The following is a 56,120-nucleotide window of genomic DNA, read 5'->3' as shown; positions in this document are numbered from 1 at the left end:
CATGTAATCCATGAATACCGCAGGAGCATTCGTAAGTCCAAAACGGCATCACCATGAATTCATAATGCCCATATCTCGTCTGAAATTGCCTCTGTCTTAGGTATATCCTCTGCCTCTCACTCTCAATTGGTGTACCCTGACCTTAGTCAATCTTTGAGGAAACCTGCGGATCCCACAAGCTGATCCAGCAATCATCGATTCTCGGAAGTGGGTATATTGTTCTTGATGGTTACTTTGTTTAATTGTCTATAATCAATGCACAATCGGAGGCTTCCGTCTCTTCTTCTTTACAAAAAGGATGGAGATCCCCAAGGTGAAACACTCGGTCTGATGAAACCCTTCTCAAGTAGCTCTTCAATTTGCTTTTTCAGTTCCGCTAACTCTGAAGGGGACATCCGATAAGGAGCCTTAGAAATTGGCCCTGTACCGGGTACCAATTCAATTGAGAACTCTACCTCACGCTTTGGGGGTAAACCGGAGACTTCGTCTGGAAATACATCCGCCAATTCTTTGACAACTGGGATATTCTTCACGCCTTCATCAATCTCAGCTTGGATAGAGAAGAAAACCATATAGGCCTGGCACCCTTCTTCATACATCTATCAACTTGCGCCGCCGACAAGAAAACATGATCTTGAGTCTCGACTGGGGTCACCGATAAAGAAGATAAAGACACACTCCTCTCTCTACAATCTAGGATAGCACCATTTGCAGCCATCCAATTCATTCCCACAATTACATCCATACCTCTCAGTGGTAGGATAATTAAGTCCATAGTTGTTTTTTCCTATTTTTAAACTCGACTACTCGGTTAAGGCATGCTTAGCAGTCCTTACAGATTCTCCCCAGGAGAGTAGTAGACACATCATATCAAAAGGTAAAATACACACAGGCAAATCAAGGTCCTTTTACACAAGTTCAGAAATAAAAGAGTGTGTAGCACCCGAATCAAATAGTGCCAACAATATCATGATGAAGGATTTTGTTTTCCTCTAATGGCCATCTGGGAGTTTCATGGTGTCCTGAGTAAGAGCAACACCACGGCCAGAGACAGTAGGGTGTTGGGAAGGGTTCTTCATATTTGAGCCCTGGTTGTCCCCACAAAAACTTTGCAATGTGACGGCGGGTTTCCCACAAATGTAACAAGACCCAACACTGTCCGAAATGACGACACCCGCATTTAGTGCACTGTTGAGAGCTCGCTGTACTCGGGGCAGGGTGTAGATACTGTTGGGCTCCTCTGTGACCCGTGATAACTACTATGATAGCTCCTTTGTCCTTGGCCCCTTTGAAATGGACCTTTCTGCCTTCCTTGGTTCCATGAGCTACTCGAACCCTGATGGTTTTTTTTCATAATGCCTCCGGTGGGTCGAGGGTAGGTTGGGGGTCTACTATGAATAACCCCTCTTCTCTCTCTCGACCTCCTTCTTACTGCGAGCTACTACTTGTAGTTTTATGCACATTTCATCATAATCTCGGATATCTAGATGAGCTAATTGTTCCCTCAATTCTGGTCTAGCCTTCTCCAATAAGCGCTTAGCCTTCCATTCGGAATCATCCCTATACTGCAGGTACGTGGAGTCTCTAGATAACTCCTGAAACTAGCAATGAATGTGTCCTCCATCGAGGTTCCCTTGCTTAAAGGCATGGAATTCCGCTTCCTTCTCAGACCTTAACTCTGATGGAAAGTAATGCCGAATAATTTTTCCTTGAATTCCTCCCAGGTGAGTGTAGAATCATCCCTGGGCCCTGCTGTCTCTCACCAATCTCTTGCTCCTTTCACTAGGAGCACTAATGCTGTACTTTTTTTTTTTGATTGCTGGTGCATGTGACTACTCGAAAGATGGATTCGAGTCTCTTCACCCATTCCTCTACCACGGATGGTTTAAGGTTACCATCAAAACATAGGAGGGTTAAACTTCCTAACAGTTTCCCACACATCAGTAATGGTCGGTGGGGCTCTCTGTTCCTCCTGCCTAATTTCCTTCCTTCTAGACTCATGATCTCTCGGAGTGGCAGGATGTGAGGAACTGCCTTCCCCCACATGACTCTCAACATGAGCCCTATCTCCATTTTCAGTTACCTTTTCCCTCTTTAGCTCCGTCAACTCTTGTTCGTATCCTTGAACCTTGTCTGTTAATGTTTTTACAAGCATTCTCAATTCGCCAAGTCAGCTCAGGCTCCTCATTTGGCAGTGGCGGTGGTAGGTGCTCATGTTGAAATCCTGAGTTACCACGAGTAACAGGCATTTTCTCTCCCCTCCTAAAGGATACAAGATATAAATAATAAAATTAGCCTAGCTATATCATGGCCATACAATGAGAAGCACCATAACAATGTTATATTGCCAACCGTCTATATGCTCTGATACCAATATGTAACACCCTCAAATTTTACAGACCGATTTTTCACAAGTTATTAATTCAACAAATCTTTTTTTTTTATTATTATTTTTTTCATTGAACCCTTATCATGGTAGAAAAATTTCTACCACGATACATCCAAGACAATATACCACAGGTCTTAAAATATTTCAAAAAAAACAATTAGAACCATGAGGGACAGACATGATCCTCATAGCATGTTATTCAAATCAGATCATAAATCAAGAGCGACAGACATAATCCTCTTGGTCATATAAATACTTTTAATAAAAAGGATTAGAGTTTACATGCTTCACAAAAAGATATGTCCTAAATTGGCACAAGATACATTGTATAATCTAAAATAAGAGGCAACGTAAAAGATGGTGTCTCATACACCACAGTTACACCTCTGGTGCTTTCTCGGCCGGACTCGCTCCTGTAAAAATATTAACCACGGGGAATGAGACATAAAAGTCCCCAGTAACCAAAATTAATATGTAATGATGCATGCGGATGTAACTAATCATGCGATTGCTAAGTGGGTACACAAAACATTTAACCGAACAATACTTTCAAACAAACCAACAAGTATTTAATTTGCATGACTGCACCTTATATCCTCCTTTCGCCATGCTCGGACGCCAAATCACCCGGCCAAAGGTGAGTTGGACCAAGCGACACGCCACTCATTGGGACCAATGAGGGCTTACCACGTGGTAATAATTAACCGAACAGAAATTCCCATTAACACCATACATTAAAATACTTGACAAGTCATGCATCATTCAAATATCCAAACAGGAATATATCCGAACAATAATATCTCATCATGATAACAAAACAAAAATAAATTTTTAACCCACTTGGCAATAATTTCAAACAAGTATATACAGTATTTATTTTCAATAATTCATAATTTTTCCAAACAACAAAACAACACATACACATTCACAAACACACTCATCACAACACATTAATAATGGTTACCTTGTGTCTTGAATAACAAGTTCCCCTTCACAACTCCTTTTTCACCACTATCTTTGGTCAATATAATCTACATAATTATTTCACAATACTATATTTAATTTTTACATTAAAATAAATAACTCTAATTAAATAGTTAGAAAGTCTTAGATCTATAATCCATATTAACACTAATTTAAAGATTTAGCCCGCATTTAACTTCCCAATTCTTTCTAAAATTCTCGTACCCTAATAAACTATTTTTTTTATCCTCAAATCACTTCTAGTATCACAATTTCATCCTTCTATATTCTAAAAATTCGTCCAAAAATAAATTAAATTTTTAAATTATCCTAAGCCTCAAATCACCTCACTTTCTATAACCTCAAAAATACCTATTCATACTTAAATAAATATTTAATAATCATAGGTTTATCCCTACATCTCGATTCCACATAAATTCAACCATATAGATCTAGATTTTAACTCAAAAATTCTTAAATATGATTTCAACCTCAAGAAAAATTCTAAATTCTTATTATCCCTAAGAGTTTTAACCTTATTTTTAATCCATCATATCATCAGATTTACTTCCTATAGAAAAAATCCTAATCAAAATATTTACTCTATCCTACAAAATAATCATATCACTAGAAAGCTAATTTATTTAAAAAATAACTATAAAATTAATTTTGTAATTAAATAAATTTTTAAATGCTAATCTAAACAGAAAGTTAGAAACATACCTGAAGAAAAAAGAAAATAATCCCCCCTTGCGAGAAAACGCCGAGCAACGTGAGAGGAAGAGAGAAAAATATAATAAAATGGGATTGTGAGTCCCAAAATTATATTAAAAAAAACTATAGGTTTGAATTTATTATTCAAACCTTTGGGCCCAAAGTTGCAATTTTCTCTAAATTGCATCTTAGCCTCTCATGCTTCCTAATGCACCACCCCCTCCTTTTTATACATGAAGGCACCTCTTCTCTTCCCTCATCTAACCAATGTGGGACTTAGAAACAACAACCTTCCACCCCCCTCTTTTTTTTGTTCCTTCTACCTTTTCTTTTTTTTTAACAAACAAATAAAAAATTATTTATGTATTATATCTTAACTAAAAATTGCTTATGTGGTTTTAAATTTAAATTTTTAAATTCATAATTAAATACCTAATCATAATATTATTTCTAAATAACCTCAAATAATATAAATTCCTATTATTATCATTTTTTCCTCAAAACCTAAATTCCACAATTTCTTTATTATATAAAATCAGGATGTTACAATAAAGGCGTTCAAGATAACTTGATTATGATCCTTAAGAACTCCCTTACAACCCTCAACATCAGTTTGTTCTAAATAAGCTCTATTAATGTACAATCCTAGGTTGTCACGACTAGACACAATAGAAGAATTCGCGCCCAAGTTCCTTATTAAACTGAAAAACTAATATTACGAAGATCTTTTTGGCATTGACTCATTTACTTCAAAATTACCAATGCATGACCAAATATTGAATTATTAGATTCCATAACATTTTGAAACACATGTGCATTCCTTCTCTTCTATAGAGGCCAACAGATACTAGCAAACTAGCAATTCTATTTAACCTCAGACCCCCAACTTCAGTTTTAAGATTAAGCTGACACTAGTGCCATAGTTGGAAATTAAAAATTGATTAACAAATTTAGGTTTAACATACGTTCTCCACAAGCTTTGAACCTCCAAGCAATCATGTAAAACATCTAAAATATCTTCATCAACAGATTTATACCACGAACAGAGGGCATCATTACTCATATGCTTTTTAACTCTCATATGGTTAGTCAAAAGTCGGTCATGCAAAACCATCCACATAAAGGATTTACTCCGTTATGGAATTCAAAGCTTTGATCATGCAAAACCATCCACATAAGGATTTACTCCATTATGGAATTCAAAGCTTCCAAATTTTAGCCCGGAGAGGAGAGGAGGAAAGCTCTCCATCCTTTAATAAAGAATAAGCAAATTTAATGGAAAAGTGACCATGCTTCTTATGCCTCCACCTCACAAATTCTTTCCCATCCTGCATTATACATCTTTCAATTCCAGTCTAGAGAAGATCCCAAGTTATTTTAATTCTACTCTATAAACATGAGCTTGGTCGTTTATACTCAATTATAGGAAGTAAATCAGCTCCACATTTATATTTACTCCACTTAACTCGAGTCTAGAGAGCTTCTCTATTATGGATAAACCCTTGACCTGCTTTTATTAAGAAGCTTGATTTTGAGTATGCATCTTATGGATACTGTAACATCTCGAGTTCTAATTCCCTGATTAATTAAACCTAATTAGAGTAATTAAGTAAATTGAAGTGGTGTGTGGCAAGAAAGGACTAAAAAAATCATGTTTGATGCTATTTCAGTCTTAGTTGTGGGTCTGACATAGAGGTAGACCACCTGGGCATCAAAAAGAGAAGAAAAGAAAGAGTTGAAGTTGCTATGCCATATGCTGCGGCGTGTAGATTGTTCGCCACGGCGCACAGCCATCTTTGAGCGAGGGAAGACCTCTCTGTGCCATGCGCCGTGACGCATTGTACATCCGCCGTGGTGTATGGTCATTTTTTTGTACATCCGCCGTGACGCATTGTACAAACGTGAAATGAGATAGAAAAGGAAAGAAAAGAGAGAAAGGAGAGGCATGCCAAAGCTCTGCTAGGGTTTACTTGGGGACCATTTTGAGAGTATTTTGAAGGCTACAAACACTCAATGTAAGTATCATACTCATTAATCTCCCCTTTTGTTCCACATTTATGAGTTTATGATTAAGATTTAATAGTGAAAGTGAGATTTCAGTCCATATAGGTTATAAGCCTGAATTTGTTGACTCAAATGGAATTAATAGGGATAGATTAGAGTATTTAAACCTAGGTATGATGAGTTTTGGTGTCTTTGGTTGTTTGGACAACATTAATGTCCGAAAATCTCATTTATTGTAGGTGGTTGGAAGTTTGTGATGCCATTAATGGGGATTTAATAGCTCATTAATGTTATTAAGGGCTAAAGGTAACTATTAAACCCAATGGTTAGGCTCCACCCCTTGTAAAGCGGAGGTTGGAAAATTTAGAAGTAGAAATTAAAGGTTTAAATGTTTGAGTTTGTTATGTTGATGGAATTCAAGTTGGTTGATTATAATTTTGGCTCTTGGTCACCTATTGGAGTGGAATTTAAGCTTGAAAGCTAATTGATTGAGGGATAAACCTTTGACCTCTCAAAGGTTTGAGGTAACCAAGGAAAAACTTTACTTTGGATAGTTGTATGTTAATTATTATTGAGTGTAAATGGTGAATGTTAGATGCATGTGATTGATTTTTATGTAAACTATATATATATATATATATATTTCATTGAGTGTATGAAAATGCTATTTTTGACTTGAAAGCACAATATGCAAAGTCAAGAGAGTTTTAACTATGAATATTGTTATTGTTGTTGAAAGATGTAAGTGATGAGGTATAGAGGTAGTTGATTGTTAATGAAAAATGAATTTTTGAGAAAAGGGTGAGAATACGCACTGGGTAGCACAAGGTCGTGAACCCAACGTGGTTGTGATAATAGTGAGTAAATGAAAGCGAAAAAGTAAACTCAATTAAGTAATGATTATGGCATGATCAATGGCGGGAGTTCGCCTAGGGATTTAGGAGTAGAGAAAATTTATATAATAATTAGGCTACCCTCCGGTGCACGGGGGCTATAGCCTTGTCCTACTGTTTGTCGAGGGACTGTTCCATAATTTGTCAAGGGACTAAAACTTAGCTATCTACACCGGTTCAATGAGGAGAATAGCCTAGGGTATGAGACACCTCAGGGATTTGAGAATGGCAGAAGTCGTGGTCTGAGAGTAAGTCTTGTGATCTTTGACTGGGTCATATCTCACAATTAGTGAGCTTGGGTAGTTCAGTCACACGGACGGAGCTCTAATCAGTGTTATAGCCCACGGTTTTAGTCTGAGAAAATAAGGATGATATAAGGTTGGTTGATCATTGTCTAAGTAAATATATGACATGTCACACATGCTAAGTGGCGGCAAGTCGCAAGAGTATGGGTCTTGTCACACATCTGAGAATATGGAGACAATGCGCCTAGTTATGTGAGTAAAAAAGTTATAGAGTGATAAATGATAAAATGTGATATATGAGGACATGTTTTATAAATTTGATCTCCTTGTGCATGTATTTGTTTTATAATTGATATATAACTGCATAGGATAGGGTTAACCTTAGTTACTGAGTGGCTAGATTCACCCATCTTATTTAATACTTTTCAGGCTCTAGCTTTGGTGTTGAGAGGGAGAAGACTAAAAAGGCAGGGAATTAGTATATTCCTACTGTATGCCTCTAGTTTAGCTTTAATTGTGTAATAGTATATGGCTTGCTAATTTTAAGATGCATATTATCTCACTTGCATTTTTTGGTTGTTGAAAATGTTAGAATTATATTTTAGACCCTTAGTCTTTATGTATTTTGTCATATATATATGTTTATAGGGCTAAAATATTAGTACAAATGTAGAAATAAAGTTTTGAGCATGTTTTGAATTATTTGAGTTAAATGCAATGCTAATTTGCCTCCCCTTTTGTTTTTGATAAATTGGAGTTGAGAAGTGAATTTTAGTTATAATGTTATTTTGATATTTATGATGTGTTGTACTGGTAGTCCTAGGTTCATTGGACATGGTCCACGTGTTAAGAAAAGCTTTTAGCATTTGTTGAGAGTTTTGGACACCCATTTTGTGTAAAAGTGTTGAAAAGTGGTTAAAATATGTTTAGGTGTTCAACTTTCTAGTGTGATTTGTTTTGGAAGTAAAACCCATGTCATTAGTTAGTACCAGGAAAAGAGTTTTCTGTACACACCCAGATCACGTCATTCGGACGTCGGACAGAGAATCGAGGTGAGTCAGAAGTTCCCCTGATTCTACTGTCAAATGACAGCAGAACCAGTGAAATTTTGTGCAACACACCATGGCACAGAGTACGTCCGTTGCAGTGCATTACTCTGTATTTCAGTGCATAATTTGTTTTCAACCATTTTTGACCCCTTTCACTTTTCTGAGGTATCTCATGCTTTTGAAACTTATTTTTACTCTGATATGAAAAGGTTTTGATTAATTTTTTTAACTCGTTTCCATTTAAAAAACTTCAGATCCTTTCCTTTTGAATTAAACTTTGGTAATTACTCTACAGAGTTGATCCTTTGATTACCATGGGTTTTATTTGTTAAATGTGTTTAGTGGAGTGAGAGTATTACAAATACCAAGGCCCCCTCTCTTCTTATCCCTATAAACCTTATCCTAAGAAATAGCATGAATCTTCTTCGTTTTAGTCGTTGAATCACATAAGAAATCCCAAGACTTCTTTTCCACTTCCTCACGAATAAACACAAGGAATAAAGCAGTTTGCATAGGATATAGGAATAGCTAACAAGATGGAGGAAACTAAGGTGCTTCTACCTATAAAGGAAATATTATTTGCCTTCCATCCACTTAGCCGTGACTTCACCCTATTAACCACATAATTGTAAGTGTTCCTAGTCACACACCTATGATGCATAGGAACACCAAGGTATTTTCTCAAATTCGAAGTGAAAAAGACACCCAACAGCTCGCTCAATTGTTGCATTCTTGAAGTGAAAAATGATGCATAGGAACAATTGTTGCTAACTTTTTACTCTGATGCCACACAGAATTTCTCTTAGCATTTATTAATGACCTCAACTTGGTCAAACATTGCTTCTGCAAGGATAACATGATCATCAGCAAAGAACAAATGTGAAAGAGGTTTTTTATTGAGCCTGATAGGTCTCTAGTTTTCTTTTCCAATCTCATCTTGAATTAAATGTGCCAAATTTTCAATGCAAATGATAAAAAGAAATAAAATCACCTTTTCCAATCTCGTCTTGAATAGTATTGAAAAAATATATTTAACAAAACCTTATTTTTGTTCATTTGTCTTCTATTTTGGAACACCAAATTAGCTCCAAAATTGTTTTATAATTTGGGATAGAGGTAGTAGCTAAAAAAATAATAACTATATTTTAGATCAAATAAGACTTTTAAAAAAAATACCTTATATTATGAATAGGAGAGGGTATATTTTTGAATTTTCAGTTAAAAGGGAAAGGGAAAAAAAAAGAGTCCAGCTTCATGTGAAATGACACCATTTTAGGGGTGAAGCAGGCAACGGATAGAGGAGCTTGGAGTTAGCGTCCAACAGGACAAAGGATCCTTAGAAACTGATTACGCTTAAATAAATCACAGAGAGAAAAGGCAACTTAATGTCATCATAGAATCATAGATAATGAATCATTTAAGCAGAAGTTAAGAGAAGTTTCCAATCCTTAGTTCAGACCAGAAGAAGAAGAGTCACTGTTTTCTAGTTTATATAAATTAAAGAGATGAAGATCGTCCAGTCATAATGAATGAATAATGACATGCAACAGAAAAGGGTAACTGCGTTATTTCTTTGCTTTCTGGCTTTAACATGATTAAGATAATGACCTTCCCATGAGACAATGGTCAGTGGAGAGTTGCCGACAAGCCGCACCGGAACCCTCAAAATGTGCTTCTCCCATGCTTCTCCTATACTACGTTTTTTTGGGCCAAACTTTACCTGTTACTTGTACAATCTGTGTGTATGGTAGAAACCAATATTTTACATTCATAGCATGGATTGTTTTTATTATTTATAAATATTATTTTATTAAAAGTAAACATATTCGAAATACAGTCAAACTTTCTCTTGAAAAGAATTTAAACTTGAATACGTCACATTGTAACGACACCCAATTCCATTAGTGTTCATGGAATTGAATTTGATTATATTTTACTTATTTGGCTGCAAGTGTTTTTATTTTCTATTTTTTGGCTAACGGTTGCAGTAGTGTTTTGTTGGAGAGGATCCTCTGATCCGACATCTCCCACATCTTCTCGGCCTTGGCTTTGTTTAGGATCTCGGTGGTTTGTGTTTATATTTGTTCTTCAGTTTCATACAAACTATAAAGGTGTTATTCTTTCCGTAAAAGAGAAAAATAAAATAGAAGCATCAGAATTCAGAAATCGCACATTATTTTATTAATTAATTAAATAATATTCGATAATTCCAAAATTATAGGACTTTAGATGAAGTTTTTATATCATAAAACTAAATAAAATATCCTGCGGCAGCACCAGCCGATGCCCATGACAAAAGTACAAAACTGTAAGTCTGACATCTTTTATTATTAAATATTAATTCAAAAACATGCACTAGACACTCATTATCGTAATTTTCAAAGGTCTCTTATTATTCACGTAAAACACCCCTTAATCCTATTAATAATTAAGAAAAAATACAGAAGTGGTAATCTTTTCGTTATTATTTTTAATCAACGCCAGGAGACACCATGAATCGAGATCACGGTCTTCCTCGGTAAACTTTCTTGCAAACAGAGCTAGGTTTCTGGGCAGGCGTGCACAGCTGTGAACTTGCCGGGCAGCTCTGCAGACAATTATCACCGAAGCTGCCGGAAAGTGATGCCCCACCGTTACCGGAGAAGAAGCCAGCCGGCGGCTTCCCCATCAGGAAGTTCCCGTCCAGGAACAGCCTTCTCATGGACTTGCTCTGGCTGTACTCCAATGGGATCGTGCCACGTAGCGAGTTGTACCGGAGTGACAAAAACGACAGCACAGGATACGCGGCGAAATTGGCGGGCGCGAAACCTTGGATCTTGTTAAATCCCAAATTAACCGCCACGAGGTCGCTGTTACCTCCGACGGGTCTCGAGATCTCGACGCCGGTAAAGCTATTGTTCGCCATATCAACTTGCTGAAGCGAAGGTAATTGAAAGAACCAAGCCTCAATTTTGCCGGCGAGCATGTTCTCGCTGAGCTCAACCACCTCCAATTGGTGTAGCTTCTCGAACGTAAATTTACTGAGAGACCCGGATAACAAATTCCCCTTCAGCGCGAGTTCGATCAGGGTCGGTGGAAGCAACTTCGGGAGAGGCCCGGTTAGCTTGTTGAAACTCACGTCGATTCTTCTCAAGCCAGCAAGCGAAATCATGGAACTCGGGAGAGACCCGGACAGGGAGTTGTGTGAGAGGTCGAGACTCTGGAGCGATTGAAGGTTAATTATGGAAGGAGGGATAGAGCCAGAGAAGGAATTGGATCGGAGAGTTAAGGATTGGAGGTTGGAGAGGGAGGAGAGAGAGGGTGGGATTTGGCCGGAGAAGGAGTTGTCGGAGAGGTCCAAGGTGATGAGCCGGGTGAGCTGGGAGACAAGTGAGGTGAGCGAACCGGAGTAGCCGGCCGGGTCGAGGGTAATTTGAGTGACGCGAGTGGAGTCAGGGGAGCAAGACAGGCCACAGACGAAGGAGCTACGGCGAGGGAGAGAGCAAGGATCATCGGTGAAGTTCCAGGAAGCTAAGCAGGAAGAAGGAGGGATAGAAGACGGAGTAATAGAGGCTTTGAAGGCTTTGAGGGCTTGGAGGTCTGAAGATAGAGTGCGTGCTTGAAACAGAGAAAGGTGTGCAAGGAGAATCAGAAAAAGGAAGAGGTGTTGCAGAAATGAAGAACATGTTCCCATTCCCAGATCTCACGAGGATTTCAGGAAAACAGAATGGTGTGAGAGGAAGAAACGGAAAGAAAAGGAGGAGGGAAGTGGGAGTTCTAAAGCAGAGAAGAAAGAGTGTAATGAATGAAAGAAGGAAAGAAAGAAAGGATTTTTTGGAGACAGTGGGTTGACCAAATGGTTGCAGAAGATAGGTTGGTTTTGGCTGGGCTAGCGATGCAGCACTAGAAGCTGCAGAAAATTAACGTACGAGCACAAAACTGTAGATTTCTTGTGGCAGCAGGATGGACGAGCTTGATTGGGTTTATTGTTCCTGAACTTGGATGGAGAGGCTTAGTATTTAAATCACTGAAAAAATTAGTCACTTTGATAAAAAATATAAAATATTTTTAATTAAAATTTATATTTTAATAAAATAATTATTTATTTTTAAATTAATCTTATCTTTTTATATTTAACTCCATTAAATATTCTATAATAAATATAAAATTATTTAATATTTTTAAAAAAAGATAATGATTATATCTTAAAAGATTAAAAATATTTTATATTTTTTAATATTCAACTCTTCAAAAAATATGTTATATTTTTGAATTGAGGGAGTACAATTTTGTTTCTAGAATTACCCTTCTTTTTTGAATTTTTGATTTTTTTTCCATCATATCTTTATTCATTAGTTTTCAGTCAATAATGTTGTGAATCTTTTGCTTGTAACCCAATTTACTCCAATAAAGTCATTTGAGGAACTTAAAACTGAGCCAACAAAAGAGGATTGGTGCTCCCAATTTCGTTTACGGGAAATTATTTTGCAAGTTCTGATTGTTTTACATAATTTTCTATTACGTTTTTATTGTTTATTTTGTTTTAATCAGTTTAATCAATTAAATATGTCAATCCCTGATTATTAAATTTTTTTTAATTTTCTCTTTTAAAAAATGAAGTTAATGACTTCTTTATATTTATTAAATTATTATATAATTTTACAATTAATTTCAGAATTTTTATAATTCAAAATTCATATAATTAGGTTATGTGTTTTAAATAATTTTTATAGATAAAATTTTCATTAGACCATAATAAAAATGTAAGCATTGTATTATATCAATTTTTTTAAAAAGTCAATATTCATTAATAATTTTAATTTTTAGAGAGTAATACATTTAATTAACCAAATTATAAAGACTTGATGAAAACAAAATAAATTATAGGGACCTAATTTATAATTGAAAAAAAAAATTAGATAGACATATGGATCAATTCTCCCAATTTAAACTCTATTGTGGATATGGATATTTTGTTAATAAGAGTACACGCAATTACTGTAGCTTGTAGTGTTTTAGGAATGCATTTTGAATTGTGAATATACTTATTTTGATTTTAACAACTCTTTGAATATAATCTATCTTTTTTCTTAAAAATGTTATTATAAATTTGGTTTGTTAAAGCTGTAGTTAGTTAATGATTAAGTTGGTAACAATATCCTGTAATTTTCAAAAAGTTGGTACTCTAACTAACTTGATTCCCAATCCCAATTCCTGCTAATTTAATTCATGTAAATAATAACACTTGCTAATCCAACCACTAGAATCTAAAGTAGGTAAATGAATGACTACCTCACGCTCTGTATTTTATACATGTAAATGTTGTATATGCATCCTCTTTGGGAAGCAAGAATTATATAATTCAAATTCACGAGTTTTCAAATTGAATCCGAATCGTTTTTAATAAGAGAACACAATTTAAAAAAGGGGATAAAAATATATATATGGAATCTTATTTGCGTGAATCAATGTCTCCTATCTCTAATTTTCTTCATCATTTCCTTCAATCACTGAAGATTTAGTTTATTTAAAATTAGTCCATTAAAACACCCACTTAAGGAAGACAAAAATGGAAAAAATCATGATTGAATGCCTTGGTTAATTAAGAAGAAATTATTAGGATTAATATCAGAACCGACAGAGATAAAATCTTACCATATCACAAGCACAAGCACATGCTCTTGTCCTTTTACCCAAATATGTCTCTGATTATTTGTGAAATTAGGCACACAATGTGTCATTAAGGATCCCATCAAAAAAAGAAGGGGGAAAAAAAGGAATATATATATATATATATATAAATTGAAGCTGTGCTGTTGTCCTTGACAACAACTTCAGTCTAATCCTTCATAATATCTTGTTCATATATCAGCCATCCATCCTCTCCCAACTATATTCTGTGGTGTAGGGTCTCTGTTTTTTCATTTTTTTTTTAAAGCCAATAGATGGATTGTACAAGTTATTAAAAATGCCTCAAAAAAAAAAAGTATGGTTAAGAGCCACCAAGAGCTGTCAGATGCAAGTTTGATGGATTTTGCATTTAATCCCTTTTTCGCCTCTTCGGCTGAAAGGGATTGGCTTTTTGTTCACAAAAAGATTAGAAAGCATGACGAGTTCCAAGTAGTCACACCCTTTCATAATTACATGATTTTAAAGAAAAATTATAATTCACGCTAGAAGTGAAATCCATATATTTAAGGCTTGTCGTATAAAGGGAAAAAACATAACAGAACATTTGTGATAATTAGTGTGGGGTCATGGCCCACAGCAGAATTGTACATTGTTGAAGAGCCAATGAAGACCTTGATAGAGGCCTTGCCCAGAGATTCCTGAAGCACTCTGAATGTACCTGCACCGTCCAACCATTCAATTTTGCTGGTACTAACTAAATTGAGATAAAAGAGTGAAAATAATGTTTTGATCAAATAGTTGGCAATTGGAAGGGAGATAATAGGTGGCTAAGTAAGCCTAAGCCATACCAAGTACGATGTCGAAGACAGTGCAGGCCGAGTTTATCAGCGACCTCATTAACAGTCATGGCACCTTCAACGTCTTGCTTGCTGGCCAACACAAGAAGTATGGCAGTGCGTAGTTCAAACTTCAACACAGTACAATAATACACGAGTCAAATCCAACGACACACACACACACACAAGACAGATTACACGGTATTCTTAATCTTAACCTTGGCAAGCAGACTCACATCACTTAGAATATTATGCAGTTCACAGCGAGCTTCCGAGATTCTTCGTTTGTCATGGCTGTCCACCACAAAGACCAGTCCATGTGTATTGTGCAAGTAATGTCTCCATAAAGGTCGAATCTGTTAACGTAACTAAGTCATCGATCATCATCTTAAATAAATCGAAATTAACCTACAAGGCATTATTCCTGTGTACATTTAGTTTGTTCCTCTGTCAATATTCATGTCATACGATTCACGAGACCTGACCTAATCAAAGTGGTCAACTTTAAAATTATATTCTAGTACCTTGTTCTGTCCTCCAACATCCCAGAAAGTAATGCGAAAGTTTTTGTACTCCACACACTCTACGTTAAAACCTGGTCCATATATCAGCAAAGGACTATCATTTCTGATGAATGCTATACAAGTGGCATTGCATGTAAATGTTGAGAAAACTTGTATTCCTTTTTGCGGAATTTATTGACTTGGCTTGGCTTAGTCACCTCACTATTAAAAAAATTAAAATTAATAAAGGATATTTAACGATGAATCTTTAATCCATCATTAATTATAAGTATTAGTAATGGAAATTTTGTGACGGACTGAAATCTATCACTAATTACATAAATTAGTAATGGAAATAGGATATCATCACATTTTAATCAAATTTTATAAATTTAATGATCGATTTAAATTCATTACTACTTTCTGCCACTAAATTTTTATATTAGTAAAAAAATTAGAAAAATGAGGTCAAATATTTTATAAAAATAAATAATTTATAATATATATAGAGAGGTTCACATAAAAAATCTTTAAACTTATCAAATTAAATAATTACACAAAATTTTTTTCTTATTATAAGTAAAATATATAATATAAAATGATATAAAAATAAGAAATATTTTTCTTTTATTATGTAAATTTAAATATAAAATAAAATTTTTACCATGTGAAATTTTTTTAATTATAACATAGATAATATAAAACGATACATACAAATATTTATTTTCATAATATATATTATTTAGTATTAAATAATATATTTATTAACTAATAATAAATATTGAATTATATATTTATGTGTTAATGTGTATATGATAATATATATTATCAATATATTTAAATAATAATATATTAAATGTATAAAAAATAAATTTAAGTTAAATATATGTGTTAAATTAAGTAATATATATTAAATTTATTATATTAAGAATGAAAGGTCATTCCAACTCAACCAGTGACAAAACTTTATTAATTAGTGATAAATATTTTCTATTATTAAATTAGTAACAGATTTTTTTTGATAACTAAATTAGTGACATCATATTCGTAATGAAAATTAGTGACGGATCACCAGTCATTAAATATAAAATTAATGATAAAATTTGCTTAGTAACAGATTTGTCCGTTATTAATTTCAATCTTTATAAGACAAGGAGAACATACATACCGATGGTGGGTATGGATCTGAGGGTTTGCCCCAGCTTGAGCTTGTAGAGAATGGTGGTCTTGCCTGAAAAATCAAGACCCAGTATCAGAATCTTCAATTCACACTTGTACAGGAAGAACCTCTTTCCAAGTCGAGATATGATCGTACCCATGAGATGAAGAAAATTCTGAGGTGAAAGATTACTCCTTTATACATGAAGGAGAAGATGCGGAGAAGAGAAAGCGAGCATGGCTAGGAAGGAACAAGAAAGAACCAGAGGCACACGATTCCCAATGCAAGTTAGGAATAAAGTGCGAATTTATCTTCAACGTGCAATCTTCAAAACTGTTCGCATTAAGCAACGGAACATCATATTCTAAAGAAGGCTACGCTTTTGTAAGTTCAAATCTGGAGTACTTATCATTTATCAAACACGTCATGTCTAATTTGAAGTTCAACTTCAGAAAAGCCTGCAGGCGCTTGCAGTTTCCTTAATCCATACTCCTCCCAAAGTTGATCCTCCAAGAAAATATTATGCTTCAATTATTCGGGTATTTGTATTATCTCCAATTCAGCTTTTATAGATTCATCCGTTTGATTCAAATGTAAAAATACACTTTTTTTGAAGGAAAAAAAAAGGCAATGTTTGGTTGGAAGAAAGTGAAAAGGAGGGGAGGAGAGATTCTAACAAATTACTCTAGTTTTTAAAAATGATTACTTGGATTCCTTAGAATCTCTTCTCTCTTCCGTTCCCCTCCATCCAATCACTAGGATATAATTAGTTTTAATGTTAAGAGGGGGGGGGGGGCAGTGGGGAACAAAAACACTTCATTTCTATTTTGTTCAGCATTGTAATTTTAAAATACTTTATACAATTTTTTTCAAAAAGAAAATTTTTATATGCAACTTTTTTTCGGGCATTCTAATTGTAAAATACATAATACTGCATCGTCTGATTCAAAAAAGAAGAAGAAGAAGAAGAAGACAACCCCTTGAGCCTTGACATTTCATTAAACTGATACACCATGGAAAATTAAACAGTAAAAAGTTTAAAAAACAAAGGGGGGGAGATTATAAACTACAGCCTGGATTGGATGAAAAGAAGCAAATAAATACAGAAGCCTTGTTATGATTCGAAACTTCCAATCCCTTTCTTTGCCACAAAGCAATTAGACAACCAACAAGGGTAAAATTTCATCCTAAAAAACCCCGACTTACGGAATTTACATGCAATGGCTATGAGAACTCTAAACAAAAGTGACTAGTTCTTTGAGGCTGATTGGAAGATGAAAATTGCAGTCAGAACACCAACCAAGGCTGTCACTCCCAAGGCAACTGTAGGCAGCGGAGCGGTGAGCCCAAAGTTCTGCGTAATTAAAGATACAAGAATATAAGTATTCTTTTGGAACCATAGATTCAACTAGTAATCATTCGCTGCATCACTTGCATAGTTGAATTCACTTGAATGGGTGGGAGGGGCATAGGGGTAAGAAGGGACTCCACAAAGAAGTCATATGGTTAGTTCTACTTGACTTGGTCTTACCTTTAGTTTATATGCACCAGAAATAGCACGTGAAATAGTATACATATCACAAGGCACTTGAATTTGGTCGCCAAACTGTTCAAAAAAGTTAATACTAGTACGAAAGGGAGCCAATAGCCAGCGGCTTATGATTCATTTACTGGTGCAAATAACAAGTAGTCCCACAGCTAAGACGGAGGATGCCAATCAAGTTATTCATTCTTGAAGACCAAATATTCCATTGAGAGTGGTTGTTCAAGTTAAAAGATGAATTGGATAGCCACATCTTGCAGCTATCTTCACTTTTAAAATCATTGAAGGGATAACAAGATCATTACACAGGTCAATCTGCATATGTCTTCATATTTTTGTTGGGAAAAATTGTCTTCACTTTCTGGAAGCGATAATCAGGTTATAAAAGGTAGGCAGCTGCTAAGAATCCCTTTCATGGCGTAAACTAAAGTCATGCAAGGCTCATAAGATAGACATGGGCATGATGCATTGTTTTTTTCCCTGCTCATTTCTGCCGTGATTAAACATTACCTTAGCCATGCTATCAAATGAAAGTGACCGGCTAAGTGCAGTATAATAAGTCATACCTCAAGGAGTCCCTTCCCTGTAGCAATTTCAACAGTAATGGCCACTGCAAAGCCAACCATAGCTGCCCGGCCTAACCACACATCCAAACTGTTCCCTCCTTGGGTACTTTGTTCACACCTTATTGAAACAGGCATTGCTTTGCAAGCAGGCTGCCTTGCATAACTTCTTCGAATCACTAGAAGCAAAGCCAAATATCAGTGCCATTTAGCTCACTATCTAAATAGCTGGCATGTTATATTTACGTTGTTTAGCACCTTCTCACGCTCAACCAAAAAGGGAAAAGCGTATTTGAAAGTACATCTATGTTTCAGATGGCCAGCTAACTCACAATTTCATCTAAATATCTCCATCCATCACTTCTGACCAGCTAACTCACAGTTTCTTCTAAAAACTTGTTATCACAAGATTGAAAGCATTTTTCCCTAAAATGAAGATAAACGCTGTTGGAATTAATTTATAGTTGAATGCTAGAAGTATGCTGATTAGACTATAATACTAGCTGAAAATATGTTGTAAGTAGGGCTATAATTAGTAAGTTTGATGACTTCACTTTTACTATTTGCCTATGAATACAGGGTCTCAAGTGGATTGGAATGACCACTTTTCCAACAAAGGGTTTTCTCTATATTCCACTTATCAGACTTTACAAATTAGCGAAAGGAAGGAAGCTGTTTCCTAGGGGCTAGGGTAATCCTATGCGACAAAATCCATAAGCAATATTCTTCCAATTTGAAGGTCAGCACTACAGCACATTATGTAAAGTGTAAATTACCTCAAGATACTTCATTTCAATTTCAAACAATTGACGCATTTGATTGAATCAGAAAAAAATCTTCAAAAGAAATAATGGTAAACCCAAAGTTGTTCAGATGACAGACGGCATAGTTTTCCCAAATGCAAGGGGAGGGAAACAAATTAACAAGTAGCAAAGCAATAATTCTTACACAGAGGGGAACCAGAGGCAAAGGAAGTTCCTCTGGGAACGAAATTGGATCGGGGAAAACGACGAGAAGGAGAGGATTTGAGTGAGCTGAAAGCACAAACATCTGCTGAATAATTGATGAATTATAGTTAAATATGAATATTTGGGACCAGAATTAACGCCAAGGGAGAAATCGAAATGGGATACCGCGTATAGAGACGGAGAAAGAAGCAGAGACTTGAGCAAGGGCCATGGAGGCTGCTATTCTTGGGAGTGAACCGAAACTAAGCAGTGCTCAAACTTCTGCTTTTATCTTCTACTTTTGTGGGTATGGCGACTGAGTGGGCAATGCTAGCTACTTCTCGTTCCAAGATGACCATTCATATTTCAGACCATGGAGACAGACACGTGGCCTTGTAAGCCTAGTTGTGAATTTTGTTTAGTGAAGTACTTCCTGCTTATCCGAAGCTTTCTTTTTTTCTTTTTTTTTTTTTGGCCTGAATTACCCGAGGCCTTCTCTTTAGACATTTTATATAGAATGTTAATGATTATTTTTTTAATATTATCTTTATTTAAATTTATTAATTAAGAAAAAAATATAGGATGAAGGTTAATTTTATCCTGAAATATGTACGAAATATCACAAATAACTTTAACTCAAGTAAGTATCTTTTTTATCTTTTAACAATAGAAATTTATTCATCGGTACCCTGACATTAAATTGTTCTGTTATTTTGTCATGAAGGTCCTACATTTGATTTTTTTAATATATTATTATTACAAAACATTATATTATGGGTCCCACCATGTTTTATATTTTTTATAATATAAAAAAATACTCTCCATCTTTGTCTCTCTTCCCTTGATCCCCACTCTCCTTTGTCTCCTTCATTTCATCAAAGAGAATGCTCACCAACATCCTCGACATAGTGCCATACTTATTGTCCTCAAAACTTTCTTGCTCCGGTTCTAAAGCAAGCAACTTAGGTGGAAGGTGATGAGTTTCAGTTGACTTTAACATGGGACTCCTAATCCTGGTGACATTGACAACATACATTGACAAGATACTGGACACATATGTTATGGTTTTATTGTGCAAGATAATGGCGAGAGTCCCTGACTTTGCTTGTGCTCATGAACACTAAAGTAATGTTGTCAAAATTGGACCGGACCGGACGGTCCGACCGCCAATCGTTGAAGAAAACGATCCGATTTAACCAATCTGGCATTTGACTCTGGTTGAACCGGCCGGTTTTGAAAGAACTGACTTTGACCCGGGAACTGGACCTGGGTCAAACCGGTTCAAAGCCAAAAAAATTAAAAAAAAAATTAGGCTAAGTTGTTTAGATTCACAATTTCTCTTCTCTAATCACTAATGCTCTCTTTTCTTCTTTTCTCTAATATCTAATCTCCCCTTTATAGCTCAAACTCAATTTTTAACTTCTCCTCCAATATCTACCTCCAGCTCTAAAGATCTAACCTTTAGCATTGAGATTGAAAGCTTGTGAGTCATGACATAACAGTATGCCTCCAGCTCTAACATTTTCCTTTAAGATCACAAGCTTGTACTGACTAGGTCTAACTCCAATGATCCAAGTATCTAGTTTTTGGGATTGAGATCCCAAGCACTATTAATAAATTAATGTTTTATTTATATAATTGCACATATAAATTTTATTTTTTATTTAATTTTTATGTCACCGATTAGACCGCCGGTCTAACCGATTAAACCGTGAAAATCGCGACCCGTTGCTTTTTCCGATTCGATGTCCGGTCCGAGTTTCAAAACATTGCACTAAAGGATATGCTTTCTCCTCCTTCAGCCACACCTCCTTCAGCTCCTCTCCCCTTCTTCCTTTTTCTTCGTTTATGGCCCCTATAGACATGCCCTTTCCAAAACTTTCATGGCAGTTTCATTCTCTCTACCCATGTCCCATTCCCTTTGATTGAGCTTATCTCCTTCAAATTCTTCTTCTTTATCATCTTCTAACTTCTCTCTCATGCCTAGAAACCCATGAGTCAAGCCTCCTTATACAAGGACACCTCATGTATTGAAGACCTACTTGCTTGAGGCACAATTGACAAACACACGCTTGGGTTTAGCTTGGTCGAGGATGACAGTGAGAGCATAAGTGTAACATCTTAAAAAATTTTAAGACTCAAATTTATTTTAAAAAAATAAACAAAAATAAAATAAAATATCTATAATTAAATTAAAATTTAGAATAATTTAATAGAGGCCCAGAGTTCGAATTTTACTAAGCAAAAGTTTGGTTTTATTTGATTTTTAACTATGGGAAAAATTACCAAAGTTGACCCGGGCTTTTGTGCAATAATAAAAAATGTTGGGCCCTTTCTTGTATTTTTCCCCAAAGTTTTTAACCAGCATTTTAAGGAGCAAACTGATGCAAAAACGTAGAGAAAATGAGAAAGAAAGCAAACGCACAAACGGGAGAGAGAGAGAGAGAGGAAGAAGAGAAGAGAAAGGGAGGGAGTTAGGCTTGGATCTAGGAGTCTTTGCGACCGTTGCGAGCTCGGCTACACGATAGGTAAACTCCCTACTTCAATCCTCTTCTCTTTCTCTTGATTTTCTTCAATTTTTGGAAGAGGAAATTTTTGGATTTTGATCCCAAAGGCTTTATTCTTGTAAGCTTTTGTTTCTTTGGATTCTAGGGAGCATGTTTTGAGTTTCTATATAGTGATCTAATGTTTTGAGTGAATAATTGGATGAAAAGAGGTGTTTTGGGCACAAAATAAACCTTGAGAAATTGGGTTTTTGCTCCTCAATGGTTTAAGCCTATTGATTTAGTTATAATTTTGCTATTTGAGCCCAATAAGATTTAAATTAAGGTTTGGTTTTCATTATAAGGGCTAATGGTGAAAGTTGGTGGCACTAAGTAAAGGTTTTTAATTGATTAAAAAAATTATATAAATTGAAAATTAGCCTAGTGATGGCTAATAAATGGTTTTGGTGGTTAAGTGATACTATGTGAATGGTTGGTTTAATATATGGACCATTAGGGTGGATTATGACTCATTGACCTAAGTTGTATGGTATAAGTTATAGTCTTCATTAATACTATTTGTCATGATAAGTGATGTGGATCACTTATATGTTGTAGAAAATTGTTGGTGGAACTTATTGAGAAGTAAGGAACAAGCCGAGCCCTATTTTGTACAAGGGGAACCCTTTTAGTACCAAAGGGTTGAGGTAACAGGGAAATTTATATTTCTTATTACTTTGTTTTAGCTATTCTTGAATAAATATTACTAGTTATCATGCATTACATGTTTTAAAAGATTAAATGTGCTTTATAAGGGGTTATGGGGTACTACTTTGATTATAGTGCAAATATGTTTTCTAATTGTTTAATAACAATGTTTTTATGGAAATGAGATTTATAAATATTATACTACTTTAGAGTGTTGAATGGTCAATACTCAGGAAAGGTAGACAAGAGTAAAAGGCATGATCTCGGTGGGAGTTCACCAATGAGAAGGTGTGGATTTTTGATATTCTATGGCACACTGTCAGTACTCAGTGTTGTCTTACGTATTGTGGGCTCAGTGCACTAAAGTGGTTAGTGTATTGAGTGTTCGACACCTCTCAGTGGGGGAGGGAATCCGACATATGAAGTGTGAGGTTGAGTGCCTAGGCCAAGGTAGCCCTCACATGGAGAGTAAGTCGGGCTGGCACTGGGAGGGAGTTAGCTTTGACTGCTCAGGATTTACGTCGAAGGGGCATAAGCGGTTTGGTGGATTAGATCATGCCTTAGATTATGTTTTGTGCCTGTGGAGGTACAAGTAGGTATAAGGTTTACCTGCGAGTTAAAGAGTGTCAGGGGGCATTCTGTTGGTCATGAAAGGCCATACCGGCCTAGGTCATGCATTCATGCATTTTAAATGGCTAAATTATATACTATGTTGAATTTATTATTCATTTATTTAATTATGGCTTACTTTGTAATAATCAATATAGATTTCACTGTTACTGAGACTGTGGTTGTCTCACCCCTTTCTTTTTAATATTCTAGGTCCAGGCGAAGGATCCAGTGGTGGACGAGGAAAAGAGAAAAGCTAGGGGTTTGCTTGTGATTTGTAAAGAACTGCAACCCCTTTCTTTTGAGCAAATATATTGTAATGTATTTAAGATTAGGGTACCAGTAGGATATGATTATGTGTGTGTGTGTGAATATGTGTGGATTGTGTGCTTGTGTATGAATTTTTGTCTGTTTGCAGACTTGTGGCTAGGAAACTTGGTTATGGTGTGTGGTTTTGATGGATTTACTTAGTAGACCAAGTTTCTATTACAAGCAGATCTTTATTTTGATATATATGTGATTTTATAAGCAAATGCAAAGTGGTTGCATTGCAAATGGTGTGCTATGGGAAAACATACAGCTTGGATAGAGAAAGTGGGTGCGTGGGCCCCACAAGGAGCTCTGAGCCAAGTGAAAATGTTTAGCATATGTATTTATATAAATACATGGTATTTGGATTGATTTGTGACCACTCTTGTATGATTTGTGCATTTTGGGGGTTTAGGGTCCATTTTAGGAAATGGCACCCGGGTGGTCAAATTTTGATGTATGGGGGTTTTCCATCATTTGAATGTTCTATCAAGTGTTTTTAATCTTATTTGACGTGTCCAAAGTGTTTCCACAGGTTTGTGACCATTAGGATGGGATTTGGACAATTTTGAAAATGGTTTTTACCAAAAAGCTGCACTTTTGCATCCGGGTGTCCAAATCTTAATCCGACCGTTGGATTTCTCTAAAATTTGGGTCACAAGTAAAACCTTTTATAAGCTTCGTGTGGGCTTTGGAATCACGTAGATCGGATATCGGACAGAGAAACGACGCATTCCGGAATTTGGTCTGGAGGTGCTGTCATGACAGCATTAAATTGCTGTCATGACAGCTACAGTGTTGATTTTGTAACCTGCACAAAATTCAATCCGTCTGTTGGATCTTTTTAAAATTTAGTATGCTAATAGTATTCTTTAAAAGTGACATGTGGGCTTTGGAATCACTCCGATCGGAGGTCAGATGATGAAATGGTGCACTCCGGAAGTTGGTCCGGAAGTGCTGTCATAACAGCTTTCTAGCTGTCATGACAGCAAAAATAGTCAATCTTTTAACATGTCTAATTTTTAATCCGACCGTTGGATCTTTTTAAAATTTGGTACACTTATAGTACCCTTTGAATGTGACGTGTGAGCTTTAAAATCACTTCAATGGAGGTCGAATGACGGAACACCGCCTCCTGGAAGTTGGCCCAGGAGGGCTGTCATGACAACAATAAATTACTGTCATGACAGCATCTTTTTATTCTATTTTCGTCTAACTTGCTTCCGTGCGCTATAGGTAGAACCTATAATTATTTTTAAGGTTTTAAATGATTTATTTCTTAAGTTGGTTAGAGGATCAACTCCTTAACCACACTTAGTTTGTTTGAATTATGTGATTTTTGGATAACACTCAAGTTAAGTGTTACAATAAGTATGTTGGACGAAGTTCATGGTGTGGCTGAATCTAAATCATTGAAGGCTAACGCTGTGAAGGTTCTATTTAAGAATACTGTCATCCGTGACAAAGGCCATTATGGCGTGTCTAGAGATGAGCGACGTTGTTTATCCATTGAAATCCCAATCCTCTTACTCCAACAGGGAGAGAAAGGAGTGAGTGGCAGAGAGAGAGAGCAACATGGAGGAAGAGAGAGAAAGATAGGTTAAAAAATATTAAAAAATACCAACAAGTGAGACACATCAACAGTGGAAGAAAGGGATTTAATCTCAGGGGTACAGAGATTCAAATTTTAAAAGTTAAAAGATAAAATTGATTTATAGTTAAATTTATGAACATTTTAATCCTTAATCCAAAACTATAATTCAATTTTAAATTTTTTATTTAAATAAAAATAAAAATTTATTGTATTTTTAGATAAAAATTAAATTAATAGCTTATCGATCTTTTCTTTTTCCTAATAAAAAAGTTAATGTAACTTATAAGATAGGAGTATATATAGATACATAGATTATTTTGTAATAGTTTTTTTTGTCAAACATTTTTATGTTTATTATAAGAAAGTATCTTAACAAAATAATTCTATTTCTAGTTCTCTCAATTCTAAAATTATATTTTAATGCTCTTCGTTTCAATTTTGATAAATTATTTATTGACTTAATTCTCGTTAGATGTACTACAGATATTATTTTAACTTTGGAAACTATTTTCAAGATATTAAAATATTACTTATATTAAAAAAAATTTGTTCAAAAACAAAAGTTAATGTCCAAAGAAAGTAAAAATTCATCTTCCCGAATTGACGGTCGTCATCAATAAATAATCCAAGGCAGATAGAGCTCCACGTCCAAAATAAAAAATAGAGTTCAAGAGGCAAATCCAAAGAGAACGATATTTTTGGATTCAGATTAAAAATAGAATAGATTGATAGTGTGACATTACTGCAGAACTTAGATTAAGAACATTCTTTTCTGAATGGACAAATTAAAAATATAAAAACTAAACTGGTTTTATTATTTTTTTAGCCTTTTGGTTCATGACAATATGAGATAAACCCATAATTATTTTGGTGAGGTCGTTGCTAGTTCTACGGAATTACTCAGTTACCCGGTTCTCCATCGTCTTCGTTGTGCTTCGCCAGTTGCTCGTAATTGACAGGAAATGGCTACCTTTCCTGTTGGGACTAGTTTGCCTTGGCCCCAACATTGGCTGAGCCAAGCGCTTCACTCTCCATTTCATGGCCCTCGCACCCTCCAATCTACACTATCATTATCATCTTCTTCCTTCTTTGGCTCTCCCCGTTGTGGAATAACGGGTCTCAAGCTGCCTGGTAATCATGTATTGGCACGCGCAGAAGACAAGGCTAGAGGGTATACGTCGTCTCAAGAGCAGCAAGTTGAACAACGTCCCGAGAAACAGTTTCAGGTTTCTATTATCCATAAATCCTTCCGCGATTTTGCTAGTTTATGAGATGAAAGATCTCAAATTTACCTTGGTACTGGAAAATGGATTGAAATTCAAACTTCTGTTTAATTAAAAGAAGCTTACTTCACCACTGCAATGGATTGACTTATCGTCTCTTCCTTTTTTTTCTCTCTCTCTTTAAGGGACTTGAGTACAATTTTCGTCACTCTAATTTAATTTTTATTGATTTCTTTAAACATTCAGAAGTAATGTAATTGAGTTCTTTGATCTTACTTCCTGATGGTAACGAAAAATGATGATAGTACAGTTGAACCGCATTCATGAGTGGGATTCAGTGCTCGTTAGGTTACAATTGATTATGAGATCATGTGACAAAAACACGGTTCACCTGATTACTTTTAATCCAATAGAGTTACATAGCTTATCGATTAACAAGTTAATCAAAACATCATTTTTTTTTTTGGGGTTACCACATGGATAGAACTAAGACGAAAGAACTTAATTGCATTTTTTGAACATGATAAACGACAAAATCTAATCTTTTTTTTTTTTTTCCAATACTGGAAGTTCGGAATATTTTGGGGTGTGGGGACACTGGTAAGATCAGTGTGGTTTAACCAATTGCTTCAGCAAGTACGTAAATTTTGTGCGAGTAGCGTTTGAAATTCCAGCCTCTATTTCTTAGACGCTAATGTTCACACTTCACTTTGAGGTCGTATTCAGGACTTGATATCAGAATCTGGAACATGTGATCCCCTTTGTTCAGTTGACGAAACCAGCTCACTAGATTTTGAAGAAACTTACCAGCCCAGGACTGATTATCTGAAAGCTCTTGCCATATTTGCAGCAGCTGCAGTTGGAGCATTGGCAATTAACCATTCTTGGGTAGCTGCTAATCAGGTCAGGTCTATGGATCTCATTATCTGTATGTTTCATAGCGCATCCGTTTGAATTTTTCTGATTATGTTATATTCCTACTTCTTTTAGATTTACGTGATCTTGAAATACAGGATCTTGCTATGGCATTGCTATTTGGAATAGGATATGCAGGAATCATATTTGAAGAATCTCTAGCCTTCAATAAAAGTGGAGTAGGATTATTGATGGCTGTAAGCTTATGGGTGATAAGGAGTATTGGGGTAATATTCTATTTAATGATGAAAAATCAGTAATTCTTGATTAATCAAGAGCTGCCCACATGCATTATCTGGCATTTGAGATTTAGATCACTTTCAAGTTGCACTTGATGCCTCTAGTCCCATATGCCTGTATGAAAGCTCCTTGTCATTGGCACCATGACAGTTCACCAATTGATCAATAAATGACAGATTTTCGTTGCCTAACTTGCATTTGGTTATGTCTTTCTCATTTGTTCTCTTCCTTCATTGACATCCTTCGTGTCTCTTTTCTGCTCAAGTGATATGTATACGTTTATGATTCAGTTCATATCTATAGTTTCCTGGGTTGTTTGCAGGCTCCTTCAACTGATACAACTATTTCAGAGCTGACACATGCATCTGCAGAAGTTAGTGAAATAGTGTTTTTCTTGCTTGGTGCAATGACCATTGTTGAGATAGTTGATGCTCATCAGGGATTTAAGTTGGTTACTGACAATATAACAACTCGAAAGCCACATACTCTTCTTTGGGCGGTGAGCGCTCTATTCTGCATCTTGTTCTCACTTCAAAAGACTTTTGTATCCTGTATTTTGTTTTTCCTTATTTATTTGACTAAACTAGTTAATATCCGACATGCTGTTTGGTTGTCATTGGATGGTATTTGCAAACACTTCTCCTTGCAAAATGCTATGCATAAATGCAATACATTTTCCAATGTCTGGTGCTCAAATTTTACATTTTTAAGGAATAAAATGCATCATTTATAGAGGAGCGGGCAGCAGTAGAACCATGCTCTTTCCTAGCCCTTACCCCCATGCACATGATGTTGCTTTGCAAATATGTTGTTTGAGACCGCATAGACTATCCGTCTCTAATAAGCTCAACTGACATGTCTGTTCCAGTGGCTATGAGATGAAGATTTCATCTAATTAAATAGTATCATAAGACATTAGTGTTATATTTGCAGATTGGATTTGTAACATTTTTCCTCAGTTCAATCCTAGACAACCTGACGTCTACAATTGTCATGGTTTCTCTGTTGCGGAAACTGGTACCTCCATCAGAGTATCGAAAGTATGTGTCTCTCTTATAACAATAGTTCAATAATGTTATGTTATAAATTTTCAGCATAATGCTATTCCATGCATCAAAGGACTAGATGTGGGCTGCTTTTCTAAAATGCCACAACCTAAGTGAGGGGGGTGTTCATGCATTATTCTTGTTTTTGTTCTTTTAACCTCTTATACTTTATCTACCCTCCCCACACCCATTTGCAGCAACTTTATGACACTGGGTTTTTCTCACTTTTCTTCAATATCTCATAAAGAATCATAGCATAGATGCTCCAGGGATCTTAAAAATTTTTCATCCAAGATGCATCCCGCCATCTGATTCCTCTAGCACTTGATATCTGTAAGATTAAATAAAATTAGTGTAAGCTCTTAAATCTTTAATCTGCAATCTGCATTAATCATGTTTCTTGATACTTTTAGCATAAGCTTTTGAATCTAGTACTCCAATATCTATAAGTAGTTCAACAACATAATAGCCGCACTTTAAACAGATACCTGTCACCCTGCCATTGTTGCATCCTAATAGCAAGAGTAGTACTGAATAAAGAGTGGAGGAGTGAGTCCCTCAAATCTGGCTTATTTTATTTTCGTTCTTGACACACCTGAACCTCAGAAACATGCTACTAGCTAAGGTGGTCTTCAATGAGTTTGATTATGACATTTTTGTTAAAAGGAGCTTCTATTGATATTTGGACTTCCTGAAGAGCTACTGATTTATATTTGTTGACAGGATTCTTGGAGCTGTTGTTGTTATAGCTGCAAATGCTGGTGGTGCATGGACTCCTATTGGCGATGTTACAACTACTATGCTGTGGATACATGGTCAAATATCCACTTTGCCAACAATGAAGGTTATCTCCCTTGCAAATTGGTGCTAGTTATCTGTTTGGTTGGGTCATGGTACAATTCGACCTGAAACATTGTGAGAACTGGTAATTAGATAAGTAAAATATGTTAATGTGTTACTCAAAATGTGAATTCCATTGGTCAAACTCTTCCCTTGTTGTTCATTGATTGCAAGCAGTGCATATGTCATATAACTTGCATCAATAACTGATTCTGAGGAAGTGTTTGTTAGTATGTTCATGATGCCATTTCCTTTGCTTACAGGGACTGTTTGTACCTTCAGCTATCTCTCTAGCTGTGCCTCTGGCTCTTATGTCACTGACTAGGTACTTTCCCTGCAAAAGTACTTAAGAATATGATTTGAAATGTATTGTCTTGGGAAATTATGATGTAAATGACACTAATCTTTTGTTCAGTGAAGTGAATGGGAGGGGACAGGATTCACCCAATGTGTTGGCATCTGAACAGATGGCTCCTCGAGGACAGCTTGTTTTCTCTGTGGGTATTGGGGCTTTGATTTTTGTCCCAGTGTTCAAAGCCCTCACAGGTTTACCTCCTTACATGGGGATGTTGCTTGGACTTGGTGTGCTTTGGATCCTCACTGATGCTATTCACTATGGTGAATCTGAGAGAAACAAACTTAAAGTACCACAAGCCTTATCAAGAATAGACACTCAAGGAGCACTATTCTTCCTCGGGATTCTATTATCTGTCAGCAGGTGACTTAGAAAACATAACAATGTTTGTGCTTTAGATGATACAATAAACTTCAGATAATACCTGTGCATTCATTTCAATTTAAATCTTTTAAAAAAATTATCAAGAATTGTGCCAGATTTCCTTCTGGGAAGAGGAATTGTGCTCACATATTCTTCCATTGTGAAATATCGTATCTACATGACGCCTTAGGTTTCCAACTTGCTTACTTTCACTTTTATTGAATCAAGTTTAACGTTATTGTTCTTTAGCCTGGAGGCAGCAGGGATTCTAAGGGAAATAGCAAATTACCTTGATGCACATATTCCAAATGTTGAAGTGATAGCAAGTGCTGTTGGAGTCATATCAGCTGTAATAGACAATGTGCCATTAGTAGCAGCAACAATGGGAATGTATGACCTCTCCGCTTTCCCACAAGATTCTGAGTTTTGGCAGTTGATTGCGTTTTGTGCTGGTACTGGTGGATCCATGTTAGTTATCGGCTCAGCTGCAGGAGTTGCATTGATGGGAATGGAAAAGGTGGACTTTTTCTGGTACTTACGGAAGGTATGTGCCACTATAACGAATTAAAGATACTATCCTTACCTATTGGAATAATACAAAAACTTTAATCAGCCAAGCTATTTATAAGTCATGAACAGTTCATCTTATTTCTTAAACGTTGTGTAAAGCACAAGAGGCACACTAGTTAATAGCTCGGTAATATAAGCTATCCATGTCCTCTGCAGGTTAGTGGCTTTGCTTTCGCAGGTTATGCTGCTGGAATTGCTGCATATCTACTAGTTAATAACCTCCACATCTCGTTACCCACAACTCTAGCTGAGATTCCTTTTCTTTCTGGTTCCTAAATCAGAAGTTCAGAGTTCACTGGCATTCCAAATGAACTTGATGCAGTGGATGTTGTGAATAAAGATTTTGAGCGACAGAAGTATGGTTTGTACAATTCATAAAAGGTCTTCTGGGAGTCTCAAAATATTCTTGAATTTGATAAATTGTAAATGCTAGGAAGTTTCGTTAAATGTTTGACATCACAAGGAGTTAAAGTAAGAGATGTAGCTCTAGAAATTGCATATTGCCATTGAGGTTTATCATGTGAAGCATCATGAGAGATGAGACTAGATTATTTCTCTCTTAAAGGGAATGATATGATTTATGCATGGAATTCCTCGCTAGAATTTGATGGTTCCAGCCGACAGTTCCAAGTGTAGAAACACTGAATTTCCAAGATGCGTATAAGAATCCAAAATTTTCCGCGAGTTCTATGTTTTCTAGTTAGCACATTCCCATATGAACACTATCCAAAGAAGCACTACAAATGTTATATAAGCATAAAAGCTTTCAACAATTAATCCCAACCGTTAATACAGATTACAGTTTCACCATGAATATATATTTCACAATGATTTATAAGGAAAATTGGTGAAAAAGGTCTTGGTAAAAGAGAAATTGTGCTCAAGGATCAAATTAAATTTAAGGATCAATTTAAATATTTTATTCATCAAATAATTTGAACAAATGATTGAAATGTCTTTGTTTAAACTAATGAAATTTAAAAAGATAAAAAAAAAAAAAAAAGGCTACCTGCACACCTCATGCCAAAAGTCTTACATCCCAACCAAAAATTTTACATCTCAAATCAAAAGTCTTGCACCCATGATTAATACAAATTACAACTGCCTTTTATGATTTTTGACATGAGGTGCACAACTTTTGATTTGAAATACATGTGTTAAATAAGCAGTCTTTTTTTTTTTTCCTTCCAATTTCATTAGTTAAGTAGAGAGACATTTTGGATATTTTTTCATATTATTTAATAAATAAAATATTTAATTTAATCCTTAAATTCAACTTTATCTTTGAACACAATTTCTCTTTTAACAATTCCTTTTCATCAATTTTTCCTAATTTATACTCGCATGGTACATACACTGTCCCCCACACGATTTGTCTTACGTGTCCACTTATTTGCTTTAAGCCGCCTATCCCACACACAAGGACAAATACACCAAGGCTTTCTAACAATTGATTGTCTCTGAATAGTTACATCCACAGCCTTTTGGCGAGATTTCTGCCTCGTGTCAAAACACCAGCATGGCAGTGCTAGGAGACATGCACTTTACATCAAAACTATGAGGTACTAACATAAATTTTATATATTATTTGGACTCTTCAACATCACGAAACTGCCGCTTTATTTTACAGAGCGCCTATTACCTAGAAACAAACAGTGCTTACTGAAGATGAGCATGGAATTTATCCCATTCCATTAATTAATACTTTACTTTTTTTTAAAAGCCACTTTACGTACTAATTTGAGCTCATAGTGACGTCGCATAATCCACTAAACAGGAAAACCTATCTCACCTGATACAAACTCGGATGAGCACCAACTCGACTGGACAATTATTCCCAAGATGAAATGCTAAAACCCGCTCCATGCTGACCAAAACGAGAAGAACCCACCATTGCAAAATTTGAATTATTCTCTTCTCACCCTCCTAAAACTACACTCTCAACTAGTCTTTCTATAAAACGGTCACATCAAGCAGCCATTCCCAATCAAAATCAACAGACCAAAAAAGAAGCGGAAAATCAATCTCTTATAACTTGAGGAAAACGAACTCTTCAATGGCGGGAATCTCCCCTATCTTCTTCAAAGTTTCTTTGCTAGGTTGTTCATCCACCCCAATTGCCATTACAGCGTGTTTACGAGGAGCAATCCTTCCCACGCTCATGAAGCTGACGTTTACATTCTCCTCTCCCAAAACACTCGCGACCTTTCCAATCATACCTGGTTGATCCACCTGCCTGCAGAGTATAATGCTACCTTCCAAGCTCACATCAACATCAAAAGATCCAACCTTTGTAAGATGAGGGAGACCGTCTTTCACCCGACCTTCGAGCTTAATCTCCCCAGATTCCGAAAGTGAGCTGGCAAATCTAGATTCCACATCAGCAATTTGGACCTGCATGAATTTAAGTGGATTCTCGGGGGAGCCATCAAGGATGATTCTCTCCTCGGTTATCCTGAGTCCTCTTTGCTTGGCAGTGAAATCAGCATTGACTAAATTCACAAAAACACTGGATATGGGCTCAATGAGACCCTTGGTTATCATGGCACGTAGTACCCGAGTGTCCAGGTCATCAGGAGCTCTAGCAGAAGCATAAGTCACTTTCACTGATTTCACACCACTTCCTCCCGCTACCAACTGGACAGCCAGTCTCCCCAATCTCTCAGCAAGATCAACAAATGGTTTCAACTCTGTCAACACCTGCAGTTAGGAATGATGAAATAGAAGTCAACCAATTGTAACCTTAATTTTGCAATGAAGTTGAACAAATGATGTAAAACAACTTCAATCCATGAATCACATGATATTATACGCCCCTCAGGCAAGGTTGCCGGCACTAAAACAGGATAATTTTATCAACTCCAGAATTTCAAATGGAATAACATAAAATCAAGGGCTACCACTGATTGATAAGCTCCCAGTATTCTCAATTACTCTTACCAGAGTTTTTAAAACAAAATTCTGAAGTGGGTAATTAATTCCACTTGAGCAAATAACGTTTAAAACTTGGGCAAAAATTAAGGAAAAAAATTTGTTCCATACTCATTCATAGATAGATATTAATCCAATTTCTAAAAGCTTGGTAAATAATATAGTACAATGACGTCGTATAATTTATGTAGCCAACCCCAACTAGTGGGATAAAGCTTTTTATTATTGTTGTCGTATGTGCTAAGATTAACTCTTTACAACCAGAAAAATCTCATGCCGTACAGTTAGCTTTTACAAAGCAGGTTCATTTTCCCATTCAAATGCTATCAATAGAAAGAATGAGGAACTGTGGCAACAATTCAATGTATAAGATTGTTTGTCTTGAAAGGGAAAATGATAAATTTCCATTAGTACCTCTGCAGGAACCATTGGTGCGTTGACTGCCGTAGCAGCAAGCTCCCCTCTCAACGCCCCTACAACAGCTTCTGCTATTTCAACTGCCACACCTTCCTGCACAAAATTTTAAAGTTCATCAAACGATAAAAGGTGGGGCTCGTAACAAATTGCTCGACATACCTGAGCTTCCACAGTACTAGCACCAAGATGAGGTGTTGCAGTCACTCTCTCATGCAAAATCAATTTGCTGTCTTTTGGGGGTGGCTCCTCCGTGAAAACATCAAGCGCTGCCTGAAACAGAGAGACATGATTATTTAGCTTCCTTCACAGTGAAGTAGCGAACACATGGTTCTTCCAAATAAAAGAGATTCGAAAAACCTGAGCTACAATGCCATTATCTAGAGCCCTAACGAGAGCCTCCTCATCAATAACTCCTCCACGAGCTACATTGACTATCATAACTCCTTTCTTCATCTTAGCGAAAGTCTCATCATTGAGAATCTTTGATGTAGCGGGAGTAAGAGGCATATGTAAAGAGATAAAATCTGCAGTAGCAATGGCTTCATCGAAGCTCACTAGTTCCACCCCAATTGCCCGAGCACGGTCTGCTGGAGCATATGGGTCATGCGCAATGACATGCATACCAAGTCCCCTGGCTCGTCGAGCAACTTCAGAACCAACCTTCCCAAATCCCATCACGGCAAGTGTTTTCCCGACGAGGGACACCCCTACATACTTACTCCGTTGCCATTTCCCTGGATCAGCCAACATACAGGTGAATCAAGCAGCATGGACTTTAAAAGAGCGAGGTAGAAACAGAGAACATTACGATTTGTTTTGCATAAAAGGTTATAGGAAAGACAATATTCACAAGCTCTCAACTATAGTTTTCTTTGTCCTACAAAGTAAAACTACTTTGACTTTGTCATAGATACGCTCATTCCCGTTCTTTAATATATTCAAATCTATCAAACGAATCTACGATAGCTTTATCATATCCATGCAAAGCAGATCTCATCAAACCTTAAAAAGTACGAAAACAGCCGTCCCTCCTTCATTTGAAATGTGTGTCTTCTAACGGGAAATATTCTCAAGCACTTCGATGCACGAGCACAATCCCAGTATGTGAAAAGACTTCAACTTTCGTGGATTACTCAAATTCATTTAAAGCACAAAAAGAAGCATGCATGATCATAATTAAGACCAAAATCACATCAAATAGATACAAAGTATTCGATAAAATGCTCCAAAGCATAACAACGGCCAAATCGAACACACACTTCCAATATTCAATTTACTGACCAGCTTTCACGGACGAATCAGCTTGTGCAACATTCCTAGCCATGGCGGCCAAAAGCGCAATTCCATGCTCGGCGGCCGCCACCGTGTTGGCCGTGGGTGCATTCACCACCAAGCATCCATGCTCGGTCGCCGCCGCCAGATCAACATTGTCGATTCCAACGCCAGCTCTCCCAACCACCTTGAGCCTTCCACCAGAAGACTCGAACACCTCGCGGGTGACCTTAGTTCCACTGCGCACAATCAACGCATCGCAGAGCGAAATCTTGGTACAGAGTTCCTCGGGGCTCAGATTATAGGAGCAATCAACATTGGCGAACTCATTTAACAGCTTGAGCCCAGCTTCGCCGAGCTTCTCCGATACTAGAATAGTGGGCTTGGAATCAAGACCCGCGGAGACCACCACCACGAGGGGCCGTGCGGGTAGGGTCCTGCGTTGGCGGAGAGAGACGGAGAAGTGTGAGGATAGAAAGGGTTTGGAAGAGAGGGAGAGCGATGATCTCCAGAGGGACTGGGTACGGAGGGTTTGTGATGCTGAGGCTGCCATTGATGATGGGGTTGGTAAGTTCGGGTGTAGCCTGCCTTCGGCTAAAAATTGCGCCGCCGACTGATGAGGAAAGCTGAAACGAAAATGCGAGGGAAGGGGTGTTTTATACCATACCAAGGAGATTGAGTTGCACGCGCTGATAAGCAGAGTTTGCCAGTAATATTAACCAGAAAACTGGTCACTGAAGACTCACAGGTCCAAAGTCTGTGTGTCCCATTTCCCATGGTTTTCTCATCCTTGCAAGTGTTACTTTGGACGCAAGCAATTACCGGACACTCACCGAAGTTTGGAGAATTACGTCTACGGTCTTTTTTTTTTTTTTTTTTTTTTTTTGGGGGGTGGTGTTAACTGGAATCTGGATGCGCCTCCCAACATGGAATCCGGACGCCAGTGTACTCCACCATGGAAGGACTATAGATGTCTTTTATAACCAACGCTTCAAAAAAATCTAATATTAAATTATATCGCTGATAGTTTAGGTACGCATAACTTTACATTTAATCATATTTTGATCAACTCCCATCCTTTATTACTGAACGCGGTGATTGATGAAAGTGTTGTTAGGCTTTATTTTTAAGTTGGTACTTGGTTTGTATTTCCCTTTTTTTATCCAAAAAAAAATCTAATATTAATATACGCAATACATTAAATTTTTATTATTAATTACGGCTAACTACAGTGGATTTGTGATAAGATTTTATAATTAGTATTGATTTCTCCTTTAGATCACAATATAAGTCATAATTGACTGATTCACGATTTACGAATAATATTAGTTAAAATTTTAAGTTCTTAAAAATGTAGATATCTTTTTATTTACACTCTCTTTAAATATCTCATATAAGAGCCTTGATAATATTAATTAAAATTTTAAATCATAGTTTTTTTAAAAAAAATAATAAATAAAATAGAGATATAATTAAAAAATAAATATAAAAAATTATATAATACTCTATATTTTAAATTAAATAAGATTTTTAAAAGATATTTTGTGTTATAATTTGGAGAGAGTATGTGTTACAATCTAATGATGGTTGGTCTTAAAAGTTGGGGAAAAGTTCTTTTATTTCTTTGTCGCGCTGGAAAGCAAAAAAAAAAAAAATACAATATTTATAATATATAGAGATTGTGTATATAATTATATACTCTTTTTATTTTAAATTATAAGATATGAGTATTTTTTGAAAACGTTCGACATCTAACAACGTAAAACACTTAAACAAAAATAAACTTTTATTAATAATATTTTTTAATATTATTTTTTAAATATATTTTTTCTTAATATTCTTTCATAAATTGAATATTAAATGAAGGTATTTTTAAAAATTTATATTTTTATTTTAAAAAAATTAGATTATAAAGTGCATTTATTTAATTAACTTTATTGATATTTGTGATTTTGTTTAAAGGGAGAGTTTCATTACAAGATTAGGGATGAAGCTTAATTTCAAATCAGTTTCAAGAAATTTTGAAATTGCAATACTAGATCAAGGAATTAAATTGAAATTATATTTTGTTAGAAAAAGACCAAAATTCCTTTAAAATAATTTTTTAAAAAAAGTTTAATAACCACCAAGCCAATAGTGTTTCTTGATAACATAGTGTCAAATATAATATATAACATAATCCAAACTTTCAAACCAAAACTAAGTAAACTTGTTAATAATATTACTTGTTATTTTGCTAATAATGATTGTTGATTCAATGGAAACACTTGTTGACACTGTCCTTTACATGTTTAATACTAATAACTTGTTAAAACTCAAACTTGACTTATTATTTTACTAACATTGTTTGTTAATTTACTAGCAATCACGTGTATTATTATGCAACTCTCGATCAAAATTCATTGATTTGGCAAAAACAAAAGATGCATACACTTTCTTGATATTTAACTTACACCCAAAAAAATGGAATGAAATATTATATGTATTGACATGGTACATGGAACTGTTTTGACAATTTTAAATTATATAAAAATTTACATACTTAATATTATATAGTTAAGATTTTTATTTTTAATTAAATTAAGACGCATAAAAGGGCAAACTAATAGCTTGAGAAAGTTACAGGTTACATATCAGAGCCCCTGCAAGGTCCATGAAGATCAACGATAATAACAATAAATTTTATCCTCTTAAGTGATATCGGCTTAAGGCCCATAAAGACCATCAAAATAAAAACCAAAACAGCGTGTGGGAACTCTGGAACAACATGTGTTGATCGATATCATAAGCTTCCTTGGCCATGAAGTTGGCAAATCTAATGCATTCTCTGGAGGAAAGATAAAGCTCCACTTTGCAGTTCTAAAAGAGCAGAGCTCCTCCTATGATAATCAAATTTAAGGCATCAATAGAATCAGAAAAACATTGAATTCTAGTCATGCCTGAATAATGGAACATCTTCATTTGTTATTAATATGTTTGCAATGCTCATTTTCACTTTCTTAGGTGCCCCCCGTAGGTGCATGTTATTGCGTGACGCTTTCCCTGGCGCGTGGGGGAAAAAAAAAATCCATAGTAATCATCCGCCGATGGTTAATTTTATATGTTCACGCAACTTGAAGCAAACATATATAATTATTATTTTTCTGAACTAAAGAATGATTGAAAGCCAGTGGTGATGAAAGGAGGGCGCTCGGTAGGTGCCGTATTTCTCAAGATTTTGATCCGATCTTAGTGAAAAAAATTTCCGTACTCAAACTCTTATATTTAATATTCCCTTCTGTTAAAAATTATAAAATATTTTTAATTAAATTTTATTTTTTAATAAAACTGTTACCTATTTTCAAATTAATTATATATTTTTATATTTATCTTTATTAGATACCTTATAATAAATATAAAGTCACTATCGTAACATCCTAATTTTTAGATAAAATTTTTTTTATGAAATTTAAGTTTTTTTAAAAATGATAATAATAATAGAAATTTATATTATTTGAGGTTATTTGAAAATAATAATATAGTTAGGCATTTAATTATGAATTAAAAATTTAAATTTAAAATTATATAAGAAATATGTTGTTAAGATATAATTTTAAGATTTAAAAAAAATTATTAATGTGTGTGTGTGAGTTAAAAAAAAGAAAAGAAAAGAAAGTAAAAAAAAAGGGAGGGGATTTAGCCCCACATCGGTTAGATGTGGGAATAAAAGGCACCTCCTCATGTATAAAAAGAGGAGGTGCATTGTGGAAGAAGCATGAGAAAATTTTTATTGTAATTTGTGAAAATTGCAACTAAGAGTTCAAGATGTAATTTGTAAAAATTGCAAGTAATGGTCCAAAAATTTGAATAATTAAATTCAAGTCTATAGTTTTTTTTTAATATAATTTTGGGACCACAATTCTATTTTTATATTATTTTTCTCTCTTTCTCTCACGTTGCTCAACGTTTTCTCGCAAGGGGGGATTATATTTTTTTTTAGGTATGTTCTAAATTTCCTGTTTAGATTAGCATTTCAGTTAATTATTACCACGTGGTAAGCCCTCATTAGACCCAATGAGTGGCATGTCGCTTGGTCCAACTCACCTTTGGCCGGGTTGTTTGGCGTCCGAGCACGGCGAAAGGAGGATATAAGATGCAATCATACAAATTAAATACTTGTTCAGAGCTGGGAATTCGAGCGGGCCGACCCGAACAGGCCCGAACTCGAACAGGCCCGTTTTTTTAAAAAGCCTGAATGGCCAAGCCCGGTCCGAATTCCTTCGGGCTTCGGGCGGCCTGAATACCCGAATTGTATTTTTAAAATTATTTTTAATTAAATTTTTTACTTTAAAATTAATTATTTTATTTTATAAAAAAATATAAAATATATATTTTTAATACTTAAATGATGTCTAGGACTCAAATATATGATATTTTAGTATAAAATAACCTAAAAATTAAATAATTAATTAATATTTATTATATTATATATTTTTAAAAATAAAAAAATTTTATTCGGGTATTCGGGTCAAGCCAGAACCCGATCGAGCTTGGCCCGAATTTTTTCGAGCTTATTCGGGCAGGCCCGAATAGGCCTGAATATAAAAAAATATTTTTTTAAAGCCCAGCCCTAAAATTTTTAGGGCTAATTCGGGCTAGCCCGTTGGGCTCGGCCCGAATTATTGGCTCTATACTTGTTCGGTTTGTTTAAAAGTATTGTTCGGTTAAATGTTTTGTATGCCCATTTAGTAATCGCATGATTAGCTACATCCACATGCATCATTACATATTAATTTTTGGTTACTGGAACTTTTAAGTCTCATTCCCCGTGGTTAATATTTTTACAGGAGCGAGTCCGGCCGAGAAAGCACCAGAGGTGTAACTATGGTGTATGAGACACCATCTTTTACGTTGCCTCTTATTTTAAATTATACAATATATCTTGTGCCAACTTATGACATATCTTCTTTGTGAAGCATGTAAACTCTAATCCTTTTTATTAAAAGTATTTATATGACCAAGAGGATTATGTCTGTCCCTCTTGATTTATGATCTGATTTGAATATCATGACATGAGGATTATGTCTGTCTCTCATGATTTTAGTTTCCTTTTTGGATATTTTAAGACTTGTGTTATGTCTTGGATGTATCATGGTAAGAAAATTTTCTACCATGATAATGGTTTTAATAATTTACGAAAAATCGGTTTGTGAATTTGAGGGTGTTACAACTATCAATAAGAGCAGTTTTAAAAAAATAATAATTATACCTCCAAAGACTAACAATGCCTTATATTCTTGAACATTTGTTTTCTCAAAAAATGCCTTACATTTTTTAACGGAGGGAGTATGTCTTTATAATAATAAATCTTTTTAAGCTTTCAAATTTATACAAATAAACCCTACCTATTAATTCTATACCCCCTTAAGCTTTATTTTTGTGTGTATTTAAACCCTAAAACTTTGATTGATATAGGGATAAATTCTATAAACTTTAAGTTATGTATAGATAATTAATGTATAAAATTAATTATATAGAGTTATCTGTATAAATATAAAAGTTGAAAGAAGTTCATCGTAAGTTTTTAAAAGTTAAAGAAGTTATATGTACATGGTTTAAAGTTTATGAGAGTGATGTATAATTTAGCTAAAAATTTATTATAACATAAATAATATATAAAGATTTATTAACAAGGAATTTAAATATATAATGTCAAATATATAAGTTTCCTTTTCTTAATATCAAACAGGTGCTTCACGATTTTTTGATTCCGAAATACAATATTCTTTTTTTAATTTTGCCAATTCGCATGACTGAACTGCGGCTTTACCGACGAAAGAAGGGCTCATTGATTTTCTTAGAGTGAAAATTCTAATGAGTCAACAAAAAGGAACATGGTAATGCAGCATAATTCAAGTTTTCATGGATGATGATAGCTCCAAAGTCCAAAGAGACGAGCTGGGGACTGCAATGAAAAGGTAATTAAAAAATATAGAGAAGAAGTAAATAACACACACACACACACACATATATAGTGAAGGAGGTTGGAGAAGAAAAATTGGCATTTGCTTCTCCAAAAGATCATCCCACTTGACGGCAGGAAACGGCCCACAAATCAATTGCGGATCCATCTCACTTTCCCGTGTGCCATACGCACAGTGGAGTGCTGCTAGAAGAGGGTGTTTAACTTGTATTTTTTTTATTTTTTATTAACTTAATTTTATCTCGCTTGTATCAGAATGGATTTTGTCTAAGTTCAAAGACAATCAAAATGAAATTTTATAAGATGGAACGGAAAAAGAGTTGAAGACAGGACGGGATATGAGATTGCTCTCCAGACATCTTGTTCCATTTTAATTATTACATATATTATCTATTTTAAAAATATACATTAAAATTATATTAATTATATCAATTATAATTTTAATATGTGTAATTTTTTATTTAAAATTAAAATTTTTTTATGTTGATAATTTTAATGATATAGAGTAAGCAGTATAAAGTAATATTTTTCTTTATAATATATATTAATAATTATACTAATACAATTTATTCTTATATTTATCTATTTAATAACTTTTGTTTATATTGTGTTTCTTGCTTTATTTTCATATCTCAATTAAAGAACAAGAACAATAATTTAATATTATACCTGGCTTGTTTGTTGTTATTGCTTTTATAGCCTAGGAATCACTGATAATTGCTATCATGATGTGTCATGCACTTATAATTGTAATTGATGTAATTCAATAATTGATTTTAAATTATTGTGATTTATATGCACGAGTTTTATTTTAATTTTAAACTTAATAAATTATATGATTTAAAATTTTAATGAATATTTTTATCCACACCTTTCTCCCACATTGTCCGATTTATCTGTATAGCGAAACGTCCCGATCTTATCTCGATTATATTTTAATTCATAATGGAATGGGACGACTTTGAGAACGAGTTGGGACACAGCACAAAAATTCAATCCTTTTTTTTTATTTTTGGTGTCCTGATTCTGCCCCTTGAAAACCTCCTACTACTCATCGGACTTGTACTTTTTAAAAAATAATTGAATAAATTTAAAAAAAATCATGAAAGTAATCAGAGAATAATTAAAAAGGTGAAAATATGTATATAATATCTGAATCTGGTCCTTCTTTATTTCTCGTGTTAGAGCACGTACGAGTGTTAAGCACAACGCGTGTATGCGCATGGACGGAGCCAGCAAGGAGACCGCGGGGGGACAAGTTTTTTGAAGATTAATAATATACATACACTTGTTTTGGTAAATAAATAAATAAAAACAAACAAACAAAACATGCACATGTATTTAAACATTCATCACAATTATTTTAAAAAGAATATTACAGATTTGGACTTTCTTTCCTCACTATCCCAGAAGTTTTACAGTTGAGATCCAAACTGGAAACTGGGAAGAAACTGAATTGTTCTTTCTAATGTGTAAGTGCAGAGATTTGAATTTCAGAATGGATTTTGTTCGAAAAACATACACACCATGAATAAAATTAACATTGAATCACAAAAGTCAAACGCAAATTTCCTTTATTCCTGTGCTTGAACTATCCACACCAAATTTCCCCCACACAACAAAAGGCCAGACAGACAATCAGAAAGCTGATGAGAAAAGTCGAAATAACAAATCAGTCACGGTACTGCAACAAAATGGGAAAGATAAGCATCGGCGAGCATCTGACCCAGTTGAACTTGAGCCTCCGTGGTGAGATGAAGATTATCCTCCTTCAATGGCAATCCCTTTGCATCCACACAAACCACATTTGGAAGATTAATACTCTTCTGTGCTTCCCTCACTCTCTCTATGTACTTCTCATCACCTGACGCTATAGCCACCTGTGTCCATCCCAAACTCACATTTCACTCACAATTATATCAATAATTCATTAATATCATTTCAAAGTGTTGACTTTCAGAACACATGGCTCAATCAACAAGCTACCACGTTTGCATCTCTTTTGAATCTCCTCTTTTTTTTTTTTTTGGTTGAAATATCTTGACACTCATGTAACAGTAAAATGGTGACTAGACTTCTTGATTGAAAATAAAGAAAGTCAATATACAATTATTATTTTTTTTAAAGGTCACCTGGATTATTGGAAGCGAAGGCAAATGAAGGTCTTCGCGAACATTCTGGATGAGCTTCTCCATGTGGACTCTGTAAGCCTCGGCGTCATGCTCAACCAACGTGTCGCTCTCTCCTTGGTACCATAGTAACGCTTTGATCTCGCTTCGCTTCGACTTCGCGCTTTCTCTCGCTCTCTTCACCATTTCTTCATACAACTTCTCTCCGCGCGCCCACTCTTTTATGGCGGTGCCGCCCACCGCGCACGGCACCAATGCCAATGCTCCTCCCCGTACGTGCGGCCTCACAGCGTTAGCGAACGACATGCCAGGACCCACGCCGCATACCTTCGCGGCGTCGATATCGGCGTGTAGCGGCTCCGCGGCCGGTTCCCACCGGAGGTGAGCGTTGAGGCGAACGATGGAGGGATCTGGGCGGCACTCCGGCGGAACGAAGCCGTCCCATTGGTTGTGATTGTGGGGATGCCTGATGACGCCTCCTCGGCCGGCCATGTTACTTTGGCCGGAGAGAATAAAGATTTGCAGATCGGAAGGGTTCAGATCGGGAACTGTGCTCACTTCCATGGCTTTCAACACACTAGGGTCTGCGCTCTGTCCTTGTGTCTCAATCGTTGACATGGCTTTCTCAGGCGAAGGATTCAGGATCTGTTCTTAGGAGGAGGACTTGGTATCTGAAGCAGCCTCTCGATGTAGATTTGGACCTGAAAGTTTTGTGCTTTGAATGGTTGCTTCAACCTAAATTCAACGTCAGGACGATTGAACAATTTACGGTGTGTTTCGATGAGGAGAGCCCCCGGTCACGGACTGAGAGTCTGGCACAGTACACGATACCCGTGCGACGTGGATGTCATAACCCTCAAGACAATTAAAAATATTTTTTCAAATATTACAAATTTTAAAATTTAACTTCAATGATATCGAGTTTTATTTTTTTTTTTCTGCACAACAGTATGTAGAGTTAAGTTAAAAAAAAATAATTTTTTTTATGTTCGTGCTTATTAATCCAAATATTAAAATAAAAAAATTTTATTTTTTAGAATATATAAAATATAATTAAATATTAATTAATTCTTTAAGTTTCAAGTTATTTTATACTAAAATATTATATATTTAAGTCCTACATATCATTTAAATATCAAAAAATATATTTTATATTTTCATAAAAAAACATTATTAATTACACCCATAATTAAAAGTATTATTCTATTTCTATTTATACATCACTCCTAATATTCTTATCAGAATCAAGAAAAAAACTTACAAATTTCATTAATTTCAAGACAATTATTGTTCGGGTATTTGGGCGCAATACCTTAATTGTCTTAAATTTTATTGTCTAGGTATTTAATTAATATTTTTTAGGAAGTTTTAGCTCTCTTTTAGCCTATGCAAGTAGCGGTAAATATGAAGGGAAGCATCTGATAAGTGCAACACCCACGTAAACACCAAAAGAAGGCAGCGCAAGGCTGAACTACAAGTTTCTGAAAACAGAGGAAGCAAGTATCTTAATTTTCTTAAAGTTAATGAGATTTGTAATTTTTTTTCTTGATTCTAATGGAAATGTTATGAGTAATATATAAATAGAAATAAAATAATACTCTCAATTATGGGTATAATTAAATATATTTTTTGATCTTAAATGATGTATAGGACTCAAATTTATAATATTTTAATATAAAATAACATAAAATTTAAAAAATTAATTAATATTTAATTATTTTTTATATATTTTAAAAAATAAAATTTTTTTATTTAGGTATTTGGGCTAATAGACACAGATATAAATTTTTTTTTAAGATTAGCCCTACATTTTTTTTTTCAAGTGGGTTCAGGTTGATTTATCGAGCTTAACTTGAATTATCGACTTTAACAACAAGAGAGGAAAGAAAGAGAAATTATGAAATACAATCATATATATTGAGGTGAAGTCATAATAAATATAATCTATTACACATGTCACATCAATTTTTTATTTTTTTTAAATATAAGTATAGAACTTGGCACTTTTTGAAAAAAAAAAATTCGTACAAAATTTGGCTTGTGCGTAGAACAAAAATTGGAGCTCAGTGTCCTTGAAGTCAAGTTTTAAAATTTGTAGTATTTGAAAAAATATTTTTAAAAGCAAAGCATATTGGTAAATATTTTTTTGTTGTTGCAGTATCATGGTCAAATTGCCCCACAGCGCTCAATCAACATTTGGTCATATCTCAGGAATGCCCTGAATCAATAATTGCTGCCTTAAAACTGTCAATTTGGTCCCGGAATTACTGCATTATCTTCTACTAATAACTAACACGAATTTGTTCTGCTTTTTTTTTGAGTTTCCGTTGTATCCAAGAAAAAAAAAAGGAAAGAAGAAAGTAACTAACATGAATTTGGTGTCTTGTGCTTACTGTAAAGTGTTTCTGTTGACTGAAAATAAGAATAACTTGCGAATGAATCCTTCTGTGCATATTCGTTTTTTTTTTTTCCTCTCCTTTTGACCAGACCATAGATTCGCTCTATGGTTCCTCTACCAAGTTAACTTTCATATTGAGATTTTTTTTTCATTTATTAAAAGGTCAAATTGGGATCCCTATTGGGTGTCACTTTCATTAAAAGACCATCCCCTCTCAGGGACTACGTGTAGAGGCACATCTGTCCATTGGGGGAGGCAGCCGCAGGTTGCTACATATCATCCAATTTGTGGAGCTTTCTGGATCTGATGTTTGTGAAGAATCCTTCCTTCGCATATGGACGCCATGAACTTTCTGTTTCTTTGACTTCTTTGTTAGTGTCTGTAAACTTAAGTTTGGTGTTTGCGATGAAAGGCATTCAAAGAACACAAATCTGAATAATCTTCCAACCAAGGTTTCTGACTGCCAAAGGCAGAGCATGAGCAGGAGACTAGTTTGAGCCAGCACTTCAAACCGAAAGCGCTACCACATTATATGAGCAACCTTAAAACAGCTGTGATCCTTCAACCACCCAGAAGCCAAGCAAACACAAATTCTTCACACGGATCTCTGTCTCATCGATGATTAGTTTAAATGTTACCTTGTTATGAACCAGAATTCACATTGTACGCGTGGTCACAATCTATAATGTGACTTGTGAGTAGTTGTAGATATCAGAAGCTTTCATCAATCACACACCATGCATTTACCTCTCGACGTCCTAGGTCCTAACACTCACCGCCTCAGATTACAATTTTTTAAGGTTTTCCTGCCTAGCTGTCAATATTTATTGGCATTCATTGTGAAATCCAAGGAGACAAACAGAGGAAGTTTCTTTCAGATCACAGGTTACAGACAAAGTATTTCACTCGGCAATCAAACGTAAAATGATTTCCTCACATGGACAAATGGTCATCTTTCTTCTTCCGTGCAGGCTCTAAATCAACTTTAAATTAAACAAGAATATAGATGAAAAAGCTAAGAAATTTTGATCTAAAATTCATGCCTGGGGCTACGATACATGATTGCAATGGAGAGTCAATTAGCTACGAATCATCTTCTCTAGCATGTGTTGAGTTTCTTTCATGGAGGGTCTCTTTTGAGGGACAGGAGAAGCACAGCTAAGCCCCAGCTTGAAGCACCCCAATATAACACGTTCCTTATTTTCGATCTCAGATCTTATGGCCACGTCAGCCACCCTCAGCACCCTATTCCTCTCCTCCTCCACGTCATCACACCAAGGCCATTGGCCTATGTCCAAGTCCGAGATAGATCTCCCGCTGAGAAGCTCGAGCAAGACGATGCCAAAGGAGTACACATCGCACTTTGGGTTGGGTCTGATGCTTTGGAACCACTCTGGTGCTTGATAGGGAAGTGGGTGGATCCCACCAGAAGAGGACGAAGCCATCGGAGGGAGCTGGTCTTGTACTTGTTTTTGTTGTTGTTGTTGGGTATGGCTGGCTAGCTGGCGAGACGAACTGTTAGCTTTGAGGTTGAAGTTGTTGGAGTTGCAAAGTAGGCGGTCGAGGCCGAAGTCGGTGATGACGGGTTCCATATCAGAGTTAAAAAGGATGTTGGAGGGTTTAATGTTGCCGTGGACATGTTTCTTGTCGTGGATGAAAGCTACGCCTCGTGCTATTCCTCTTGCTATCTTCAGCCGAGCTTCCAACGACAAGCTCAAGGGCGACGACCCTGTTCTTCCTGAATAATTTGTTCACTTCAGTATTAGTCATTATTAAATATCATGAAGAATAATAAACATGTTTAGTTTTAACGGGGTTACAATCTAAACACAAGAAGAAAATTGCAAAGCAGATTGTGCAGTGAAGAGTTACTTTAAGGTTGGCCGGAAAAAAAAAAAAAAACGAAAAGACTTACTGTGACAAAGGTTGGCGAGGCTTCCATTGGGGACATAGTCACAGATCAGGAGCTTCTCATCCACTCCCCAGCAGAATCCACGAACCCTAACCAAATTGGGATGACGAATCTTCACGATTGTTCTGACTTGGTTTTCGAAATCCTTCATCTTCTCCACCGCGCATTCTCCAATGCCTAACCTCCTCACAGCATACGCTCTTCCATCCTCCAGCACTGCTCTGTACACTATGCTCCCTCGGCTTGTTCCCAGAATATACGCTGACGATGTTAACAACGTCTCTAGCTCCAGCCTCGTCTCTCCGTCCATCATCACCAGCCTCCCTTCTTTCCGGAGATTCTCGTTTTCGGTCGTCATCTCAATCTTCGCATTACTATTCTCTTGGTCGCTGTTGGAGCTCGTCGCTTCCGATGTCTCCTTGTCGTCATTTGCTAACCAGAAACAGGGGATTGTGGGTTTTTTGATTTCCGGGTCTTGTTTCGATGTAGTCTTGATAACATTTTCGGCGGGTTGAGCATCTTTTTTCTTTCGTTGTTGGTAGACCAAGAGAGCTATCGCGACTAAAAGGCCTATTCCGGCAATGTCGCCGACAACGATTCCAGCTATGCTGGATGGTTTGAGGCTGTTTGGAGGCTTATTATGTGACCCGTTGGGGGTTGCTGAACCGCTTGTTTCGGGGTTGGCGTCAATTGTTTTGGGTATGGCTGCGATTGCTGGGGTTGATGAAGTGGTTGCATTGGGCGGGTTTGAAGGAGTTGAAGGAATAGAACAAAGAATTTTCAGGGGCTTTCCGCAGAGATCAGAGTTCCCAGAAAGTGACTCTGGTTTCTGATTAAGCAAAGCCAGAGATTGTGGTATTGGACCCGTTAGATTGTTGAAGGAGAGATCCATTGTGGAGTTTCCAGGTATGTTTTTGGAAAATTCTGGTGGGATTGTTCCGGAAATTTTGTTGTATGAGAGGTTCAAGTATTTCAAGCTATCCCCACCAAAGTCATCGGGTAAAGACCCATTAAGCAAATTCGAAGACAAATCTAAAATCTGAACAGAGTGAAACCCACTTGGAACTCTACCAGAAAAGTAATTACTCCTCAAAGAAACCAAGGTAAGATTTTTCAAAGTAACGAGACTGTTTGGGACCGAACCAGCCAAGGCATTGTCTGAAAGGTTTAGAAGTTGAAGAGTTTTCAACTGACCAATCGACTCAGATAGCTCACCTGAGATGACATTGTTGGCTAGAGAAAGAACTTGAAGCTCAGAAGCGTTGAATATAGAATTGGGTACTGACCCGTTAAGGAAATTGTCGGAAAGATCAAGCTCTCGAAGGTGTTCGATCACCCCAAGGTCTTCAGAAATCGAACCTAGAAGCTTGCTTTCGGGAAGAGCCAAGCTAGTCACTCTAAACTTGCCTCCAATTTTCGTACACGTGACTCCATTCCACGAGCACGGTGACACATCGCGGTAGCTCCAATTTTCCAGGACTGAATGTGGGTCGCTGAGGATCGAATACTTGAAGGATAGCAAGAGAACCCCATCAGGGTTCAGAGCAAATGACCGAAGAAGAAGAAGAAAATGAAAGAACAAAACTTTACACCCCAAACGAGAATTCTTGGAGTTGAAGTTCATGGTTCCTTGAGATGATTGTGGTGGCAGTAGTGATAAAACATAATGGCAGAAGCTACGAGTTCATGGTGCAGAAAAAGGGAATGGAGAGAGGAGCAAAACGGAAATGGTGAACAACCGCAATTTCCTTATTCTGTTGACCAAATCTCTAGAGAATTAATGGAGAACTATTTCTACGAGCTGCTACTATCTGCATTGTACTTGGTGAAGCAGACAAAGTGGTAGTAAGGAAACCGAAATGATTGAATGGGTAGAGACTACAGAGAGCAATAGCAGAAAGAGATGATAAAGACGAATTGAACCTAACAAATCAAAAGATAATAAAAGCAAGTTTTATGGTGCAGCTCTGCCAACTCTCGCTGTTATGCTTAGAAAACTCAGATATTGGGAGTCATGACTGGCAAAATATAAAAGAGATGATGAGTCCATTTGAAACTACAAGACACCCGAGTGAGTTGGAATCCATTCCTTCCCCACCATTTGGGCGAGTGAAAATTTAATTACTGCATCAACAAATGGATTCTTAACAATGATAAATTTTCTTGTATGTCAATCCTTTCGAATTTCTATTGGCTGATTAAAGTAGTTCTTGATTGGACAAAAACATTTATGCTTTATTGTGTCATATGGGAACCATCAGAATTGCACGAGATAGCGCTAGTAGTTGGGGGCTAGTTTCCGTGCTATTGCAGATTGCAACATTCAACTCTTGTTAAACTTGGAGCGACCGCACTTATGCATTATAATAATCTATAAAAAACTGATCCACTTCTCATCCTCTTTCGTCTTTTGTATTTTATATTAAATGGCCATCAGAAGATTTAAGAAACATGTGATGGATAATCCTAACCCCTTATTAATGTGTCATGAGGATCATCAATTTAGGTCTAACAGCTATGTGAAGAAAGCCACCAGAACTTAGCTAAACGTAAAAAAAAATATCAGCCACCAGATTAACTGCCATCGTTCATTTTCACTAATTTAGACATGATTTTGTGATATATATTTCACCGAGAATGCTTATACTTTGTGGGAAGAGACAAACCATTCACATTAGACTACCTTTTTCTCAGGGCTTGTGCTTTGTCCCAGACCAATACATATGTTAATATAAGCAATAAGGGCCTCCGTTCAAATAAGGCACTAGCATAGAACTTGGACAATCTCACAGGGCAATTCAATAATTTGGAAGAAGCTTAAACTGCAGAAACAGTACCATTATCATAGAAAGAAGATGAGAGGGTGTATTTCAATTTCAGTTAAGTATAATTGATTATAAATTTTTTTATTAATATGATTGATTTTAAATATAATTGATCATATTATGTGATATTATATAATTGATTAATGATATTGATTTTAATCAAAATTAAAAAATAAAATTAAAAAGATAAATTGAAAAATAGAATTGAAAATCAGATAAAACTATAAACACTTATGTTACATATTAAAATTAATTATAAATTTGAAATGATATTTTCAAAAAAAAAATATCAAAACACGTGTTATTATGCATGCCAAAATTAATTATAAATATAAAATTATGATTATTTCATAAGCTATTATTACTTGCTTTGTAATTCATATTTTCAATTATATTTTCTAAAAATTTATTCAAAAATCATATAGATTATTTTACAAATCATATTTTTAGGTTTATAATTAATTTTGACATATATATATATATATATATATAAAGGCGTTTAGAAATTTTAAAGAAACATGATTTTGAGTTTAAAATTATTTTAAACATAAATAATAAGTGTTTAAATATTTTTATAAAAATATGATTTTAGATCCATAATTAATTATAATATATAATAAAACTGGTATTTAAGCCCGTGCAATGCATGGGGTCACTGGGTTAAAAATAATTGACAAAGTTAAGCAATGAGAAAGTGTGATAAAAGAAGATAAAGTGTTTTGGACGTGAGATTTGTGTTTTAAATTAAATAGACGCCAGACAAAAACAACTGTTAAAATAATATATGTGTAGGGTCCACCAAAATTAATGAGAAAAATTATTGTTGAAACAACTGTTCATTCACAGTAAATTCGACGGATTTTACAATGTATATTGATTATTTGAATATATTTTTATAAAATTATGATCTTAACCTCACAGAGCCTGGCGTCTGGCAGAGGGAAGTTATGATTTCATTGCCACATTTCACACATATGGAGAAGTTGGACCCCGTTCTCTCTCTTTTTCGGTATCTCTGAGGGTGTTCGGAGGAAAAAAAGAAAGGGAAAAAGGATTAGTTGTTAAGTTATCTTCTCTTTAATCTATTCATCTGTCGGAAAACAAGGGAAAAGAAATGAAAGATAAAATAATTAGTTCTTTTTATTATGCACAAATTTTGTTATTAGAGGCAATCCGCAATAAAACTCAACACTCCGATATTTTTACATTAATTACCAAAATTTAACACACACACGCACAACTGGCTGACTCTCTCTCTCTCTCACAGGCGCATGTGCATTTGTAATTCTACATGTGAGTATGGATTTTCTTTCTTTGCCATGTACTTTTCTCTGTTTGAAAAGGAACGTCAGGATGGATGAGTAGTGGGGCGAAACTATTGAAGTTCACATGCATTATTAATTTATATGATTATTTTGGAAAGATGTTGAGCCATGATTGGGCAAACTCATGTAACGTAGGACAGAAATTTTACATGTTCCTCCAAAACTGTGCAGAACTTAGAAACAATGGTCCCCTTATCAGTCTGTGAAAGGCCTCTCTCTCAGTATCTGTCCTTCAACTTGGACCAAATCTCCGCCCAAAAAGGATAAGGGCGAGCATCTTCTTCTTCTCTCATACGGCACGATCATTGGAAACGCCCGTAAAACAATAAGCAAAACCCTAATCCCCTAGCTTTCACATGCACTGCACAGAATGGGTCTCTGTCAGCCTGTGGTGAAACTCACAGTAAAAGCTCCTCATCACATGGTTCCGATTCCCTTCAGTGACACTTAAATGTAGTAAAAGAGAAACCGAACCAGAGAAAAGGTGAATTATCCTGGCATTTTTGAAATATATGAAAGCAATTTTTTTTTTGAAGCGTACAACTGTGTAGAACTCATGCAGGTCAAAATTACCTATCATGGGCTGTTTACTTACCCCGATTAATGATGACGTTGGCTACATGTTTACCTGCGTCTGATCAGAGCAAGAAACAACATCAAAGATTCTGGGGTCGAAGACAAAAAGGCTTTTATTATCTTGGTGAATGGAGTTTCCCTCGTGACCCCATGGAGGACGATTCTCTTTGTCCTCCTTATCTCCAAAAAACAGAGGACATCATTATGGGTAATACATCTCATGCCAACAAACTACTATCTTTTCAACGAAGCCCTAGTTGTTGTTTACAGCTATTTATTATCGCTTTTTGGATGAAATCTGTTGGAACTCTGTGCGATTCAAATGTTCATTCTGATCTCTGAAACGAAGAGGCGTGACAGACACAAACGAAGGAAAAAACAAAGTACTTGTCGTATGATGTGAATATTGACAATATAAGATTCAAATTCATATCATTGGCTCTAATCAAATCTTATAATAGCAGGAGGGAGCCTCCATTTCAATCCGAATATGTCTTTTTTTTTTTTTTAATTCAATAATCCAAACATGTCATTCAACAGAAGCATTGACGGTCCAGAGGCATCTTTCCCTTCTTAATATGACGTGCTATAGTTTAGTGTTTTGCGCTCACGTGTCTAACAAAATCCTTCATGCATCTCCGATCGCACGAAAAACTTTGGAATTTAAGATGAAGAAACTCATAATCTGGTCCTTAGATTATTAAACTTATTAACAAACGATCTGTTCTAAAGAGTTTCACTAGTGTCCTTAAGTATGAGTAGTCAATATGATAAATTGTTTCACAAGTAATTTAATTTGCTACTAGCCCCTCAATACGTCAATATTTTGTCCTTTTATTTTATCAAATCATGTAATTTAATTTTAAAATATTTTCCAATTATATTTTAAAATTTAAACTAAACTGATTTATTTATCGTCAAAAATAAAATATAAAAGAGGGCGGTAAATATATTCGAAAATCATGATCCAGGACGGTAAGGTCAGGTTTTGGGCTTTCTGGACTATGATCTTGGACTTCAACTAAAGCCCATGGGCGTCCTTCTTTCTCTGTTTGGGCTTTAAGCCCAAAACAAGTAACAGCAAACTCAATGTCGGAGATCGAGAAGCAGAACAGGTTCAAATATACTCGGGCCTTGTGAAGGTAGGCAACACCTGATACTTCCCTTGTTGCGGTAAGAATGCAAACGCTACTTTTGCCGGCTGCTCGCGCTGGCATTTTCATGGCGATGACGCCGGTCTCGTCGGCAGCTCATGCCAACTCGCCACCTCAGCTCCCGCGACTTGTTCGCAGGCCGAATCCGTCGCCCTTGCATTCTGTGCCCTCTTTCAAACCCTTCCAGTCGCTGGCTTCTTCGTCTTCCTCGTCTTTTCTTTTCGGTTCTGTCTATCGACTAGTGAAGCACCCATTCCACGTAAATGCTTCTTCCGAGGTTTCTACTGCTTTCACTCCCTCCAATGATGAATCAGAGAAAGCAAAACTTGCTCAGGTATTCCCTCTCTCGCACCGTCCTCTTCTATCTCTATCTCGCTGGGGTACGTCTTTGAATTCCTCGAGCTTAGTCGATGAGTTACTGATCTCTCTGGTTCTGGATCATTCCATGACCAATTTAAATTCCATTTTAGGGTTGAATATTCCGTGATCAATGTAGTTTATTTTATGCAACTGCAATAATTATTTATGTGTAACATGACATTTTCGTGGTTTTGATCTATAGGTTTCTAAGAGACTGGAGAAAACGGCGAGGTATTTTAAGCGTTTGGGTAGTTTAGGATTTTGGGGTCAGCTAGTCTGCACCGTTGTGGCTGCTGTAATATTATCGTTTTCTGTTGTTGTTACCGGAAAGATCACATCTCCAGTTACGTTTTATGCTACTGCTGGTGGAATAGCGGCTGCTTTTGTTTCTGTGTTCTGGTCTTTTGGATATCTTCGGCTATCTGAAAAGCTTCAAAGAACTGCCAATGAGCCTACCAAGGTACTGTTTTATATGAATGGAGCTTTGATGCTTTTAAATACTGAATATTGGAGACCGTATTAGCTGCTGTATGTCATGCTTCTGAATTAACGGTAATCCCAGCAATAGTACTCGATTGTTATATAAAATTGTCTCAACTTTGCTTTCATGAATGCTTTTTAGATTGTATTGTGTAGCAGCATTCGCCTTTATGTTTGGATCAAAGCCTCCCTACATGAATTTCGTTGGCTAGCCTTGGATATACTAGGTGAAGCATCTATTTAGAGTCACCGAGACATGGAATCTTACTTTTTCTTGACATGTAGAAAATGAATTGATGAGGCAACGTTAACCTCGTTTCTTCTCTGCTCCTAATAGTCTGGTGCCTCAGAGGTGGCTTTCTTGGCTGACAAGGGATAATTTCAATGATTCTTGTCAAACATGATGTCTTATCTGTTAAGTGAGTGTCACTTGATAGTTTTACCTTTTTCTTGTGCTTTCAGGCTCCCGCTCGGGCTGATGTAGTAAAGAGCTTGAAGAATGGCATAGTACTGAACATTTTGGGAATGGGTGCTGCTATTCTTGGCATGCAAGCCACTGTTGGATTGTTGGTCGCCAAGGCTCTGACTTCCTCGGCAAACCCATATTATCAGGGAATCTCTCCTGGATACAACCCTGTTCTTGCGTTGGATGTATTTTTGGTGCAGGTAAAACTTGTTGGTTCAAGTTGACTACTGATATAACCTGTTTTTTTTCCAAGTGAAATATGATAGTTGGAGACTTGGATCTTCAATAACAATATGATTGAGATAAAATAGCTAAATTGACTTATTGGAAAGAGCATCACACATGGTTTGCTTCAGTATCTTAGATATACTTGCAGCCCAATAACTTCTAATTGTTTAAGAATTAGCTTTTACTATCTGGCCTTTAGCAATATGAGAAAAATCTTAGCTGAAATTAGTCATGTTGCTGAACTGTGGGCTAATGGCAAATGATCTAATGACACATGCAGTTTGCTGTGTACAAATAACTATTTGTTTAACAAGTATCAACTACTTTTTTTTTTTTTTAATTAAGTGATTAGTACAATCCTGCAAATGTACAAGGTCAATCATAGTAATAAATTACATGAAGTAGTTTTAGAGTTGAGCCTAATAGGTTACAGTCACATTTATAATTAATTTCAACCAAAAAACTAAATAGAGTTTAGAAGAGAATAAAACTAACCAAGGCACTAACACATAAAATTGTGGTTCAATCATTGGCAACAGCACTAGGGATTGGGTTCACTTAGTTGAGGGGATAGATTATGAGCTTGGACTTTTAATAGTTATAATGAGAGTCATTATGATTGTATCCTACTAATCTGTCTGCCTAATAGGTTGTGCCTAACTAATCAATAATCATCTTTCAGCTAATGACCATGTTAGTCATATCCATTAAAACGTGATCCTAAGCCATCACAAACTCCTACATCTATATCCAGCCTAAGTTGCTTATGTCCATCTTCATAGCCCTATGCTTCACTTCTCAGTCCATTGCAAACATTCTAAGAGTAACTACATGGTTGCCAGTCCTATAGTTAACAAGAATTGCCACTAAAAAGAAAAAGAATACAATAGGGAGTCTTGTTCATATGTAACTATGGATCAAAACCCACGAGTCACAAAATCATTATTCAATTAGACTATCCAAAGCTAAGCTACATTTCTGCCTCTAGCTTGGAGATTTAGCAACACCTAAA

At 35.8% G+C, this 56,120-nt stretch overlaps 8 protein-coding genes across 8 annotated transcripts; 2 read left to right on the top strand and 6 right to left on the bottom strand.

Annotated features, from left to right (window-relative positions):
* Window positions 1–10,560: 10,560 nt before the first annotated feature.
* LOC129296346 (probably inactive leucine-rich repeat receptor-like protein kinase IMK2) lies at window positions 10,561–12,205 on the bottom strand. The gene has a single exon (XM_054934937.1). It carries the CDS (start codon window positions 11,928–11,930, stop codon window positions 10,761–10,763), a length of 1,170 nt encoding a protein of 389 aa, XP_054790912.1. The 5' UTR covers window positions 11,931–12,205; the 3' UTR covers window positions 10,561–10,760.
* A 2,134-nt stretch (window positions 12,206–14,339) lies between these two features.
* On the bottom strand, window positions 14,340–16,525 carry LOC129296339 (ADP-ribosylation factor 1-like). Its single transcript, XM_054934930.1, has 5 exons — window positions 16,375–16,525; window positions 15,228–15,298; window positions 14,940–15,059; window positions 14,716–14,834; window positions 14,340–14,585 (listed from the first exon to the last, which is right to left on the bottom strand). Exons 1-5 carry the CDS (start codon window positions 16,523–16,525, stop codon window positions 14,492–14,494), a joined length of 555 nt encoding a protein of 184 aa, XP_054790905.1. The 3' UTR covers window positions 14,340–14,491.
* An 805-nt stretch (window positions 16,526–17,330) lies between these two features.
* LOC129296340 (stress enhanced protein 1, chloroplastic-like) lies at window positions 17,331–19,762 on the bottom strand. Its single transcript, XM_054934931.1, has 4 exons — window positions 19,605–19,762; window positions 19,420–19,521; window positions 18,475–18,650; window positions 17,331–17,719 (listed from the first exon to the last, which is right to left on the bottom strand). The coding sequence occupies exons 1-4, from the start codon at window positions 19,648–19,650 to the stop codon at window positions 17,615–17,617; spliced, it is 429 nt and encodes a 142-aa protein (XP_054790906.1). The 5' UTR covers window positions 19,651–19,762; the 3' UTR covers window positions 17,331–17,614.
* A 6,246-nt stretch (window positions 19,763–26,008) lies between these two features.
* Window positions 26,009–31,357, top strand: LOC129296345 (sodium/proton antiporter 1-like). Its single transcript, XM_054934936.1, has 10 exons — window positions 26,009–26,347; window positions 27,071–27,247; window positions 27,358–27,486; window positions 27,822–27,998; window positions 28,433–28,539; window positions 29,269–29,389; window positions 29,649–29,710; window positions 29,801–30,103; window positions 30,353–30,647; window positions 30,830–31,357. The coding sequence occupies exons 1-10, from the start codon at window positions 26,084–26,086 to the stop codon at window positions 30,947–30,949; spliced, it is 1,755 nt and encodes a 584-aa protein (XP_054790911.1). The 5' UTR covers window positions 26,009–26,083; the 3' UTR covers window positions 30,950–31,357.
* An 867-nt stretch (window positions 31,358–32,224) lies between these two features.
* Window positions 32,225–36,063, bottom strand: LOC129296344 (D-3-phosphoglycerate dehydrogenase 3, chloroplastic-like). The gene is made up of 6 exons (XM_054934935.1): window positions 36,029–36,063; window positions 35,303–35,982; window positions 34,379–34,755; window positions 34,181–34,291; window positions 34,019–34,114; window positions 32,225–33,373 (listed from the first exon to the last, which is right to left on the bottom strand). The coding sequence occupies exons 1-6, from the start codon at window positions 36,061–36,063 to the stop codon at window positions 32,702–32,704; spliced, it is 1,971 nt and encodes a 656-aa protein (XP_054790910.1). The 3' UTR covers window positions 32,225–32,701.
* A 6,530-nt stretch (window positions 36,064–42,593) lies between these two features.
* LOC129296343 (probable carbohydrate esterase At4g34215) lies at window positions 42,594–44,177 on the bottom strand. The gene is made up of 2 exons (XM_054934934.1): window positions 43,388–44,177; window positions 42,594–43,135 (listed from the first exon to the last, which is right to left on the bottom strand). The coding sequence occupies exons 1-2, from the start codon at window positions 44,000–44,002 to the stop codon at window positions 42,932–42,934; spliced, it is 819 nt and encodes a 272-aa protein (XP_054790909.1). The 5' UTR covers window positions 44,003–44,177; the 3' UTR covers window positions 42,594–42,931.
* A 2,406-nt stretch (window positions 44,178–46,583) lies between these two features.
* Window positions 46,584–49,591, bottom strand: LOC129296342 (receptor protein kinase-like protein At4g34220). The gene is made up of 2 exons (XM_054934933.1): window positions 47,698–49,591; window positions 46,584–47,520 (listed from the first exon to the last, which is right to left on the bottom strand). Exons 1-2 carry the CDS (start codon window positions 49,316–49,318, stop codon window positions 46,862–46,864), a joined length of 2,280 nt encoding a protein of 759 aa, XP_054790908.1. The 5' UTR covers window positions 49,319–49,591; the 3' UTR covers window positions 46,584–46,861.
* Window positions 49,592–53,571: 3,980 nt separating this feature from the next.
* On the top strand, window positions 53,572–55,104 carry LOC129296341 (protein TIC 21, chloroplastic-like). Its single transcript, XM_054934932.1, has 3 exons — window positions 53,572–53,908; window positions 54,137–54,394; window positions 54,877–55,104. Exons 1-3 carry the CDS (start codon window positions 53,600–53,602, stop codon window positions 55,102–55,104), a joined length of 795 nt encoding a protein of 264 aa, XP_054790907.1. The 5' UTR covers window positions 53,572–53,599.
* Window positions 55,105–56,120: the final 1,016 nt, after the last annotated feature.

The sequence above is a fragment of the Prosopis cineraria genome, unplaced genomic scaffold (assembly GCF_029017545.1).
Source record: "Prosopis cineraria cultivar Desert tree isolate PC_DT_omini unplaced genomic scaffold, ASM2901754v1 PC309, whole genome shotgun sequence".
In the NCBI taxonomy this organism is placed as follows: domain Eukaryota; kingdom Viridiplantae; phylum Streptophyta; class Magnoliopsida; order Fabales; family Fabaceae; genus Prosopis; species Prosopis cineraria.
Note: the sequence above shows the minus strand (reverse complement) of the source record. Positions and strands in the feature narration are given on the sequence as shown.

Excerpts from the sequence above, each read along its gene's own strand:
- LOC129296346 (XM_054934937.1), bottom strand. The coding sequence starts at position 11,930 with ATGGGAACATGTTCTTCATTTCTGCAACACCTCTTCCTTTTTCTGATT.
- LOC129296339 (XM_054934930.1), bottom strand. The coding sequence starts at position 16,525 with ATGGGTACGATCATATCTCGACTTGGAAAGAGGTTCTTCCTGTACAAG. Across the intron at positions 15,060-15,227 it reads ATGTTGGAGGACAGAACAAG|ATTCGACCTTTATGGAGACA; the intron begins GTACTAGAATAT and ends TTACGTTAACAG. Across the intron at positions 14,835-14,939 it reads TGCATAATATTCTAAGTGAT|TTTGAACTACGCACTGCCAT; the intron begins GTGAGTCTGCTT and ends ACTGTGTTGAAG.
- LOC129296340 (XM_054934931.1), bottom strand. The coding sequence starts at position 19,650 with ATGGCCCTTGCTCAAGTCTCTGCTTCTTTCTCCGTCTCTATACGCG. Across the intron at positions 18,651-19,419 it reads TGCCTCTGGTTCCCCTCTGT|TGATTCGAAGAAGTTATGCA; the intron begins GTAAGAATTATT and ends CTTTGCTTCTAG. Across the intron at positions 17,720-18,474 it reads CAGGGAAGGGACTCCTTGAG|AACTTTGGGCTCACCGCTCC; the intron begins GTATGACTTATT and ends TTAATTACGCAG.
- LOC129296345 (XM_054934936.1), top strand. The coding sequence starts at position 26,084 with ATGGCTACCTTTCCTGTTGGGACTAGTTTGCCTTGGCCCCAACATTGG. Across the intron at positions 27,248-27,357 it reads CTTGGGTAGCTGCTAATCAG|GATCTTGCTATGGCATTGCT; the intron begins GTCAGGTCTATG and ends CTTGAAATACAG. Across the intron at positions 27,487-27,821 it reads GGGTGATAAGGAGTATTGGG|GCTCCTTCAACTGATACAAC; the intron begins GTAATATTCTAT and ends GGTTGTTTGCAG.
- LOC129296344 (XM_054934935.1), bottom strand. The coding sequence starts at position 36,063 with ATGGGACACACAGACTTTGGACCTGTGAGTCTTCA. Across the intron at positions 34,115-34,180 it reads CTAGTACTGTGGAAGCTCAG|GAAGGTGTGGCAGTTGAAAT; the intron begins GTATGTCGAGCA and ends AATTTTGTGCAG. Across the intron at positions 33,374-34,018 it reads CACCAATGGTTCCTGCAGAG|GTGTTGACAGAGTTGAAACC; the intron begins GTACTAATGGAA and ends TCCTAACTGCAG.
- LOC129296343 (XM_054934934.1), bottom strand. The coding sequence starts at position 44,002 with ATGTCAACGATTGAGACACAAGGACAGAGCGCAGACCCTAGTGTGTTG. Across the intron at positions 43,136-43,387 it reads CTTCGCTTCCAATAATCCAG|GTGGCTATAGCGTCAGGTGA; the intron begins GTGACCTTTAAA and ends GGATGGACACAG.
- LOC129296342 (XM_054934933.1), bottom strand. The coding sequence starts at position 49,318 with ATGAACTTCAACTCCAAGAATTCTCGTTTGGGGTGTAAAGTTTTGTTC. Across the intron at positions 47,521-47,697 it reads CCTCGCCAACCTTTGTCACA|GAAGAACAGGGTCGTCGCCC; the intron begins GTAAGTCTTTTC and ends CAAATTATTCAG.
- LOC129296341 (XM_054934932.1), top strand. The coding sequence starts at position 53,600 with ATGCAAACGCTACTTTTGCCGGCTGCTCGCGCTGGCATTTTCATGGCG. Across the intron at positions 53,909-54,136 it reads AGAAAGCAAAACTTGCTCAG|GTTTCTAAGAGACTGGAGAA; the intron begins GTATTCCCTCTC and ends TTTGATCTATAG. Across the intron at positions 54,395-54,876 it reads CTGCCAATGAGCCTACCAAG|GCTCCCGCTCGGGCTGATGT; the intron begins GTACTGTTTTAT and ends TTGTGCTTTCAG.